General features: G+C 37.9%; 1 protein-coding gene across 1 annotated transcript; it reads left to right on the top strand.

Annotated features, from left to right (window-relative positions):
* Window positions 1–28,321: 28,321 nt before the first annotated feature.
* Window positions 28,322–49,055, top strand: LOC102918611 (vomeronasal type-2 receptor 116-like). Its single transcript, XM_016009041.3, has 6 exons — window positions 28,322–28,518; window positions 37,675–37,957; window positions 38,333–39,139; window positions 39,859–40,086; window positions 40,493–40,616; window positions 48,136–49,055. Exons 1-6 carry the CDS (start codon window positions 28,322–28,324, stop codon window positions 49,053–49,055), a joined length of 2,559 nt encoding a protein of 852 aa, XP_015864527.1.
* The last annotated feature ends 2,129 nt before the right edge of the window (window positions 49,056–51,184 follow it).

Below are 51,184 nucleotides of genomic sequence, written 5' to 3'. Positions count from 1 at the left end.
TGACTGCAATTTTCAACGAAAAATGATGTGTTATTTTTACATTCCAAAACATATGGGTATGTAGAGTGTATATACAAACAGGATTTAATTATGAAACCCTTCATTTTGATCTAGGATTGTAAAGAAACTATAAAAAATAATTAAATTTTGTTCTATGTAAGGGTATAGACCAAACCATGGGATAATACAAATAATGATGCCAGGATTTATATGAGGCTAAGTGTTTTCTGATTTAATTTGAAGCTTAAACAATAGGAAGATATTTCATGTCTTAACTTGTAAGGCTGTTGAATATCTCATAGCTGGGAATGGAAAAGGGCCCATAGTTTAACACTCTATTTTTAGTTTGCTAAATTGTCACAGTATCAAATGCCTTTTCAAATATTGATGTTTATATTAGAGATATAATCTGCTCTTATGCTTACCCATAAAAGCTTATTTATGTAATAGAAAGAAGTAAAGGAAGAAATGTGTAATAGTTTTAAGTCCTGAGAAATACAGACTAAGTGCTCTGACCTAAATAGGACATCTAACGAATCTTCTCATCATCATGGCTTAGGGACCATCTTGGAATAGGTGGCAGAATGATTAAAGAGCCAACAGGTAAGGAGTTCTGGAAATGTCATCTTTATAGCAAGATGTTTCTATTGTACTTCTGGTTACCTGACAAAATCTCCACAAGAACAAACAAGTAAATATACTGGCAAAGAAACAGATCTTCTTTAGTAACCTACCACTACATATTGATGAGCTATAGGCAGTTGATAGTGCATATGGGAGGAAATGTTCTTTTGAGGCTGTATTTTCTGTTACAATTCTAATAAATGGCCATAAAGTCATGCACATGTTACCATCACTAATTGAGCTTACTGTGTTATGAAAATCAACAGCCAAAAATATGGGAAAAGGGGGTCTTTCAATGAGTGGAATGTTGTATGGAGAACCAAGGAGTAGATATGGTTCTATTTCATTGATTAATGACAATATCAAAAAGAAATAAATTTAAAAATTTACTCTATGAGACTCTTCATTGTACATCTATTAACTGAAGCTGACTGTTCCCAGTAATAAACTTAAGGCTCCATGGGACTGAAATTAACCTGTGCCCTAAAATATTCTTAGGCTTTGTAGGAATTCCTAACCTCAGATGTCCTAGGGCCTACATGATCTAGTAAGTGAACTAAATAGTTTCTACTACTTGAATGTTTACAGAACCTGGAAATAGACATAGAGAAAAGCAAAGGAATGCTGATTACAACTAGAAAATTGGTGGTGTTTTTATCATGTTTAAAAACCTGGAGTTCTTTCTTTTTCCTTTTATTTTATTTTACTATACCATTAAGATCTACATATCAGCCATGGATTCCCTTGTTCTCTCCCCTCCTGCCCCTCCCCTTCCCCCCAGCCCAACCTCCATGCCCACCTCCTCCAGGGCAAAGCCTCGCGAGAGGACTGAGATCGACCTGGTAGACTCAGTCCAGGCAGGTCCAGTCCCCTCTTCCCAGACTGAGCCCAGCATCCCCGCATAAGCCCCAGGAAAAAACTGGAGTTCTTAAAACTACAGAATAGACTGGGACCACATATCCTTTATAACCCTATAGATCTGGATTGTTCTGTAAGATTTTGTGACATTTTCATGGACAAGAAATGACTTGGTCATAAAGTGGTCCATGTGCATAGAGCCTAATAGCCAATAATTTAGAAAATGGTTACTAATCATTCCTTAGTTCATTATTTTAAGGTTATTGGCACTTTCAAGAAAGTCATTGGTATCTTTAAAGGACATTGTGACAGAAATACATCCTAGGCAAATTCCAGATCTGGTGACATCCTCTTGAAAATAACACTTTGAGGTAACATGTTGGACATTGTATGTCTATATTAGAAGTTATAAGAAATACTGGTGTGTCTCTCTGGGATCACTCCATATAGAATGTATAATGATAAGACTTTAAGTGGGAATTGAAATCTCAAAAACTTTTACATGGCCTGAGTTTTGTTCTGTGACATGGATCTGGTCTGTTCTCAGAGTCTTCCTTGTGGCTTTGATCCTCTAAGAGATTGTAGCTTGGCTTAATTTTATCTGAGAAAGACTCTCATCTTTCATTGCTCACAGTGGCAGGGAGGGATCCAGTAATTCTTGTAAGTATCAAGGATTGTCTGAAGCCATTTTGAGTTGTTTATCTTCCCTATTAGGAGCTCCGAGTGTGGTGGAAATTTTAATTGCAGATGAACCTGTTACACAGCACTCCACTCCCTGCTATGTCTCTTTCACTCTTTCTGTACTCTCTTCTGCCGTGATCCATGAGCTTTAGCATCAGTGACTACAGATGTCCACAAATAATTCATAGCCTACCATGTCCCAATAACAGGGGATTATTCTCTGGAGATTCTCCTATAGTTATGAGTTGAGGCTGACAATAACAGTGATCTATGGGAAAAGCACACCTGTTCAGAAGGTAATTTGACAGGTCCATAATGTCTATCAAATACAACTATAAAAATTGTTTCTTCAACCACAGACTTTTGTTCTGACATACATTACCAGGCTTGACCTCTCTCTTGTCTAGTTGGCATTAAATCTAATTGGAATACTGTTTTTCTTTCCCCCTGTTAATTGAGCAACTATGCCCATGAAATCATATTTTTCCTGGAATGTCGTCGGTGTAGCTTGCAGGGTCCATAGACAAACAGGAATGTTTTTGACAATTCTCTGCTTCACATTGCCCCGCTGACATCCCATAAGGCTGCTAACATGGTGATAGTTTCCATTTTAGCCCCAGCCTAATTCCTCAGTGTCCTACAGTCAAAGTATGTATATTCAGTGTCTTTAGCCATAGATAATACCATCCAGTCCTGGCATAAACTCAAGAACATAAAAAATGACTTTTATACTTTGTGGGCCTCAGGGTCTTTGCTAGACTAAAACACATAGGGACACACCCATTACTACCATTCAGTTTTCATTTAATAACATTATGACCTCTTGTGGTGTCCTTTTACAACCATGTGGCATATCTTTGGCATTTGTTTTGTTTTGTTTTATTTTTATTACCCCAACCCAGGAAAGGTTGCAAAATAGTTCAAAGCATCATTGTAACAGGATGTTTCACCAACAGTTTCCATATCTACAAAGCACTTATTGCTTCGAATTTATCACCTAAATAATAAATCACTATCCAGAGGATATATAGTACAGAGAAATATTCTGAAACACAGAGTGTGTTTATAAAGACAACCTTGGTGAGATACTCTGAAAGCCTGTTGTTATCCATTTAAGTGTCAGGTTATTCCAGATGTTCACAATTAAGAAGATACTAACAGTGAACTTAAGTATGGTCTAATACAGCATGGAAAGGTTTCGTCAATTTGTGTCAGTTATTTCCTCAAAGATCAAAGATCATTACAAAGCTTGGGTAGGACGTGCTAACATGATTGATTCTCTTTAATCCTCATGTTTCTCTTCAAGCCATTTTATTTACATATCCAAGAGCCCTTCCATAGTCCCCACACATTTCTCTAACCAGGATGAACTATATGAGCCTTACTTAAACAAAGAAAAATGCTGGAACACAGATTCAACATAAATATTTCAGATATATGAATAATGAATATAGAAAGAAAGGAGACCTAGTTCAAAGGTATAGAGAATATTTTCAACAATGTTGTAAAAGAAATATTTCCTAATTTAAATAAAAAACGTGTCCATCAAATCCTAGAGGCATGAAGAACACCATATAAATAGGTCTTAAAAATAAACTTCCTATGCCATATAGTATTCAAAACAGTAAACATACACAGCCAACAAAGGATATTGAAAATAGAAGAAAGATTGATTTATAAACAAAATCAGAATCATATCAAATATATCATTCAATGAGGACCACAAAAAGCAAAAGTCATTGGATTGATGCAAAAATTATTGAAAGGCAGCAAATCCCAGCCCTGTGCTCTACAGCAAACAAAACTATTAGTCATAAGTCATAATGGAAGAAAAATGGATAATTTTCCCAAACAAAAGCAAATTTAAGTTTATATGACAACTTAAGAAGATCTACAGAAAATAATGAAATGCAAATGTAGATATAAATTGAAAGGTAAATATGCCCAATAAGACATAGCGAAAAAATGATCAATTATAGAACATTAATCAATAGATGTCTAATAGATAAAAACAACAACAAAATGACAAGAATTTAAAAATATTTTCAATTAGCTTTATAAAAAAAGATGTCAAAACAGCAATAAAGACAGAGAGATTAACAGACTAGATTAGATAAGAGAATGCATCTTTTCACAGGCTATAAGACAATCACCTAACAGCCAGTGACATGTATCACCACAGGGTAAAAGGAGGAAAAAGATGTATTTCAGGAAAATGAAACCAAAAAAACAAATATAATTCACTTCAATCCAAGGCTAATCAGACAAATAAGTAGAGACTCTTAATACATGTATAGGAAAAGACTAACAACAGGATAATACCACAATAAACATACAAGGACCAAATATAAGAGCATTCAATTTTATAAAAGAAACACTACGGAACTAATAATGACAAATTGACAGCAATACAATAATAGTGGGTGATATCAAAGTCCCATGATCAACAACAGACAGGTTAACTGATGATCAAAAAGTTGCTCATCATTGTAATAAATAGATTCCATATAATACTAGTAATACTGCCACTTTTTGAACTATTAATGAATCCAATTCCCTAGGTAACAATTAAATAATAATGTTTTCAGGAAGAAATACAGCATGTGTTTCTACTCTATAAGCATATAATTCAGGTGTGTGTGTGTGTTTAGAGTATCAACTCCAGTGATAAAATTTTAAAGTGTACTGAAACATTATGTCTGTATATAATTTCTTTTATTTACTACTGACTGAGTCTAATAAAGTTACATTTTAGGCCAGGCTAATGAAAATTATAGGCATTATATACTTTATATTTTTCTGTCCTATTGTGTAGGAATAGTCAACCTTAAAATGACAAATGTGTTTTAGATGTTACCTTTTCTGAAGAATATACAATTTGCCAATCCTGCTGAAAATGAACCAGAAGCCAAATCATGTAACAGAGTATAACGTTTTCTATGTCACAGATTTTAAACACTTTCAACTCAAAGTGATAATAGGAAAACTTCCTGGACATTTTCCAAATGATCAATTCTATATATCTGATGAAATGATAGAGTGGGCCACCGATTTTAGTCAGGTTATTTGGTCTTAACTCAAATAATTTACATGTAGCACAAATACTGTAAAATAGCATGCTTCATCATTGGGATAAAAGGTTTTGACATTTTGACAATTACTCATTTTTTGACTCACTTACACTCTTCTATATTTCTCTCTCTCTCTGTCTCCCTCTTTCCCTTGCTCTCTCACTACACCTCCTCTCTCTCTCTCCATTAGTACATGTGTCAATATATAAATCATAATAAATTCATAATATTTAGCTTACAAACCGTGAAGTTTTAATTTATAATATGCTACATATATTTAATAGTAGGATTTTGACTGGTCCCATGTTGTGAATCACTACAGCATTTGCAACTTACATTAAACTTCCTATGTCTAAAATATATCTGATTTTCCTCAGTGTCCATGCTCCATGGGCAGTAGACCCTGCAAGCCTCAACACAGAAAATTTCTTCAGGAGGGAAAGGCTGTCTGCTGTTTTGACTATAATCTCTGTCCAGAAAATGAAAATTCCAACATTATGAGTAAGGATGTGATTCACCAAAATAATCAACAGATTATTTTCTCCCATACTTAAACAGTTCCCAATTAGTCCTTTGGGGAAATTAAAAGATGAGTTTCATTATGAGTTTGAAACCATCAGTAACAGTACTATTTGAAATACTACATTCGCTTTTTAGTTTTTTGTTGTTGTTGTTTTTACAATACAACTCAGTTCTACATATCAGCCATGGACTCCCTTGTTCTCCCCCTCAAGCCCCCCTTCCCTTCCCCCCATTATACCCCCCAATTCCCATTTCCTCCAGAGCAAAGCCTCCCCCAAGGACTGAGATCAACTTGGTAGACTCAGTCCAGGCAGGGCCAGTCCCCTTCTCCCAGCCAAGCCAAGTGACCCTGCATAAGCCCCAGGTTTCAAACAGCCAACTCATGCAATGGACAGTACCACTGCCTGGATGCCTCCCAAACAGATCAAGCCAATCAACTGTCTCACCCATTCAGAGGGCCTGATCGAGTTGGGGGCCCCTCAGCCATTGGTTCATAGTTCATGTGTTTCCATTCGTTTGACAATTTATCCCTGTGCTTTATTCAACCTTGGACTCAACAATTCTTGCTCATATAAACTCTCCTCTTTCTCGCAAATTGGACTCCCAGAGCTCCACCCAGGGCCTAGCCATGGATCTCAGCATACAGATCCCTCAGTCATTGGATGGGGTTTCTAGCATGACAATTAGGGTGTTTGGCCATCCCATCACCAGAGTAGGTCAGTTCAGGCTGTCTCTCAAACATTGTCAGCAGTCTATTGTGGGGGTATCTTTGTGGATTTCTCTGGACCTCTCTAGCACTTTGTTTCTTCCTATTCTCATATGGTCTTCATTTACCATGGTCTCCTATTCCTGGTTCTCCCTCTCTGTTCTTGATGCAGCTGGGATCTTCTGCTCCCCCAAGCTCTCTGTACCTTCACCCTCACCCTTCATTACCCCCACTCATGTCCAGGCTGTTCATGTAGATCTCAGCCATTTCTCCATGATTGGGCTATCCCTGTGTCCTTCTTGGGGTCCGGTTTTCCAGGTAGCCTCCCTGGTGGTGTGAGTAGCAGTCCAGTCATCCTTGTTCCACATCTAGTATCCTCCTATGAGTGAGTACATACCATGTTTGTCTTTCTGAGTCTTGGTTACCTCACTCAGGATTAAGATTTTTTTTTCATTCATTTTACACACCAAAGATCCCCTCTTCCCTCTTCCTGCCACCTCCCAGCCACTCCATCCCAACCTCCACCCCACCCAAGAAAAAGACATGCCTCCCATGGGGTGGAACATCCAGTAAAGACAAGTCCAAGCCCTTCCCCCAGCCTCAAAGCTGCATAACGTGTCCCATCATAGGTAGTGTGCTCCAAAAGGCCTGCTCATGAACCAAGGATGGATTCTGATCCTACTGCCAGGGGACCCTACAAGAAGATCAAGCTACACAGTTGTCACAACATGCAGAGGGCCTAGTCCAGGCTCATGCAGGCTGCACTGCAATTGAGCCAAATTCCATGAGTTCCCACTGGTTTGGTTTGTTTGTCTTTGCAGGTTTGCCCATCATGATCCTGATGTATTGCTCATAGAATCTCTCTTCTCTCTCTTTGCCTGGACTCCTGGAACTCAGCCTGGTGTTTGGCTGTGGATCTCTGCTTCTGCTTCCCATGAGTCACTGGAGAAAATTTCTGTGATGGCATTAGGGTATTCACCGATCTGATGACTGAGGTGAGCCAGTTCAGTTCTATTGGTGAAATTATTATGGCCACTCCACGTAGTTAAAAGGAAGAATTATTTAGTGGTTAACTTGCAAAAAGGGAAAGGTAGGTTGTGGGGCCTGGGGAAGGTGTATAGAAGTCCAGTGGTGTCCTCTGGAGCTCTGCTCAATCAACCTCCACCGTCTAGGGTCCCGGAACAGAGAGAGTGATCGCCCATCCAGATCTTGGATCTCCAGGTGCCTCCCCTGGCCCTGCCTCATAGGCGTGACAGTTGCCAGAGTCTCAATGGGAGTTGGAACTTCCAGATCCAAGCTGCAATGGCTACCCACTGCAAATTTAAGCACCCCTCCGCTATTTCTAGTAGTCTAAGCTAGGGTCATCCTTGGAGATTTCTGGCAAATCTCTAGCACCAGGTTTCTTTCTATCCCCTTGAAATCTCCCTCTATCATTGTATCTCTTTCATTGCTTCCCTATTCCATCACTGTCCCAGCTCGACCATCCCATTCCCTCATGTTCTCATCCTCTATCACCTACCCTCCATTACCCACCCCTTATCTTGGTTATTGATGAAGATCTCATGTATTTCCCCACCCCAGAGCAATTCATGCATCCCTCTTTGGGTCTTCCTTGTCAGCTAGCTTTTCTGGAGTTGTGGGTTGTTGTATGGTTATCCTTTGCTTTACATCTAGTATCCACTTATGAGTGTGTACATACCATATGTGTTCTTCTGAGTCTGGGTTACCTCACTCAGGATGATATTTTCTAGTTCCATCAATTTGCCTGAAAGTTTTATGATGTCTTTCTTTTCCTCTGCTGAGTAGTACTCCATAGTGTATATGTACCACAGCTACACCACTCTTTGGCATATACCCAAGAAATCCTCAATCATACCTTATTTACTTAGGAACACATGCTCAACTATGTTCATAGCAGCATTATTCATAATAGACAGAACCTGGAAACAACCTAGATACCCCTCAATTGAAAAATGGATTAAGAAAATATGGTACACTCTCTTTCTTTTTAACTACATAATGTTGGAAAAGTCTAGAGCCAAGAACATAACATTTTCTCCTGGATATTTTATGAGAGTACTAAACATTACTACTGCAATTCATTTCATCATAACATTCAGCATTTTTAATAAGTTGTATCTTCTTTGCAGTTTATTTAAGGCTTATATGCTATGCATCCTAATATTCCCTGTACCACCCAATGTCTCTAAAAAAGGAGAAAATATTCAGTGATGTTCTACCATTGTTTAGAAATGCTCATTTTTGTACTGTGTGCTATGTTAGATTAATGCTATCATTGGTAATTTATATTTGCAGTCCTACTCTATTTCACAGGTCAGGTTAGATACCATCATATTGAACTCTGAATTAAAGATTTTCTTATATTCATGAAAAGTAATTCACAGAGAGTTTTTAATTAAGTAGGTGGTGGAATTAACGTTGATGTACAGAAATTTTGGAAACTATACTTTATATAATATACCTGGTTCTGAAGGATGGAATTAATTACTGTTGTAGTGAAGATTAATAGCTAAATAATTAACAGGAACTTTCATTTACAGCCAGACCAGCATTTAAATATAATTCTATTTGATTTGTCCACTAGGAATGTGAAGAACTAGTACAGATATATAAAAAGTTACACTAAAATTATAAACATAGTTGACTATAAAACCAGAAACTAATGCAAGAAAATTAAACACTTGAATAGACTAATGTATAAAAATTGTATTGATTCAATGGTACAATCACATATATAACAAATCCAAAAGACAAATATATTGACTTTTGTGTTGGTTGAACACAAGGTTACAACTCTCAAGTTTACTTAATTCCCCTCTTCTTACTTAAAAAACATGTGTGCAGTGGAGGGAATGGGAAACTGTAGTCAGATTATGTTGTTATCAGATAAGAATATATATTCAGTGAGTGTCCAGGCTCAGCCTAGACCCCATCCCTGGGCACCAGCCACTCCAGGGAAGACCTGTCCAACTTGGCCACAGGTTCTGGCCACCAGGCAGGTTCCCTTCTAGCCCTAATGCAAAGGCTCCCCCTCTCTAAGACTCCTAGCAGACCCTGCAATCTCCACCCCCTGCCCACACACCCATGTGCCCAAGACACCAGCCAATTCCTGAGACTTAGAGACCAGTCCCCAGCTCCCATCCTGCCCCAGACTTTGCTCCTGGACCAGAGCTCCCATCCTGCCACAGATTTCCCTCCTGGACAAGAGTTCCCATCCTGCCCCAGAGTTCCCTTTGAACAAGAGAGCTCCCATCTGGACAAGAGAGAGAGAGAGACTTCCTGAATCTATCAGCTCTGTCTGAACCAAGTGCGCTGATAAGACCAAGAACTAACAACAAGGAGATGGGCAGACATCAAGGCAGAAATACATACAACAAAATGAAGAGCAATACAGCATCACAAGAATCTAGCCCTCCTCCAAAATCTAGACCTGAACATCAAAAATTGGAAGAAGCAAAAGAAAACAGCTTTATGAATAACATCATGAAGAAGGTAGAGTCTTATATAGAGGAAAAGACAAAAAAAATGGGAAGAATGCGATTAAAAAAACTAGAAGAAAGGACAAATAAAGTAAAAGAAAACAATGAAGTCCTAGAAGAAAAAAATAAAACACTGAAAGAAAATCATGAAAAAGCAATGAAACAAATGAAGGAAACAGTCCAAGACCTGAAATGAAAATGAAGAAGACACAAACTGAGAGAATGCTGGAAATAGAAAATCTGAGTAAACGATCCGAAATTTTAGATGCAAGTATAACCAACCAAATACAAAAGATGGCAGAGAGGATCTCTGGCATTGATGATACGGTAGAAGAAATAGATTCATCATTCAAAGAAAACACTAAAGACAACAAAGTCATGAACCAAAATGTCCAAGAAATTTGGGACACCATGGAAAGACCAAACCTACAAAAAATAGGGATAGAAGAAGGAGAAGAATACCAACTCAAAGGCACAGAAAATATATTCAACAAGACCATAGATGAAAACTTTTCTAATTTAAAGAAGAAAATGCCTATGAATATGCAATAAGCCTATAGAACACCAAACAGACTAGACCCCCAAAAACATCCCCTGGCCACATAATAATTAAACAACTAAATGTACAGAATAAAGAAAGAATATTAAGAGCAGCAAAGAAAAAAGGCCAAATGATTTATAAAGGTAAACCCATCAGAATAACACCTGATTTCTCAATGGAGACTTTGAAAGCCAGAAGGACCTGGACAGATGTAATGCAGACACTAAGAGAGCATGGATGCCAGCCTAGACTAATATACCCAGAAAAACTTTCAATCATCATAAATGGAGTGAACAAGACAATCCAAGACAAAGCCAGGTTTAAACAATTCTTTTTTTTTTTTTTTGGTTTTTCTAGACAGGGTTTCTCTGTGTAGCTTTGCACCTTTCCTGGAGCTCACTTGGTAGCCCAGGCTGGCCTCTAACTCACAGCGATCTGGCTGGCTCTGCATCCCGAGTGCTGGGATTAAAGGCGTGCGCCACCATCGCCCGGCCAGATTTAAACAATTCTTATCCACAAACACAGCCCTACAGAAAGCACTAGAAGTCAGATACAACCTTGAAAACACAGGCAATAGATAAAACCACAGCGGTAACCCCCCAAAATAGGACACACACATTACCACCAAAAATTAACAGGAATGAACAATCACTGATCATTAATATCCCTTAATATCAATGGACTTAATTCACCTATAAAAAGACATAGGCTTACAGAATGGATAGGAAAGCAGGACCCATTTTTCTGCTGCATACAAGAAACAGATCTCAAATTCAAAGATAGATACTACCTAAGAATAAAAGCCTGGGAAAGACTTTCCAATCAAATGGTCTTAAGAAACAAGAGGGTGGCTGCCCCTGACTTCCCCTGACCATGGATGTCAGCCCAGACTAATATACCCAGCAAAACTTTCAATCATCATAGATGGAAGGAAGAAGACATTCCAAGACAAAGCCAGATTCAAACAATACTTATACACAAACCCAACCCTATAGAAAGCACTAGAAGAAAAATTCCAACCTAAGGAAGTCAGATACACACTCGAAAACACAGGCAATAGATAAAGCCACAGCAGTAAACCCCAAAGAAGAGAAGTACACACACACAACCACCAAAAATAACAGGGATGAACAATTACTGGTCATTAATATCCCTTAATATCAAAGTACTTATTTCACCTATAAAAAGACATAGGCTTACAGAATGGATATGAAAGCAGGACCCATCTTTCTGCTGCATACAAGAAACACATCTCAAATTCAAAGACAGACACTACCTAAGAATAAAAGGCTGGGAAAAGCCTTTCCAGTCAAATGGTCTTAAGAAACAAATGGGGGTAGCCATCCTGATATCCAACAAAATAGACTTCAAACTAAAATCAATCAAGAGAGATCAAGAAGGGCATTACATACTCATCACAGGAAAGATCCACCAAGATGAAGTTTCAATTCTGAACATTTATGTCCCAAACACAAGGGCACCACATATGTAAAAGAAACATTACTAAAGCTTAAACCACATATAAAATCCTATACATTAATAGTGGAAGATCTCAACACCCCACTTTCACCACTGGACAGATCTCGCAAATCCAAACTTAACAGAGAAATAAAGGACTTAACTGATGTCATGACCCAATTGGACCTAATAGATATGTACAGAACATTTATCCTAACAAAAAAGAATATACCTTCTTCTCAGAAACCCATGGAACCTTCTCTAAAATCGACCACATACTTGGCCACAAAGCCAATCTCAACAGATACAAAACAATTGGAATAACCTCCTATGTTCTATCAGACCACCATGGTTTAAAGTTAGATGTCAACAACAAAAACTACAGAAAACCTACAATCTCATGGAAACTGAATAATGCTCACCTGAATCACCAATGGGTTAAGGAAGAAATAAAGAAAGAAATTAAAGAATTCCTAGAGATCAATGAAAATGAAGACACCACATACCCAAACTTATGGGACACTATGAAATCAGTGCTGAGAGGGAAATTCATAGCACTAAATGCCCAGATAAAGAAGTTCGAGAAATCTCACACAAGTGACTTAACAGCACATCTGAAAGCTCTAGAACAAGAAGAAGCAAAGTCTCTCAGGAAGAATAGATGCCAGGAAATTATCAAAGTGAGAGGTGAAATCAATAAAATAGAAACAGGGTGAATAATACAAAAAAATTAATGAAACAAAGCATTGGCTCTTTGTGAAAATAAACAACATAGACATGCCCTTATCCAAACTAACCAAAAGACAGAGAGAGAATATCCAAATTAACAAAATCAGAAATGAAAATGGGGACATAACAAAAGACATTGAGGAAATCCAGAGAATCATAAAGTCATACTTCACAAACCTCTACTCCACAAACCTGGAAAACCAAAAAAAAATGGATAATTTTCTATATAAGTACCACATACCTAAGTTAAATCAAGACCAGATGAACTATTTAAATAGTCCAATAACACCTAAGGAAATAGAAACACTCATTAAAAGTCTCCCAAGAAAAAAAAAGGCCAGGACCAGATGGTTTCAGCACAGAATTCTACTAGATCTTCAAAGAAGAGTTAATACCAATACTCTCTAAATTGTCCCACACAATAGAAACAGAAGGAACATTACCAAACTCATTCTATGAGGCTTCAATTACCTTGATTCCTAAACCAAACAAGGATACAACAAAGAAAGAGAACTACAGACTGATCTCCCTCATAAACATTGATGCAAAAATTCTCAATAAAAATACTCAAAAAAGTGTCTTCAGTGTTTTTGATCTTAGCCACTCTGACAGACGTAAGGTGGTATCTCAGAGTTGTCTTGATTTGCATTTCCCTGATGATTAGGGAAGTTGAGCAATTCCTTAAATGTCTTTCAGCCATTTGGGATGCCTCTGTTGAGATTTCTCTGTTTAGTTCTAAAGCCCATTTCTCAATTGGACTGTTGGTCCTTTTGATGTCTAATTTCTTGAGTTCCTTATATATTCTGGATATCAGTCCTCTGTCAGATGTGGGGTTGGTGAAGATCTTTTCCCATTCGGTAGGCTGTCGCTTTGCCTTGTTGACCGTATCCTTTGCTCTACAAAAGCTTCTCAGTTTCAAGAGGTCCCATTGATTTTGTTTGTCTCAGTGTCTGCGCTACTGGTGTTATATTTAGGAAGTGATCTCCTATGCCAAGGCGTTCAAGACTATTTCCTACTTTCTCTTCTAGCAGGTTCAGAGTAGCTGTATTTATGTTGAGGTCTTTGATCCACTTGGACTTAAGTTTTGTGCACGGTGACAGATATGGATCTATTTGTAGCCTTCTACACGCTGATATCCAGTTATGCCAGCACCATTTGTTGAAGATGCTTTCTTTTTTCCATTGTACACTTTTGGCTTCTTTGTCAAAAATTATATGTCCATAGGTGTGTGGGTTAATGTCAGGGTCTTCAATTCGATTCCATTGGTCCACATGTCGGTTTTTATACCAATACCAAGCTGTTTTTATTCCTATAGCTCTATAGTAGAGCTGGAAGTCGGGGATTGTGATGCCTCCAGAAGATGTTTTATTGTACAGGTTTCTTTTAGCTATCCTGGGTTTTTTGTTTTTCCATATGAAGTTGAGTATTGTTCTTTCCAGGTCTGTGAAGAATTGTGTTGGTATTTTGATGGGGATTGCATTGAATCTGTAAATTGCTTTTGGTAAGATTGCCATTTTTACTATGTTAACCCTGCCTATCCATGAGCATGGGAGATCTTTCCATTTTCTGAGATCTTCTTCAATTTCTTGTTTCAGGGACTTAAAGTTTTTGTCATATAGGTCCTTCACTTGCTTGGTTAGTGTTACCCCAAGGTATTTTATGTCATTTTTGGCTATTGTAAAGGGTGATGTATCTCTAATTGCCTTCTCAGCTTCTTTGTCCATGGTATATAGGAGGGCTACTGATTTTTTTGAGTTGATCTTGTATCCTGCTATGTTGCTGAAGGTGTTTATAAGCTTTATCAATTCCTGGGTGGAATATTTGGGGTCACTCAAGTATACTATCATGTTGTCTGCAAATAGGGAAAGCTTGACTTCTTCCTTTCCAATTTGAATCCCGTTAATCTCCTTATGTTGTCTTATTGCTCTGGCTAGAACTTCAAGTACTATATTAAATAAGTATGGGGAGAGTGGACAGCCTTGTCTCGTTCCTGATTTTAGTGGAATTGCTTTGAGTTTCTCTCCATTTAATTTGATGTTGGCTGTTGGTTTGCTTTTATATATTGCCTTTATTATGTTTAGGTATGTTCCCTGTATTCCTGATCGCTCCAAGACATTTATCATGAGGGGTGTTGGATTTTGTCAAATGCCTTTTCTGCATCTAGTGTGATGATCATGTGTTTTTTTTCTTTGAGTTTGTTTATATGGTGTATTACATTGATGGACTTTCGTATGTTGAACCACCCTTGCATCCCTGGGATGAAGCCTACTTGATCATGGTGGATAATTGTTCTGATGTGTTCTTGGAGTCTGTTTGCCAGTATTTTATTGAGTATTTTTGCATCAATATTCATGAGGGAGATCGGTCTGTAGTTCTCTTTCTTTGTTGCATCCTTGTTTGGTTTAGGGATCAGGGTAATTGTAGCCTCATAGAAAGAGTTTGGTAATGTTCCTTCTGTTTCTATTATGTGGAACAATTTAGAGAGTATTGGTATTAACTCTTCTTTGAAGATCTGGTAGAATTCTGCGCTGAAACCATCTGGTCCTGGGCTTTTTTTGGTTGGGAGACCTTTAATGAGTGTTTCTATTTCCTTAGGGGTTATTGGACTATTTAAATAGTTTATCTGGTCTTGATTTAACTTAGGCTTGTGTTATCTATCCAGAAAAATGTCCATTTCTTTTAGGTTTTCCAGTTTTGTGGAGTAGAGGTTTTTGAAATATGACCTTATAATTCTCTGGATTTCCTCAATGTCTGTTGTTATATCCCCCTTTTCATTTCTGATTTTGTTGATTTGGATTCTCTCTCTCTGTCTTTTGGTTAGTTTGGATAAGGGCTTGTCTATCTTGTTGATTTTCTCAAAGAACCAACTCTTTGTTTCATTAATTTTTTGTATTATTCTCTTAGTTTCTAATTTATTAATTTCACCTCTCACTTTGCTAATTTCCTGGCGTCTATTCTTCCTGGGAGACTTTGCTTCTTCTTGTTCTAGAGCTTTCAGATGTGCTGTTAATTCACTAGTGTGCGATTTCTCCAACTTCTTTATGTGGGCATTTAGTGCTATGAATTTCCCTCTTAACACTGCTTTCATAGTGTCCCATAAGTTTGGGTATGTGGTGTCTTCATTTTCATTGATCTCTAGAAAGTCTTTAATTTCTTTCTTTATTTCTTCCTTAACCCATTGGTGATTCAGTTGAGCATTATTCAGTTTCCATGATATTGTAGGTTTTCTGTAGTTTTTGTTGTTGTTGAAATCTAGCTTTAAACCATGGTGGTCTGATAGAACACAGGAGGTTATTCTGATTGTTTTGTATCTGTTGAGATTTGCTTTGTGGCCAAGTATGTGGTCGATTTTAGAGAAAGTTCCATGGGGTGCTTAGAAGAAAGTATATTCTTTCTTGTTAGGATGGAATGTTCTGTAGATATCTATTAGGTCCAATTGGGTCATGACATCAGTTAAGTCCTTTATTTCTCTGTTAAGTTTCGATTTGGGAGATCTGTCCAGTGGTGAAAGTGGGGTGTTGAGATCTCCCACTATTAATGTGTGGGGTTTTATATGTGGTTTAAGCTTTAGTAATGTTTCTTTTACATATGTGGGTACCCTTGTGTTTGGGGCATATATGTTCAGAATTGAAACTTCATCTTGGTCGATCTTTCCTGTGACGAGGATGTAATGTCCTTCTTGATCTCTTTTGAATGATTTAGTTTGAAGTCTATTTTGTTGGATATCAGGATGGCTACCGCTGCTTGTTTCTTAAGACCATTTGATTGAAAAGTCTTTTCCCAGCCTTTTATTCTTAGGTAGTGTCTGTCTTTGAATTTGAGATGTGTTTCTTGTATGCAGCAGAAAGATGGGTCCTGCTTTCGTATCCATTCTGTAAGTCTATGTCTTTTTATAGGTGAATTAAGTCCGTTGATATTAAGGGATATTAATGACCAGATATTGTCCATCCCTGTTATTTTTGGTGGTAGTGTGTGTGTACTTCTGTTCTTTGGGATTTACTGTTGTGGCTTTATCTATTGCCTGTTTTTTCAAGTGTGTATCTGACTTCCCTCGGTTGGAATTTTCCTTCTAGTGCTTTCTGTAGGGCTGGGTTTGTGGATAGGTATTGTTTAAATCTGGCTTTGTCTTCTAATGTCTTGTTCCTTCTGTCTATGATGATTGAAAGTTTTGCTGGGTATATTAGTCTGTGCTGACATCCATGGTCTCTTAGTGTCTGCATTACATCTGTCCAGGTCCTTCTGGCTTTCAAAGTCTCCATTGAGAAGTCGGGTGTTATTCTGATGGGTTTACCTTTATAAGTCACTTGGCCTTTTTTCTTTGCTGCTCTTAATATTCTTTCTTTATTCTGTACATTTAGTTGTTTAATTATTATGTGTCGAGGGGACTTTTTTTGGGGGTCTAGTCTGTTTGGTGTTCTATAGGCTTCTTGTATCTTCATAGGCATTTCCTTCTTTAAGTTGGGAAAGTTTTCTTCTATAATTTTTTTGAATATATTTTCTGTGCCTTTGAGTTGGTATTCTTCACCTTCTTCTATCCCTATAATTCGTAGGTTTGGTGTTTTCATGGTGTCCCAAATTTCTTGGACATTTTGGTTCATGACTTTGTTGGCTTTAGTGTTTCCTTCGACTGATGAAACTATTTCTTCTACTGTGTCTTCAATGCCAGAAATCCTCTCTTCCATCTCTTGCATTCTGTTGGTTATACTTGCATCTGAAGTTCCTGATCTTTTACTCAGGTTTTCTATTTCCAGCATTCCCTCTGTTTGTGTCTTCTTTATTTTTTCAATTTCCCTTTTCAGTTCTTGGACTGTTTCCTTTGTTTGTTTCATTACTTTTTCATGATTTTCTTTCAGTGCTTTATTGTTTTCTTGCAGGACTTTATTGTTTTCTTCCAGGAATTTATTGTTTTCTTGGAGGGCTTTATTGTTTTCTTGGAGGGCTTTATTGTTTTCTTGGAGGGCTTTATTGTTTTCTTCTAATTTGTTTGCCCTTTCCTCTAGTTGTTTACAGCGTTCTTCCAATTTTCTTTTCTTTTCCTCTACACAAGCCTCTACCTTCTTCATGAAGTTACTCATAAGGCTACTTTCTTCTACTTCTTCCAATTTTTGGTGTTCAGGTCTAGATGTTGGAGGCGGGCTAGGTTCTGGTGATGCTGTATTGCTCTTCATTTTGTTGTATGTACTTCTGCCTTGACGTCTGCCCATCTCCTTATGGTTCCTTCTTGGTCTTATCAGTGTACTTGTTTCACAAAGAGCTGACAGATTCAGGAAGACTCTCTCTCTTGACCAAAAGGGAGTTCTCTTGTCCAACTCTCTGGTCCAGAAGGGAAGTCCAGGGCAGGCTCTGGTCCAGAATGGCAGTCGGGGACAGGCTGGGAGCTGTGGGCCGGTCTCTAAGTCTCAGGAAGTGGCTGTGGTCTCAGGCAGATGGGCGTGGGGGCAGGGCGCGGAGATTGCAGGGGCTGCCAGGGGGCTTGGAAAAGGGGATCCCTCCCGGTGGGGCTAGAAGGGGAGCTGCCCAGTGGCCAGAGCCTGGTGCCAAGTTGCGCAGGTCTTCCCGGAGTGGCTGGTGCCCAGGGATGGGGTCCGGGTTGGACCCGGGTACTCACCTCTGGTCCAGAAGGGAAGTCGGGGGCAGGCTGGGAGCTGGGGGCCGGTCTCTTAAGTCTCAGGAAGTGTCTGTGGTCTCGGGCAGAAGGGCGTGGGGGCAGGGCGCGGAGATTGCAGGGGCTGCCGGGGGCTTGGAAAAGGAGATCCCTCCTGGTGGGGCTAGAAGGGGAGCTGCCTGGTGGCCAGAACCTGGTGCCAAGTTGGGCAGGTCTTCCCGGAGTGGCTGGTGCCCAGGGATGGGGTCCAGGTTGGACCGGGGTACTCACCTCTGGTCCAGAAGGGAAGTTGGGGGCAGGCTGGGAGCTGGTGGCCGGTTTCTAAGTCTCAGGAAGCACCGGGACAAATAACCAAATGAATGGAAGCACAGGATCTATGAACCAAAGGCTGAGGGGCCCCCAACTGGATCAGGCCCCCTGAACGGGTGAGACAGTCATTTGGCTTGATCTGTTTGGGAGGCAGCTGTGCATTGGTGCCAGGTCCTGGGCTCTTTGCATGAGTTGGCTGTTTGAATCCTGGGACTTATGCAGGGACACTTGGCTCGGTCTGGGAGGGGGGAATGGACCTGCCTGGACTGAGTCTACCAGGTCAACCCCGGTCCTCGGGGGAGACCTTGATCTGGAGGAGGTGGGAATGGGGGGTGGGCTGGGGGGAGGGGTGGGTGAGAGGGGGAGAACAGGGGAATCTGTGGCTATTATGTTGAACTGAATGGTGTTGTAAAATAAAAATAATAATTAAAAAAATAGGGAAATCTTAGAGGAGACAAAAAAATACCATGAAGCTCATTCCAGTTATTTCTGATTTTTAGATGTGACCACACAGTAAGAAATCATCTGCTAATATTTCTAATTAATTGTGTGAGTGAAAAATGAAGTAATAAAATAACAACAACAATCAAAAAAAAAAAAAGAAATGTTCCATCTGTCACAGGGCCATATCTAGAGTTGAAAATGAGGTCACCATTGCCAAGCTATCTGAGCTGATTGGGGGCAGGGTTTGCTGGGCAGCTCACGATGGACACTGATCGGTATATATTGCTAACAAACTGCAAAGAAATAGAGGAGACACATGAAGAGTTTGATGCTCTAAGAAGAGGCCAATAAACAAGAGAGATATAATTAGAGGGTTAGAAGGAGAGGGAGGGAGAGAGGGGTGCAATCTGGACTCCAGCCTTCCTGTTTCTGGTTCTAGGTCCTTATGAGTTACTGTTCTCATTACAGTTTTGGAGCTCTGATAAAAAGACCCATGGTGCACACCTTTAATCCCATTACTCAGGAGGCAGAAGCAAGTGGATCTCTGAGTTTGAGGCCAACAGCCTGGTCTACACAGTGAGTTCCAGGACAGCCAGGGATACACAGAAAGACACTGTATCAGAAAAAGCCCTCTGAATTTGAGTGACAGTTATGTGGTTAGATCTGTATGGGGAGCCCCTGGCAGTGGGACCGGGACTTATCCTGGGTGCTTATCAACTGGCTTTTTGGAACACATTCCCTAGGGTGGGATACCTTGCTCAGCTGACACAGTGCGGAGGGGCTTGGTCCTGCCTCAACTTAGTATGACAGACTTTGTTGACTTTCCCAAGGGAGGCCTTACCCTCACTAGGGTGTGAATAGGGGGTGGGACTGGGGGAGGTGGGGGGCAGGAGAAGGGGAGGGAGGGGGAACTGGGATTGGTATGTAAAATAAAAAAAAGCTTTTTTAAAATAAATAAATATCAAGAAAAAACAAAAACAGGAAAAAAAATACTCAAAAAAAATACTGGCAAACTCCAAGAACACATCAAAACAATTGTCCACCATGATCAAGTAGGCTTCATCCCAGGGATGCAATGTTGGTTCAACATCTGAAAGTCTGTCAACGTAATACACCATATAAACAAACTCAAAGAAAAAACCACATGGTCATCTCACTAGATACAGAAAAGCCATTTGACAAAATCCAACACCCCTTCATGATAAAAGTCTTGGAGTGATCAGGAATACAGGAAACATACCTAAACATAATAAAGGAGATTACAGCAAGCCAACAGCCAACATCAAATTAAATGGAGAGAAACTCAAACAATTCCACTAAATTCAGGAACAAGGCAAGGCAGTCTGCTCTCACCATACTTATTCATTATAGTACTTAAAGTTCTAGCCAGCGCAATAAGACAACATAAGGAGATCACGGGGATACAAATTGGAAAAAAGAAGTCAATCTTTCCCCATTTGGAGATAACATGAATGACCCCAAAAAATTCAACCAAGGAACTGATACAGCTTATAAACACCTTCAGCAACATAGCAGGATACAAGATCAACTAAAAAAAATAGTGGTAGCCTTCCTATATACAATTGACAAACAGGCTGAGAAGGAAACCTCACCCTTTACAATAGTCACAAATGATATAAAATACCTTGTGGTAACTCTAAGTAAGCAACTAAAGGACCTATATGACAAGAACGTTAAGTCCCTGGAAAAAGATGTCAGAAAATGGAAAGTTCATCAATGCTCATGGATAGGCAGGACTAACATAGTAAAAATGGCAATTTTACCAAAAGCAATCTACAAATTCAATGCAATCTCCATCAAAATACCAACACAATTCTTAACAGACCTGGAAAGAATAATACTAAACTTCCTATGGAAGAACAAGAAACCCAGGATAGCCAAAAGAATCCTGTACAATAAAACCTCTGTAGGCATCATGATCCCTGACCTCAAGCTCTATTATAGAGCTACAGTAATAAAAACAGCTTGGTACTGGCATAAAAACTTACAAATGTACCAGTGGAATCAAATTGAAGACCCTGACATTAACCCACACACCTATGAACATATAATTTTCAACAAAGAAGCCAAAAGGGTACAATGGAAAAAAGAAAGCATATTCAACAAATGGTGCTGGCATAACTGGATATGAACATGTAGAAGGCTGCAAATAGATCCATATCTGTCACTGTGCACAAAACTTAAGTCCAAGTGCATCAAAGACCTCAACAAAAATACAGTTACTCTGAACCTCATAAAAGAGAAAGTAAGAAGTAGTCTTGAACCTATTAGGATAGAATTGTACTTCCTAAATATAACACCAATAGGACAGACACTGAGAGAAACAATCAAGAAGTGGGACCTCTTGAAACTGAGAAGCTTTTATAGATCAAAGGACATGGTTAACAAGACAAAGAGACAGCCTACAAAATGGGAAAGGGTCTTCACCAACCCCACATCTGACAGAGGGATGGTATCCAGCATATATAAAGAACTCAAGAAATTAGACATCAAAATGCCCAACAATCCAATTAAAAAATGAGCTATAGAACTAAACAGAGAATTATCAACAGAGGGAGCTCAAATGGCTGAAAGCCATTTAAGGAATTGCTCAACATCCCTAATCATCAAGAAAATGCAAATCAAAACGACTCTGAGTACCACCTTAAACCTGTCAGAAGGGCTAAGATCAAAATCACTGAAGACATCTTATGCTGGGGAGGATGTGGAGCAAGGGGAACTATCCTCCACTGCTGGTAAGAATGCAAGCTTGTACAGCCACTTTGGAATTCAATGTGGTGCTTTTTTAGAAAATTGGAAATCAATCTCCCCCAAGATCCAGCTATACCACTCTTGGGCATATACCCAAGAAATGCTCAATCATACCACAAGGGCACTTACTCAGCTATGTTCATATCAGCATTGTTTGTAATAGCCAGAACCTGGAGACAACCTAGATGCCCTGCAACTAAAGAATGGATAAATAAAATGTGGTACATATACACAATAGAGTACTACTCATCAGAGAAAAACAAAGAGGAGAATACTAGATGTAAAACAAAGGATGACTAGACTACTACTCACAACTCCAGGGATGCTACCTAAATAACAGAACCCTAAGAAAGACTGGGATTGCCCAATGACAGAAAAATGGATGAGATCTACATGAGCAAACTGGACATGAGGCAGAGGGTAATGAAGGGCAAGTGTCGAGGCAAAGAGAGCTTATAGAATTGGGAGATCCCAGGTGGCTCAAGAACAGAGAGGGAGAACAAGGAATAAGAGACCATGATAAATGAAGACCCCATGGGAATAGGAAGAAGCAAAGTACTAAAGAGGTCCACAGAAATCCATAAAGATACCTCCACAATAGACTACTGGCAATGGTTGAGAGAAAGCCCTTACTGACTTATTTTGGTGACAGGATGGCCAAACACCCTCACTGTCATGCTAGAATCTCATCCAATCTCATCCAATGACTGAGGGAAGCAGATGCAAAGATCCACGGCCAAGCCCCAGATGGAACTCCAAGAGTCCGTTGGCAAGAAAGAGGAGGGATTGTATGAGTGAGAATTGCTGAGACCAAGGTTGGAAAAAGCACAGGGACAAATAGCCAAACTAATGGAGACACAGGAACTATGAACCAATAGCTGAGGAGCCCCCAACTGGATCAGGCTCTCTGGATAAGTGATACAGTTGATTAGCTTTAACTGTTTGGGAGGCACCCAGGCAGTGGGACTGGGACCTGTCCTTAGTGTATGCGCTGCCTGTTTGGAACCTGGGGCTTAGGCAGGGACACTTGGCTCAGCCTGAGAGGAGGGGACTGGACCTGCCTGGACTGATTCTACCAGGGTGAGCTGAATCCCCAGAGGTGTCTTTGCCCTGGAGGAGATGGGAATAGGGGGTGTGCTGGGAGGAATGCAGGGGGGAGGTGACAGGAGTGGGGAGGACAGGGGAATCAGTGGCTGATATGTAAAATTAAATTAAGTTGTAAAATTAAATAAAAAATAAAGAAAAAAATTTTTAAAAAAGATGTGTTTAACAATTTTAAATGACATACTTTCCTGAAATGATTGTATCATTGTATGCTACCATTGGAAAGTTCCAGTGTGTCTACCTACTCTTCAAACTTTAATGTGTTGTTTGTTTGTTTGTTTGTTTGTTTGTTTGTTTTGCACTTTGAGTCTTGTTATGTACCCCAGGTTGACCTTGAAATAAAAAAATTCTCCTGAAAAAAAAGAGTATTGGTATTAACTCTTCTATGAAGATCTGGTAGAATTCTGCATTGAAGCCATCTGATACTGGGTGTTTTTGCTTGGGAGACTTTTAATGACCATTTCTATTTCCTTAGGGGTTATTGGTATATTTAAATAGTTTATTTGGTCTTGATTTTACTTAAGAATGTGCTACCTATCCAGAAAACTGTCCATTTCTTTTAGATTTTCCAATTTTGTGGAGTACATGTTTTTGAATTATGACCTGATGATTCTCTGTATTTCCTTTTAGTCAGTTGTTATGTCTCCCTTTTCATTTCTGATTTTGTTGATTTAGATGCTCGCTCTCTGCCTTTTGGTTAGTCTGGATAAGGGCTTGTCTATCTTGTTGATTTTCTCAAAGAACCAACTTTTTGTTTCATTGATTCTTTGTATTGTTCTCTTTGTTTCTATTGTATTGATTTCAGCTCTCACCTTGATTATTTCCAGGTGCCTATTCCTCTTGGGTGACTTTGCTTCTTCTTCTAGAACTTTCAGTTGTGTTTTTAAATCACTAATGTGAGATTGTTCCAACTTCTTTATATGGGCATTTAGTGCTATGAATTTCCCACTTAGCATTGCTTTCACGGTGTCCCATAAGTTTGGGTATGTAGTACATTCATTTTTGTTGATCTCTAGGAATTCTTTAATTTATTTCTTTATTTCTTCCTTGACCCATTACTGATTAAGTTGGGCATTATTCAGTTTCCATGAGATTGAAGGTTTTCTTTAAATTTTGTTGTTGTTGAAATCTAACTTTAAACCCTTGTGGTCTGGTAGAATACAGGAGGCTATTCCAATTTTTGGTATCTGTTGATATTTGCTTTGTGACCCAGTATGTGGTCGATTTTAGAGAATTTTCCATGGGGTGCTGAGAAGAAGGTATATTCTTTTTGTTAGGGTGGAATATCTGTAGATATCAATTAAGATCATTTAATGCATAACATCAGTTTAGTCCCTTATTTCTCTGTTAAGTTTTGATCTGGCAGATCTGACCAGTGGACATATTGGGTCTCTTACTATTAATGTGTGGGGTTTGGTGTGTGATTTAAGCTTTAGTAATGTATCTTTTACATAAGTGGGTGACCTTGTATTTGGAGCATAAATGTTCAGAACTGAAACTTCATCATGGTGGTCATTCCTGTGATGAGTATATAATGTCCTTCTCAATGTCTTTTGATTGATTTTAGTTAGATGTCTATTTTGTTGGATATTAGGGCATATACTCAAGGAATCTCAATCATACCACAAGGACACATGCTCAATTATGTTCATAAAAGCACTATTCATAATAGCCAGAACCTGGAAGCAACCTACATGCCCCTCAACTGAAGAATGGATAAAGAATATGTGGTACATATGCACAATGGTGTACTACTCAGCAGAGAAAAACAATGACATCATGAGGTTTGCAGGAAATAGAGGGAACTAGAAAAAAATTATCCTGAGTGAGGTAACCCAGACTCAGAAAGACAAACATGGTATGTACTCACTCGTGAGTGGATACTAGATGGAAAGTAAAGGATAACCAGACTGCAACCTATACCTCCAGAGAGACTAGCTTGTAAGTAGGACCCTAAGATAGACACAAGGATCGCCCAGTGATGGAGAAATGGATAAGATCTACATGAGCAATCTGGGGATGAGGGAGAGTAATGGAGGACAAGGGTCAGGGGAATAATGGCTTAGGGGAATGGGAGGTTTGAGAAGGATCAGGAACAGAGTAGGAGAACAAGCAAAGAGATACCATGATTTAAAAAAGGCACCATGGGACTAAGAAGAAGCAGAGTGCTAGGGAGGTCCCCAGGAATCCACAAAGATGACTCCATCATAGATTACTGGCTATGGTTGAGTGGATGCCTGAGCTGACCTACTCTGGTTGTCAGATGGCTGAATACCTTAACTGAAATCATAGAACCATCATACAACAACTGATGGAAGCAGATGCAGAAATTCATGCCCGGGTCCCAGTCAGAGCTCCAGAAGTCCAATCAACTAGAGAGAGGAGGAATGCTATGAGCAAGAAATACTGAGACTGGGATTGGAAAAAATACAGAGACAACTAGCCAAACTAGTGCAAACACATGAACTGTGGACCAATAGCTGAGGAGCACCCATGGCACTGGACTAGGCCCTCTGGATAAGTGAGACAGTTATTTAGCTTCTACTGTTTAGGGGGCCACCAGGTAGTAGGACTGGGACCGGTCCATGGTGCATGAGCCAGGTTTTTGGAACCTATAGCCATTGGTGAGACACTGTGCAGCCTTGGTGCAGGGAGAAGAGGCTTGGATCTGCCTCAACTGAATGTAACAGGCCTGGTGACTCCCCATGGGGGAAATTGCCTTGGAGAAGGTGGGAATAGGGAGTGGGTTAGTGGGGAAGACTGGAGGGTGGGAGGAAGGACGACAGGTAATATGTGGTTGACATTTAAAATGAATAGAAAATCTCTTAATAAAATTAAAAATAAATTATTTTTTTTAATTTAAAAAGGAATCATGTTGTATTGGGCAATACAAATCAAGAGACGGAAAAAAGCCCAAGAGAAAGCACAAGAATCAGAGACCCACTCATTCAACCACTCAGGATTCACACAAAGACACTAAACTGGGAGCCATAATCAAAATACAGAGAGCCTGGACCTGATTCATGCAGGTCCTGTGCATGTTATCTCACTCTCTGAGTTCATATGAGCATTGGATATGTTGGTGTAGAGGGGCTTGTATTCTTGTCATCCAACCACTCTGACTCTTACACTCTTTTTGTTCCCCCTATGAGGAGCCCTGGGCTCTGAATGGAGAAATTTATTTAGTGCTGGATGTTTCAAGATCTCTCACCTTTTTTATAGTGTATGGTGGAGGATCTCACTACTTGTACCCATCTGCTGTAGGAGGAACCTTTGCTGATGACAAGGGTAAAGACACTAGTTTTTATGTATAGGCGATTATCATTAGGAGTCATCTTATCACTAATTTTCTTTTCATAAATCTGTATGACTTAATTTAATCCTATGTCTCTGTGTTATCTAGACTCAGGTCTTGAGCATGTGAACAGTGTAGGGTAAGTTTTATCTTGTGGTGTGTGCCTTAGTCATATCAGTTATCTGTTCATTACTAGCTTTTTGTCACCATTGCCCCAGCTTATCTTTCAGGCAGTACAGTATTGTGTGTATAAAGTTTGTAGCTGGACAAGTGTTTACATTTCTCTTTTGTGAGCTTACAGAGTAGTTCCTATAACAAATACACTGGAACAGGGTAGACAAGACTCTATGTAGGATGTAGCTTGATGTCTCCATCTTCAATGAGTTCTGTAGGTGCCCTCTTAAGCAATGGAACCTTGCTGTCAGTGTGTGGAGAGCAATCTTTACTCTTAGCAACATCCTGGGTTTTTTTTCTGGATCCCTGTGGGTCACTTTTGGCCAAAACCTCAATCACATGTAACCCAATCAGGGTACTAAAAAATTTCATTTGGTGAAAAAGATAAGCATTTGGGACTCTGTATACCATAATATTGGCAACTTCATTAAAATGCATTCATGTACATATATATTTGAGGAAGTTTAAACTGAAATAGGGATCTATACTACCCTTCAAATGGCCTTAATTTTCAGATATTTCTCTCCATATTCTCTCCCATAACCTCCTCTCCCTGTCTTTTCCCCACTGGATCCTCCCATTCTAGCCCTCCACCCTTAGCCATCCCTAACTGTCTATTCAATATTACTTTCCTAATGAGATCAACTATTCCCCCCAGTCCCTCATCCTATACCTACTCTCTGTGGTTCCATCAATTGTAGCTTTGTTATCAATGACTTCACAGCTAATATCGATATATAAATAGACAATATATGCAATATTTATCTCTCTGATTCTAGAATACCTCACTTGGTATGATTTTGTTCTCATTCCACCCATTTCCCTTGCAAATTTCATGATATCACTATTTAATCAGCTGAATAATACTCCATTGTAGAAATGTTCCACATTTTCTTTATCTATTCTTATGTTTAGGAGAATCTATGCTGGTTTTTAAATTCTCACTATTATTAATGGAGTAACAAAGAATATAAAGAGCAAATGTCTTAGCAGTAAGATAAACATCCTTTGGATATTTGGTTTAGCATGGTTTGGCTAGATCTTGAGGTGGATTCATTGCTGTCTTCTAGACAAACTGCCACACTGATTTTCATAGTGACTCTGTGGTTTTACACTCCTATCTGCAACGTACAAGTGTTCTTACTTCACATTCCTGCCAGCTCTACTTCCCCTTGTGTTGTGGATCTTTGCCATTTTGACAATTGTAAGATGAACACTCAGTGTAGACTGGATTTGTAATGATATGACTGCTAATGAAGGTGAACTTTTCTTTAATTGTTTCTCAGCCATTTGAGTTTCCTCTTTCCCATTCTGAAGGCTACTGCATTGTCTGAATGGCATTGTCCTTTGCCATGCACAAGCTTCTCAAACAGACAGACAAAACAGCATTCAAGCAGGCAAAGAACATTCTCATACAACAGACAGTAAAGATACTACTTCCTATCATGAACATTACTGCTCATATTTCCTGTATGTCTGTAATAAGCTCTGTCTACAAAGACTTATTTTTGACACAAAATTCATTTGAGATGTCTGATGTGACCCAAGTCAACTACTACAAGTGGTAATCAGAGCTTGTTAGGAAATTTGCCCAGGAGGAATTGTTTTAGCGAACTTCATATCCAATAACAAGTATGTAATCATAAGGGATATTGAGGGGAATGAAATTAGTATCTCTTAATTTTCACCTGGATTTAGAAACTCAGATGCAGAGCCCTAGGCCAGAGACTAATTATGAAATCTCCAGAGGCAAATAGCACACTGAAAACAAAGTACTGAGATTCCTAAAATATATTGCATTCCTTAACAATGACTTTAATAATAAAAAGAGACACATGGATGGGTTCATGCATAATTGATACATGAGTTTCTCCCCGACACTTCATGCTGCACTTTGCTCAGGCTCTCATCTCAGCTACATTACAAAGATGTTGTCTTTGATCTTTGTCTTCCTGGTCCTGAAGCCTCCCTTACTTCTCTGCAATTTGACTGACCCTGTGTGCTTTTTCAGAGTGAAAGACAAGAAAAACCCAGATGGAGATAAAGAAAAAGACTGTTTCTTTTCCATTTATACAGAGCATAGAAAGATGAAAAATGAATATTTCAGTGGAAATCTAGATAAGCAGTAAGTACCTCTTTCACTTTTAAATTCTTGTTTATCATGGTATATGATGCATTCTAGCACTGCTGAGGGGTAGAACATTATTCTATGTGTCTTCTTTCTGTGTTTTATTCCTACCTCTAGGACATTACCCAAATATATTTCATATTTACAGAAGGCTATTGTAATATTTATGATGGTTTAGGGGTTAGCTTGCTTATTTTTTTCAAGTCACAGATTCCAGTCTCGAAACTGAATGAATGATCCATGATAACAACTTTGCTTCTAAAGACAATCCTTAAATATGACAATTCCCAACTGCTGTCATGTGATGTCCCTAACAAACATAGAACTAAGTGTTCTTTGATTCCACAGCTGAAATCAGGTGTAGAAAACAACAGTGTGAAATTGTACAGTGTCTGTTCACTATGAGAATTTTATGCCATCCTTACCTTTACATTCAGTTTCATGTGCACAGTCACTTTTTTGTGGAATAAACAATGTCAGAACTTTTTTGCAAAGTTCTAGATTAGCAACACATGAAGCATCGAATTAAAATACCTCAGTAGACAATTTATCCATTTTTTAGAATAGAGGCTGCCTCTGCAAGCAATGAGTTCCTGTTTCCCTTTTACAGTGTTAGAATAAATGTACCACAGTGTTGCCTGTGGTACCTGCTAACAGTTGAGAGAGGAGTAGTAAGGCTACAAATTCATCCAAGTTACCCCAGGCTGAAGTCAAATTATTCACTTAAAAATTGTCTCATTTTTACTGTATGCTTTCATTTATTACATTTATTATACTTTTAAATCTCTTTCTCCTCTTTCCCTAATTATATAAAATAACTTTGTTTATTGTGAGGATGAGTGTACTACACAATCTTAGATTTATATGTTTGACCACAATTTTCATATCCCTGTACAACTGAGGTTACTTGTTGAGATTTCAGCTGAGAAAATTGTTGCAATGTCTCTTAGAGTTTGATAGGGAAAATGTCAAAAATAATATTCTAAATTTGGGTAAGAACACATTTCTAAGTGTGGCATTGTATATGTGTGAGAAGCATCACAGTGAAGTTTTCAGTTTTAGACAAAGGTTTTGTTCAGTTTTTAATACCATATCTCAGTAGGACATTCAAAATATAGGTGAAAGTTTATGACTGTATTATATAAGCAAAATCTCAGAAGAATTGAAAAGCTGCACTAGAAGTGAAACAATATCCTATGTGTTGAATACTCATCTGTTTATTAAAAATATCACTAGGTTTGAAGGAGAATGTGAAAAAAGGGCAAGTAATCATATAATAGCTATAAATGTAATATTCATGGTAATATGTAATATGGAGATGACACAGACCTCCAAATGATCAGATATAAATAAGGAAGAATGAAGGGGTATTTGATTAAAGTTTGAACAAAAAATACTCACCAATATATATGCTTATGATTATCTACACATTTTAGGCAAGCCGTGCCCTGAGAGCCAAGGAAAGGAGGTTTTTAACTCATCTCATTCACTTTCAAATATAACCAGCTAATCAGTCAATATTCCTCAGTGATGTGATCTCCTATTTTAAGATTATGAGGAATTTTATATCTAAAATTCTGGCACTTGAAATCACAGGATCTTTCTATATCTATACTTATATATTTACATGACACAAGATGATAGAGGTCCAGAGAAATGCTTTTATTTCCCCTAATTTATGAGTATTAAAGAAAATGGCATGGCAAATGTTTCCTACCTAGACCCCTTTCTTTGCATTTTTACCAATACAAATAATTGATTAGTATAGAAACTGTCTCATGGAGGTATAAATACCTCATTTGAAAAAAGCACAGTCCTGATTAATTCCTGAATTTTCTTCATATACATGTATGTTCATTACAGACATGGATATTTCTATCTAAATTCCTATTAAGCCTTTTATATTACATAGCAAAGATGTTTCAAATTAGTATATGTTTCTCTTTCTGTTTGTGACTAAACAGCAGTTTTTGCTTTATGGCCATTCAATATTATTTTCTGAGCAGTGTTTGGATGATTCTAGCATAATTAAAAACCTGATACCACAATTGATTAGGCAAATGAAGTTGTAGAGAAACATACTGAAATTTCACAAATAAAATTTCAGTTATTCCAACTCCTCTCTTGACATACATAATCAGAATTTCTCTGTAGCTGAGAAAAGGATTCTTCTTGTGGCATTCATTATTCTCCATAAGTTGGAATTGATTGACAGATGAAAGAAAAGTTACCATTTTATATGTATTTACTCTCTACATTTCCAAAATGTTGTAGATTAAATGTAAGGGATACACAAATGCTTGTACTGTATATTGTTTATCATGTCAGAATTGTCTATTTATAGTGCAATAAACAGGATAATTAAGTAAATTGATATGTGTACCCTCCACTGGAATTGAGTTCCCAATTTTGTCTATAATTTTCTACTATTTGTCCAAACAATGTTGAAAATATTCTAGTCATACATGTTTCCCATATGGATGTATAGTGATGAGAAGGAACCAAAGTAATCAATCTCTATTTCGATCAAGTCTAGTCTCCAAACTGTGAGCCTACCCGAACAATGCAGGAAGGATTCACTTATTTTTTTTATATAACTACACCAGCTTGTATTGTCTATTTAAATTTTTTTACTCATTTGAAGATTTCATGGAGTGCATTATTATAATATCTACATAGTACCAAAAACTTCCCCAGATCCATGCCTCTTTCCCAATCACCCTACTTTGTTTCATCTTTTTTTAATGTGTCAAGGCCAATTTGTACTGTCCACATGCTCTTGAATACATGCCCTTCCACTGGACAATGGTTAAGCCACCAAAATGCTGTATTTTAAAAAGTGAAAACTGGCTCTCCATCTTTCAGTATCTATCAATTGTCAATATTAGTCTAGCTCGTTGAGAAAACTATTCTCCATTCTAAATATAGTGATTTTACATAGAATGATAAGAGGCTTGTGACTAAATGAAGCCTTCTAATTTGAAAGTTTATAATGTCACTTTACTTTCACAGATGGAAGCAGAAGATAATGTGTTGTATCCCAGAGACAAACCTCACCCAATAAACTCTAGGTTTTCTACAGATTAAAGAAAATAACCATGACTGATAAGTATAGGCTTCCCAAGGACATGAAAAAATGTAGCATCATTAATGATGGCATAAATTAACAATGGGTAATCTTTGAAATATAAAGCAGTAAACTATTGAAGATTTTATATAGAAAACTTCCAACACTAAAGGGAAAAGTGCAAATCTAAAATGACTAATTTGTTTGTTTTGGTAGTTTGTTTCTGTTTCTGTTAAGTTACATTTTGGTCTGCTTATTTAAAAGGATGAATGTTAACACAGAGAAATTATTGCATCTATCATCACAGTCAAGTTCATATATTTATAACATTCATTAGGAATTGTAATAATATATTCTTCAGCTCTCATCTTTTATCCCCTCATTCCTGCCTATTCCTAAATGTACATTCTATCACATACAGCTCCATTGGGGCATTTTATATGAATGAGATAAACTATTCTTATCTAATATAATATTTTCCCAGGACCATGTACATTATCACACATAAAACTTATATCCCTGCATTTTTATTGAAAACTTATTCTTCACACATTATATTTGATTACAGTTTTCACTCCCCCACACCTCTGAGATCCTGTGCACTTTCCCTCCAATCTGAACTAACACCATTTCTTCCTCTTGATGGGAAAAAGACTCTTCTAAATGATAGTTAGAAAATAAGATAAAACAAAAACAAACAAATCAGAATAGGACAACATAATCAACCAAACAGAAGAAATAAAAAACTGAGAAATACATATAGATAATAAGACACACACACTCTTATGCATAGGAATCCCACAAAACCACAAATGCAATAATACAAATTCGGGACCCAGGCTTAAAATAACTTTTAAAGCCTTGAAAAAATATTATGATATAATTAACCTTCAAACACGATTGACTTTAAATTTTTTGGCCATCTACTGCCGAGCATCATGCTGACCCTAAATGGTGGTCGATGTCCCCAGTGAAACTCTGTTGGCAAGAACTAAACTTTTGTTTGTAGTAGATACTGATGGGAAATATCTCCTGAGTTTAGGATAGGAACTTTTATCCACTTCTCCACTGAGCCAATGAACTGCATGTGGCACAGATGTGTGCAGGTCCTGTGTATACTGCTTCAACCTCTCTAAGTTCATATGTGCATTAGTCCTGTGCACAGATGTCCTTATTTCTTTTATTCTCTCCATTCACTCTGGTTATTACAAATCTTTCCACATCTTCTGTCATGGAGTTCCTTGAGCCCTGTGTGGAATGTTGTTGCATTTGTTGGAGACACCACATTTAAAAATGGTGCAAGGTCTCTCACTGTCTGCACATTGATCAGCTGTGGGTCTCTGTATTTGTCTACATATACCGGAGGAAGAAACATTACTGATGATGTCTAAGCAAGGAACAGATCTATGAATAAAGCAGAATGATATTAAGAGACATTTTATGGCTTTGTTCCTTTATTAGAGCAGTAGTCTTTGGTTTTCCCCTAGGTCCCAGGCCTATCTGTTGTCATGTTCTTGGCCAGCAATGTGGTATCAAACATGTATTCAATCTCTTGGAATGGACATTAAACCAAATCATTTATTATTTGGTTACTCCCACCAGCTTCATGCCACTGTTTCACTAGCACATCTTGAAGGCAGTCACAATTGTAGATGTTTAGGTTTGTGTTTACCTTGCTTGTTTTTCAGAGAACTTTGAGTACTATGAGCAGTAGTTAGCAGGCATGCATGTTCTAGGTAGGCACCAGCTTAATTTCTTCATCCTCACTATGCTGTGTAGGTTTCATCTTCAGCCAGAGGGCCTTATCATCCATTTATAGAGAGGATTGTAGCTGGAGGTTTCTCCAGACTTTCCCAGCCCCACAGACCCCACAGTCACTTATAAAATAATCACTCAGTATCTTATATTAATTAAAACTGCTCAGCCATTAGCTCAGGCCTACCACTGACTAGCTCTTACATTTAAACACAGCCAATTTCTGTTGATCTAAATGTTGTCATGTTTTCTGTGGATTTACCTGTGTGCCATTACATGCTGCTTCATTGATGGTGGACTTTCATCTGCTGACTCAGCACATTCAGTAAGATAGTATATCTCCATGATATTGGCTGTGGGTAGGTCTGTGGGGCATTTTCTTAATTAGTGATTGATGGGGGAAGGCCCAGTCCATTATGGGTGGTGCCATCCCTAGACTTGTGGTCCTGGGATCTATAAGAAAGCAGGCTAAACAAACCATGAAAAGAAATCCAGTAAGCACCACTCTTCCGAGGCCTTTTCAACACCTCCTTTCTCCATGTTCTTGCTCTGTTTATGTTCCTGTCCTGATTTCTTCTATCATGAACAGAAATATGGAAGTGTGTGGCAAATATACTCTTTCCCCCTTAACTTGCTTTTGGGGTGTGATTCATTACAGCATTAGAAGCCCAAACTAAGACTATTCAGATATCTGGAACTTGAAGTAGATCTATACCAAGCTTCCAAAGGAACTACTGCACTGATCTTCATAGTGGAAGTTTACAATCCTATAAGCAATGCATGAGTCTTCCCATTAGAGTACATTCTTGTACCATAAGCTATCATTTTTTATTGATGTTGTCCATGATGAATGTAATTGGATAAAATTTCAAAGTACATTTGATTTATAATACTCTGATGACTAAGGATCTTTTCCCATTTTCCAGCCTGCCACAATGTCCCAATGATGGTGTTCTTTACCATACAAAAGCTTTTCAGTTTCATGAGATCTCCTTTACTTCCTGTTGTTTTGGTACGTTCCCTTTCAGTGTTCTATTCAGAAAAAAAAAAAAAAAACTTTACCAAAACCATGAGTTCAAGATTATACCCCAGTTTTCTCTTTTAAGAGATCCAGTGTATCTAGTCTTACAGTGTTGTTCAGCCAGAGTTGGGTTTTGTGCTGATTGACAGATATGGATAAATATGTGTTCCTTTCCATGTATCTATTCAGTTTAGACAGCACCAGTTGTTAAAGATGTTTAGCTTTTCCACTGTGGATTTCTGGCTTCATTACCATAAAGTGGATGTACATAGGTGTGTGGACTCCAATTCCTTTCTATTTATCAACATGTTTGCTTTTGTGACAAGTTCATTCGGTTTATATTACTACAGCCATGTAGTATATTGTGATACCATAGTGATATTACCAGTAATTATTTCATTATTTAGAATTATTTCAGCTATCCTGGGTATTTCTGTATTCCATACAAAGATTAAAGGCTCCTTTCAAGTTCAAAACTATCTAAATTGTATATTATGGTCTAGTCTATGTCATATGACATATTAACAATTCACAGAAAAGTAATTACAATGAACGAATGGGAGAATTCAATTTTAACAATCATATCCATCTCCAGTAAAGAATGGCAAGGACCTAGACAAAGTGGCATAACTTGGGGTCTTTCTGAGAAAGAGTTAATTAAAATAAAAGAATAAGACACTGCCAAAAAAACTGATTCAAACATGAGCATTAAAAATTTATGGCATATGTAAATGGTTCAATCAATTCCATAGCAGCTTCACAACCACAAGTTATGTCTAGTGATATATTATGTATTTAGTTACAAAGCAATACAGAAAATATGGATGAGGCTAACACTGCCTGGGAGTCCAGCTCCTAGAATTGCTCTAGGGTTGTAAATAGAATGCCTTCAGAGTAGTGGGATTTTAGGAATCTTTCTTATTTAAGGGTCTTTAGGAATAAGTTTCTATCTGAGGGAATGACACTCACATACAGGATGTGATGGCCATGCTTTTTACTTCTCTGCAGCTTCAGTTTTCTCTCAAGTTCCAATTTTCTTGCTCCCATTGTCCTACACAGCCACATACACATTTAACAGGAGGCTTTTTGGGCTTTGTGCAATAAAAAGAAAAGTTACAAAAGCTGCATCTAAAGGTCATAGCACACTCCTTGAGTAGATGATGAGCAGCAGAGCCATATTCCAAGGCAACGCATAGGTGGGGGATGGTGGCATTGAAAGTTTCCTAAACCTAAAAATATATTTTCCTATCCTGTTTGTAAGCAGAGATCAAAAGGGAGGGAACTTCTACCCCCTATATTCAAGGCTGTGAGCCCAGACCAACTCTTCTGTAGCCCTGGCTAATTGTGAAATTTTTTCCACATAAATCTGTTTCTCTCTGGACTTGGTTATTTGATTATTTGTTATTTGGGACCTAAATAATGAACAGTTAGTTAACTGTTCCTTGAGTTTTATATCATAGATTGAGGTTAGACGTTTGTACAGAGTGTTAATTGCAAAAGAATTTAGTAGGGATTGGGACTGGTCTCTGTTATCAGCCAAGCCTGGCTAGAGAAACTGGCATAGTAATTTAGGTTGCTTTGTAACTAATAACCTTAGTTAGACATGTCTAACTCTGTCCTTGTCCATATCTGTAAAGTTTTGACTTATGATATATTTATAGAGACATTCAGTCTAGATTGTAATTGTTCTAAGGCCCGAATCAACCAATAGTATATGGATTGTCTTAGAACTGAGAAGAAATTGCTGTTTTGTTTATGCCAGTCTGACTAGTGATTTAAAAAAAATCAGTGCCTATGTGTCTTACATTCCTCATGGAAAAATAGATGTAGTTATTAAGCATATCCTGGTATATCTTACATATATTAAAATTATGCAGTTTAATGAGAAGTCTTCTTCCTGACCATCCTCAGGTATATATGCCCATAAGATTGAGATGTAATCATGAGATTACATGTACACATCAGATTAAATTACACATTACAGTTCAGGTATTAGGAAGATACCATAGCTGTTCATACACATGTAAAATTACAAAGAGAAGCAACCATGTCCAAGTCTGTGGCCCCATGAATCTTACCTGTAAGAGTTCCTCCATCAGAGAATTTTTTTTTTTTTTTGGTTTTTCGAGACAGGGTTTCTCTGTGTAGCTTTGCGCCTTTCCTGGAACTCACTTGGTAGCCCAGGCTGGCCTCGAACTCACAGAGATCCGCCTGGCTCTGCCTCCCGAGTGCTGGGATTAAAGGCGTGCGCCACCACCGCCCGGCTCAGAGAATTATTTATCTGGTGGGTTGACACCTCACCTATCCATTGCCATCTGCTCTATATTCTTGGGCCCCAAGTAAAGTCATTGTTACCAGCTCTCTCAGCATACAGCAATACCTAAAAGACACATAAACAATACACTTTTATAAGATGTTATTGTTGAATAGGCTTAAAATCTATAAAACTATATCAAAAGTGTTACATCCAACCAAAAGACCTTAAATGAAAGAGAGAAACTGAAGTAAATCTGTTACACACGACCTATTAGGACAAATCTCAACCACACCAACTTGAAAACAGGGTCAGTTCTGTATTACAAAGCAAAGAATATAGGTTGAAAGGCATCAGTACAGCATGAGGGTCCATATGAAGAGAAGGGAGCTCATTCCTCACTGGAAGCAGGTATAATAATAGCCAACCTTATATCACTAAACATTGAACATCATCAAATACAATATGAAAGCAAGAAAGTATGTGCAAGGAAAGAGGGAGAATAAGAAGTATTATGCTATTTTAATTACCTGTGAATCCCTCTGGCTTTTCAAAGCATTTGACACAGGCAGATTTGGTTACCTAGTCTTCATACCCTCAGCAAAATCATAGCTTTGTCCAGTTCTGCCTCTGTATAAAAGTATAGCATTATAGATAGCAGATAATACAAATGCATTTTACAAATATGTTAAATGTTAGAAGTATACAATGAAGGCATGAGAAGATTCAACATTAACCAGTACAAACTTTTCTAGTGTCTGAAGGGCATGAATATATTTTACAAAGTTTGCAGATAATAGGATGGAACTGTAGGAAACATCAAAGTAAAAAGGCAATCTCATTGGTATGAAATCCACTGCGCCCAAAGAAAATCCTTTATGAATCTTAATATTCTCCCACGGGACTCACATTCTCATACATCAAATAAATAAGACTTGTGTCATTATAGCAATGGGTCCAAAAAATAAGAATTCAGTGCTATTCTCCCATTGAGTGTAATGTAAAATTGTCATGTTTGTAACCTAATCTCTCATGAATAGTGTGCTCTGTTTTCAGGTTGACACCTAAGAACATCCACCTGATTTTCTCTCTTTATTTTGCTATGGAAGAAATCAATAGGAACCCTCATATTTTACCAAACATTTCTCTGCTAGTTGACATCAAATGTAATCTGTTGGCTGACTACAAGAGGAATTCTGGTTATACTGCAAAAACAAGTGAAAATTTTCCTAACTACTACTGTAAAAATCAGAAAAAATATTTAATCGTATTTACAGGACCCATGTGGGAAGTATCTGCAAAACTTGGACCACTCTTGTACTTATCCAGAACTCCAGAGGTAAGTCAGAGTGGGATAATTTAATGAAATACTGTCTCCTCCTTAAAGTAGATTCTCAAAAGATTCACAGGTAGAGAGTTGGTTTTTATCTATTCTGTTCCATCAAGAATAAATGCTCAGATGCTTTCTGAAGCAAACATAACAACTTTATCACAAATAGGAATGAAAGGCACAGAAGTGTGAAACATTTTACCAGAAAAGATAGTTCACTTGTAGTTTTGGAACAACCACAAGAAATTGGATATGATCTTAATAATGAGGTGAAGAATTCACACTTTCTAACACCCCTAGTATTTTTTTACTACACTTAGGTCTTAGACCAATCATTAGTTCTTCTATGTTACTCATACCGTGCTTATGTTCTATGTCCTTCAGCTGTACTATGGTGATTTTCAACCTCTCCTGAATGCCCATGAACAATTTCCTCATCTCTACCAGATGTCTCCCAAGGACACATCTCTGCCACTAGCCATGGTGTCCCTCCTGGTTCACTTTAGATGGAACTGGGTGGGGGTGATCATTTCAAATGAAGACCGTGGAATTCAATTTCTTTCTGAATTGAGAGAAGAGATGCAAAGGAACATGGTCTGTTTAGCATTTGTGAGTTTTATTACAGATGATAATATTTCATACTTTATAAAGGCTAACCAGTATAATGAGCAGATTATGAAGTCATCAGCAAAAGTTGTGATAGTTTATGGAGACAAAGACTCTGCTCTACAAATACACTTTATAGCATGGAAAATTTTTAACATTAATAGAATCTGGGTCAGTACATCACAATTTGACAGGATCACTGCTATAGGACATTTCTTGCTTGACTCCTTCCATGGTACTCTCTTTTTTTCACATCATAATTCTGAGATGTCTGATTTTAAACAATTTATGCAGACAGTGCACCCTTCAAATTACAGTAATGAAATTTCATTTGTTAGACTATGGTGGATTTATTTTAAATGTTCTTTGTCATCATCTAATTGTAAGAAACTGAAGAATTGTTCTGCTTCAAATTTATTGAAGTGGTTATTTAGACATCAGTTTGGAATGTCCATGAGTGATTCAAGTTATAACTTATACAATGCTGTGTATGCTGTAGCCCACTCACTCCATGAGATGCTTCTGCGACAAACAGACATATGGCCAGAGAATCATGGGAAAGGACTGGAATTTGACTCCTGGAAGGTAATTAATTAGTCATTCATTGAATGGCCTGTATGTTATAGATATGACATTCTTAAAGGTATCCATAGTTTTCTAAATCCATGGAAACTACATGCCTTTCTCCAAGGTGCATATATATCTGGAATTTTTCACTGCATGTGATGATTTATTATGTTAGCATCATAAATTATGATACAGCTATTACAGGCATACAATTTAGCATTTTACAATCTAAATGAAGAAATTTTGTTCAGAATATTGCAACATACATGAATCTTATGTTTTTAACATTTGGAAGAACAATATTTTTCATGAAATTTTTAAATGACAAAAGGAAAATGACTTTTCTTTTGTATGTTCAAAAAGTTGCTCAACATTTTAAAACAGAGATTTCAGTTGGTAATAGTAGTGCTCCCACTTTTTGATCTATTTAGGAAAGCAATTCCCAAGGTGATGATCAAATAACAATGTTGCCAGGAAGAAATGTAGAATGTGTCTCTACTCTAAAAGCTTATAATTTAGGTGGTGTGTTTTAGAGCATCAATACCAGTGATAAAATTTTAACTTTAAAGTGTAGTGAAAATTTATGTCTATATATAAATTCTTTTATTTACTATTGAGTACTTTTAATACAGTTGCCTTTTAGAGGAGGCTAATGAAAATTGTGAGCATTATATATTTTATATTTTCTGTCCTAGTGTGTAGGCATAGTTGAAACTGAAATGAAAAATGTGTTTTAGATGTTTTCTTTACTGAAGAACATACAATTTGTAAATCCTGCTGGAGACCTAGTGACCATAAACCAGGAGGCAAAACAGGGTACAGAATATGACATTTTCTATGTCACAGATTTTAAACAGTCCTGTGGATTTAAAGTGAAAATAGGAAAGTTTTCTGGACATTCTCCAAATGATCCACAATTGTACATATCTGATGAAATGACAGAGTGGGCCACCGATTTTAGACAGGTAATTTGGTCTTAACTCAAATGATTTACATGTAGCACAAATACTATAAAATAGCATGCTTCATCATTGGGTAACACATTTTAACAATTACTCATTTTAACTCACATCCACTCTTCTATATTTCTCTCTCTCTCTCTCTCTCTCTCTCTCTCTCTCTCTCTCTCTCTCTCTCTCTCTCTCTCTCTCCTCTCCCTCCCGCTTTTCTCTTCTCCCCTCTCCTCTAATGTGTGTGTTCCACAATTTATAAATCACCATAAATTCATAATACTTATCTTAAAAACAATGGAATTTTACTTTATGAAACATGACTTTAATAGAACTTTCAGTGGCTCCTCGTTGTGAATCACTGCAGCTTTTGGAACTTATATTAAATCATTGTATTTAAAATGTATCTGATTTTCCTCAGACTCCACCCTCCATATGCAGTAGGCCCTGCAGTCCTGGACACAGAAAATCCCCTCAGGAGGGAAAAGCTATCTGCTGTTTTGATTGTAACCCCTGTCCAGAAAATGAAATTTCCAACAAGACAAGTAAGGATATGATTTACCAAAATAATCAACAGATTGATTATTTTCTCACATATTTATATAATTCTCAAAGAGTCCTTTGAAGAAAAACAAAGGATAAATTTTATTATGAAGTTGAATGCATAGATAACATTGCTATTTGTAATACTACATTCTCTGTTTTTTAATTACATTTTTATCTGATCAGTCTAAATACTATGAACAAAATATTTTCTCCTGGATATAACTTTAAAGTAATAATCATTACTACTGCAACTTATAATCATCCTAATATTCAGAATTTTTAATAGTCGTATCTGTTTTTAGTTTATTTAAGCCTTATATGCTTAGCATCCTCTTACTCCCAGTAACCCCGAGTTTCTAACAAGGAGTGAATGTTCAGGGTTGTTGTAGAAATGTTCATTTTTGTACTGTGAGCTATAGTAGATCAAGTCTATCATTGGTAGTTTATATTTCAAGTCCCACTCTATTTCACAGTTTAGTTTATATTCAATCATATTGAACTCTGTATTAAATATTTTATTATAATGTCCACAACAAATAATTCAGAGAGTTTTCAAATAGGTAAGTAGTGGTATCTACATTGATGTACAGAAACTTTGAAAACTATATTTTCATAGTATACCAAGTTCTGAAGGATCGAATTACTTAATGTTGTAGTGAGAAGAAATAGCTAAAAAAATTAACTAGCATTTTAATTTAGAGCCTGAAATAGGTAAACGTAGTTCTGAATGATTTAAACATGGGATTGTGAAGAAACAGTAGAGGTTTTTAAAAAATATACTAAAATTATAAGTGTATTTGATTATAACACACAATAACTAATAAGAGAAAATAAACCACTTTAATAGGATAATGCACAAAAATTGTATTGATTCAAATGAGACCATCACATATATATTAAATCAAAACTCAAACTTATTGACTTTTGTGCCAGTTGAGCACAAAGATACCACACTCAATTTTATTAAATTTCCCTTGCTCCTACTTAAAAAAGCATGGGAGGAATGGAGGAAAGAGAAGCTGTGGTCAGGGTATATTATATCAGAAAAGAATATATTTTTGATAAAAATAAATAAATATGACACATTCATAACTAATTTAAAATAAATTTTAAAAATTGAAGCATTTGAATATGTCTACTCACCAGTTTGCTTAACAAAATCAGAGAGGATTGAACAACTAAAATGGAATGTAAACTCTCTGATGGATAGACTCAATACTGGAATGGAATCATCATTATCATCATCATCATCATCATCATCATCACTTTTGAATTTGGGCTGTTGGGTCAATTCATTTAAAAGAAAAGTAAATATACTATGGTATAAATCACAAAGATACAAATGGAAGGAAGTTCTCAGACTTATCCAGAACTATGTTTTGTAATTATGTCCTTGCGTTATAGAATTTGATTTTTATGTTTTAACAGTAAATACTGCAACCTTGGGAGCATTGAATTGTCAAATCTTATAAAAATTAGTAAAATTTGAGGATAATGTGCCCAAGCAAAGATCAAGCAGTGCAACATAAAAATATATGTGATATTTTGTCATGTAGAGAGTGTAGGGAATAATTTGTTCATGTGTCTATACTTTCCTAGGCATTATGAGTGCTGGCTTTTTTGTTGTTGTTTTCTTTTCATTTTTTTTCTCTTTTTTTCATATAAATGAATGCTGCCTTTTCTTCTTTTCTTTTTTTATTTTATAATTTAATTTAATTTTAAGTATCAGCCACAGATTCCCCTGTACTCCCTCAACCACTCCCTGCCACACACTGCCCCCAAACCACCCCCCATTCCCATCTCCTCCAGGGCAAGGACTCACCTGGGTAATCAGCTCAGCCAGGTAGATTCAATTGAGGCAGGTCCAGGCTCCTCCTCCCTTCACACAGGCTGAGCAAAGAGTCCCTGCATAGGCTCCAGGCTCCAAACAGCCATCTCATGCACTAAAGACCATCCTGGTCCCACAGCCTGAGGGCCTCCCAAACAGTTCAAGCTAATCAACTGTCTCACTTATCCAGAGGGTCTGATCCAGTTGGAGGCTCCTCGGCTATTGGGTCATATTTCATGTGTTTCCACTAGTTTGGCTATTTGTCCTTGTGCTTTTTCCAATCATGGTCGCAAAAATTCTCGCTCATAAAATCCCACCTCTTTCTCACTGAATGGAATCCAGCAATTACACCTGGGGCCTGGCCATGGATCTCTGAATCCACTTCCATCATTCATTGGATGGAAGTTCTACCACAACAGTTAGGGTGTTTGGCCACTGGATCACCAGAGTAGTTCAGTTTGAACTTTCTCTCGACCATTGCCAGTAGCCTCTTGTGGAGGTATCTTTGTGGACTTCTGGGGACATCTCTAGCACTTTGCTTCTTCCTATTCCCATGGGGTCTTCATTTATCATGGTCTTTCTTTCCTTGTCCTCCCTCTCTTTTCTTGATTCACATGGGATCTCCCCCTTCCCAAAGCTCCGTTTCCCTCAACCCTCCGCCTTCATTACCCCCCCATGTCCAGTTTACTCATGGAGATCTCATCCATTTCTCTGACATTGGGCAATCCCTGTGTCTTTCTTGGGGTCCTCTTTACTAGGTAGCCTCCCTGGAGTTCTGAGTAGCAGTCTAGTCATGCTTTGTTTACATCTAGTATTTACCTATGAGTGAGTACATACTATGTTTGTCTTTCTGAGTCTGGGTTACCTCACTCAGGATTATTTTTTCTAGATCCATCCATTTGCCTACAAACCTCATGATGTCAATGGTTTTCTCTGCTGAGTAGTATTCCATTGTGTATATGTACCACATTTTATTTATCCATTCTTCAGTTGAAGGGCATCTAGGTTGTTTTCAGGTTCTGGCTATTAAAAATAATGCTGCTATGAACATAGTTGAACATGGGTCCTTGTGATATGATTGAGTATTCCTTAGGAATATGCCCAAGAGTGGGATATCTGGTTCTAGGGGGAGATTGATTCCCAATTTTATAAGAAAGCACCATATTGATTTCCAAAGTGGCTGTACAAGCTTGTATTCCCACCAACAGTGGAGGAGAGTTTCCCTTGCTCCACATCCTCTCCAGCATAAGCTGTCTTCAGTGATTTTGATCTTAGCCATTCTGACAGATGTAAGGTGGTAGTTCAGAGTCATTTTGATTTGCATTTCCCTGATAATTAGGAATGGTGAGCAATTCCTCAAATGTCTTTCAGCCATTTGAACTTCCTCTATTGAGAATTCTCTGTTTAGCCATATAGCCCTTTTCTTAATTGGACTGTTGGGCATTTTGATGTCTAATTTCTTGAGTTCTTTATATATTCTGGATATCATCCCTCTGTCAGATGTGGGGTTGGTGAAGATCTTTTCCCATTCTGTAGGCTGTTGCTTTGTCTTGTTGAACATGTCCTTTGCTCTAGAAAAGCTTCTCAGTTTCAAGAGGTCCCATTAATTAATTGTTGCTCTCAGTGTCTGTGCTACTGGTGTGTTGTATTTAGGAAGTAATCTCCAGTGCCAATGTGTTCAAGACAAGTTCCTACTTTCTCTTCTATCAGGTTCAGAGTAACTGGATCTATGTTGAGGTCTTTGATCCACTTGGATTAAAGTTTTGTGCACGGTGACAGATATGGATTTATTGGCAGCCTTCTACATGTTGATATCCAGTTATGCCAGCACCATTTGTTGAAGAAGCTTTCTTTTTTTCCATTGTGCAGTTTTGCCTTCTTTGTCAAAAATTATATGTTCATAGGTGTGTGGATTAATGTCAGGGACTTCAATTCAATTCCATTGGTCTACATGTCCGTTTGTAATCCTGTACCAAGCTTTTTTTTATTGTTGTAGCTCTATAGTAGAGCTTGAGGTCATGATGGCTCCAGAGGTTGTTTTATTGTACAGGATTCTTTTGGCTATCCTGGTTTTTTTTGTTTTTCCATGTGAAGTTGAATATTATTCTCTCCAGGTTTATGAAGAATTGTGTTGGGATTTTGATGTGGATTGCATTGAATCTGTAGATTGCTTTGGTAAGATCGCCATTTTTACTATGTTAATCCTGCCTATCTATGAGGATGGGAGAGCTTTCCATTTTCTGACATCTTCTTCAATTTCTTTCTTCAAGGACTTAAAGCTCTTGTCATATAGGTCCTTCACTTAATTAATTAGAGTTACCCCAAGATATTTTATATCATTTGTGGCAATTCTAAAAGGTGATGTATCTCTGATTTCCTTCTCAGCGTAGTTGTCAATTGTATATAGGAGGGTTACTGATTTTTTTGAGTTTATCCTGCTACATTGCTGAAGGTGTTTATAAGCTGTATGAGTTTCTTAGTTGAATTTTGGGGATCACTCATGTATTCTATCATATCATCTACAAATAGGAAAAGCTTGATTTCTTCCTTTCCAATTTGCATCCCCTTGATCTCCTTATGTGGTCTTATTGCTCTGGCTAAAACTTCAAGTACTATATTGAGTAAGTATGGGGAGAGCAGACAGCCTTGCCTTGTTCCTGATTTTAGTGGAATTGCTTTGAGTTTCTCTCAAATCTACCACATACTTGGCCACAGAGCAAATCTCAACAGATACAAAACAATTGGAATAAACTCCTGTGTTATATCAGACCACCATGGTTTAAAGTTAGATTTCAGCAACTACAAAACTAAAGAAAGCCTACAATCTCATGGAAACTGAATAATGCTCAGTTGAATCACCAATGGTTTAAAGGAGAAAGAAAGAAAGAAAGAAAGAAAGAAAGAAAGAAAGAAAGAAAGAAAGAAAGAAAGAAAGAAAGAAAGAAAGAAAGAAAGAAAGAAATTAAAGACTTCCTAAAGAGCAAGGAAAATGAATGTACCACATACCCAAACATATGGGACACTATGAGAGCTGTGCTAAGAGCGAAATTCATAGCACTAAATGCCCATATAAAGAATTTGGAAAAATCTCAAACTAGTGATTTAACAGCACATCTGAAAGCTCTAGAACAAGAAGAAGCAAAGTCACCCAGGAAGAATACAAGCCAGGAAATAATCAAATTGAGAACATTTTTTCTTATTTTTGAGATTATAAAACAGTTACATCATTTCTGCTTTTTTAAACACTTTATTTTTTTCCTTTTATTTTATTTTACAATACCATTCAGTTCTACATATCAGCCACGGATTCCCTTGTTCTCCCCCTCCTGCCCTCCTCCCCTTCCCCCCAGCACACCCCCCATTCCTACCTCCTCCAGGGCAAAGCCTCCCACGAGGACTGAGATCAACCTGATAGACTCAGTCCAGGCAGGTCCAGCCCTGTCCTCCCAGCCAAGCCATGCGACCCTGCATAAGCCCCAGGGTTCAAACAGCCAACTCATGCAATGAACACAGGACCTGGTACCACTGCCTTGATGCCTTCCAAAGAGATCAAGCCAATCAAATGTCTCACCTATTCAGAGGGCCCAACCCAGTTGGGGGCCTCTCAGCCTTTGGTTCATAGTTCATGTGTTTCCATTCATTTGGATATTTGTCCCTGTGCTTTATCCAACCTTGGTTTCAACAATTCTTGTTCATATGCTCAATCATACCACAAGAGCACATGCTCAGCCATGTTCATATCAGCATTGTTTGTAATAGCCAGAACCTGGAAACAACCTAGATGCCCTTCAACTGAAGAATGGATAAATAAATTGTGGCACATATACACAATGGAAAACTACTCAGCAGAGAAAATCAATGGCATCATGAGGTTTGCAGGCAAATGGATGGATCTAGAAAAAATCATCCTGAGTGAGGTAACCCAGACTCAAAAAGACAAATATGGTATGTACTCACTCATAGGAGGATACTAGATGTGGAACATGGATGCCTGGACTGCTACTCACATCCCCAGGGGGGCTACCTGGAAAACAGGAGCCCAAGAAAGACACAGGGCTTGCCCAATGACAGAGAAGCAGCTAAAATCTACATGAACAACCTGAACATGAGTAGGAGTAATGAAGGGTGAGGGTCGAAGGAAAGAGAGACTGTGGGAGTGGGAGATCCTAGCTTGATCAAGAACAGAGAGGGAGAACAAGGAATAGGAGACCATGGTAAATGAAGACCACATGAGAAAAGGAAGAAACAAAGCGCTAAAGAGGCCCACAGAAATCCACAAATATACCCCCACAATAGATTGGTGGCAATGGTCGAGAGACAGCTGGGACTGACCTACTCTGGTGATGGGATGGCCAAACATCCTAATAGTCATGCCAGAAACGCCATCCAACGACTGAGGGATTTGTATGCTGAGATCCACAGGTAGACCCCAGGTGGAGCTCTGGGAGTCTAATTAGGGAGAAAGAGAAGAGTCTATATGAGCAAGAATTGTTGAAACCAAGGTTGGATAAAGCACAGTTACATCATTTCCTCTTTCCCCACCATTTCTCCAAATCCTCTCACATATCCCTTTTTGTTCTTTTTTTCAAATTTATTGCCACTTTTCTCATTAACTGTTGGCATGTACATACATTTTATGTATATACATAAATACTTCTAAATACAAACTGTTCAGTCTTTACAGTATTATTTGTATGTTTTTAAGATCAGGCATTTTGTTATCCAATGAAATCAGTTGCTGTGCCATACTTTGGGAAAGACAATTTCTCATATGATCAACAGACCTTAGGTGTCTGTTGTTCTCTATGTAGAGTTGGGGTCTAATTATTTATCCCCAATTCACTTTACCAAGTCTATTTTTTGTCCTTGTTTAATGTTTAAACAGTCATGATAGTGAGACTTTATGGCTGTAGCTTGTGACATTTCTCTGAGACAACTACTCACATCAAGTGATCCCATAGCTATTACAATATTTTTCATCCCCCCTTTTCTGCAACATTTCCAGAGATACAGCTGAGGGAATATTATTATAAATGTATTCATTAGACTGAGCTCCACAACTCTAAATTTTCACTGGTTGTGATTTTTCTGTAGCGGTCTCTGTCTCAAAGACAAGTTTCTTTGACAAGGAGAGACTCTTTTACTAATATGCATTAGGAAATATTTTGAACATTGTTAGGAATTGTACTGGTTTAATAATATGGTGGAATGGGTTCCTTCCATGATATGGAGTGGATAAGGCTTCTATGTCAAAGGAGACACATGAGAACAATTTTGTGTGGGACCGAATTGCTGCTGATACACAGATCATAATATGCAAGGAAGTAGCTCATTCTCAGTTATTATTTGGCATAGTTCTCAAAACTATGAGTAACTACTGTGTTTCCATTAATTACCCAAACCAAGGTAGGTTTTTGTGGCTACCTTAACATCGTGTGGAAGTACATCATTGTTTTTGAAAAATACTAACAAGTTTTGGGGTAAATGAGATAAATATAAACAAAACCTTTTCATTATGATAAAAGGCAAAGGAAGTAAGAATTAAATCCGTTCATCAAACATATTTAATTTTCATATACCACAAAAGGTAAATAAATTTTAGATATGATTTCCTAAAACATTACTGTAGCTCTCATGTATCATAAACACTAGGGAAAAATTAAATCTGAAAATGCTACCTTTCCTACTAGACATGAATCATTGTGTGAAGTGTCCAGATGACCAGTATGCCAACACAAAACGAACTCACTGCCTCAAAAAGGTTGTCACATTTCTGGCTTTTGAGGATCCCCTGGGAATGTCTCTGGCTGGCTTGGCTCTGTGTTTCTCTTCTCTTACAGCTGTTGTACTCACTATCTTTTTGAAGCATCAAGACACTCCCATAGTCAAGGCCAATAACCAAGTTCTCAGCTATGTCCTACTCATTTCCCTCATATTTTGTTTTCTCTGTCCCTTGCTCTATATTGGCCATCCCCATATGGCCACCTGTATCTTGCAGCAGACAACATTTGCAATTTTCTTCACCATGGCAACATCTTCTGTCTTGGCTAAGACAATTACTGTGGTACTAGCATTCAAGATCACTGTTCCAGATAGAAGAAAGAGATGGCTGCTCGCATCAGGTGCACCTAACATTGTCATTCCCATCTGTACCATGATCCAACTGATTCTCTGTGGAATCTGGCTGGCAACTTCTCCTCCATTTGTTGATGCTGACGTACACACTGAGCATGGCCATATTTTGATTGTCTGCAACAAAGGTTCAGTTACTGCCTTCTACTGTGTCCTGGGATATTTGGGCTCCCTTTCCCTGGCAAGCTTCACTGTAGCTTTCCTGGCCAGAAATCTGCCTGACACATTCAATGAAGCCAGGTTCCTGACATTCAGCATGCTGGTGGTCTGCAGTGTCTGGATCACCTTCCTTCCTGTCTACCAAAGCACCAAGGGCAAGGCTACAATAACTGTCGAGATTTTCTGTATCTTGGCCTCAAGTGCAGGGCTGCTCTTTTGCATCTTTGCCCCAAAGTGCTACATTATTTTGTTCAAACCACAGATAAATTCTTTTCATAAGATCAGGAAAAGACATTCTAAAACTGAAAATATCCATTAAATATTACAAACTTATTTCCTATACCAGACATGTGTATAATATCACAAGCATCTCTTCTACTAACCAAATATTATGTCAAAGTAAGAAGTTTAATCTTATGAAAACTGTACAAAATCAACTGCATAATAAAGTTTGAACACAAAGTCTGGATTTCAATTCTCTTGGATGTAACATTATAATAAGCCATTTCTATTTATGTAATTCTGCTTTTTGTTATTGTTTATTTTTGAATTATGTGTTATCTGGGAATGGCATGGAAAATATTACATTATTTCATTTGACTTCAGTTTTCCACTACAAATTATGTGTTATTTTTAAATTCCAAAAATATTGACATGTAGAGTATTTATGCAAAATGATTTAATTATAAAATCCTTCATATTGATCTAGGACTGTAAAGAAAACTACAAAATATAATTAAATTATGTTCTATATAAGGGTATAGACCAAAACACAGGATAATACAGATAATGATGCTAGGAGGTATATGATGCTAAATGCTTTCTGACTTCTTTTGAAGCTTGAACAATAGGAAGATATTTCATGTATTAATTTATAAGGCTGTTAAATATCTAGTGGCTGAGGATGGAATATTGCCCATAGTATAACACTGTATTGTTAGTTTGCTAAGTGATCACAGTATCAAATGACTTTTTTAATATTTATGCTTATATCTAGAGACATAGCCTGCTCTTAACGTTGGTCATAAAAGCTTATTTATGTAATAGAAAGAAGTCAAGAGAGAAATGCATAATAGTTTGAATTCCTGAAAAGAACAGACTAAGTGTTCTGACCTAAGGAGGACATCTAACCAAATCCTCTCATCCTCATGTCTTAGGGAACATCTTGAAATAGGTGCCAACAGATAAGTAGTTCTGGAAAAGCCATCTTTACAGCCAGATGTTTCTATTGTATTTTTGGTTACTTGACAAAATCTCCACAAGAACAAACAAGTGAAAATACTGACAAAGAAACAGTAGATCTTCATTAGGAACCCACCCCAACACCTTGGTGAGCTATAGGCAGTTGATAGTACCTATAGGAAGAAAGCTTTTTGTGAGGTTCTGTTTTTGGTTAGAATTCTAACAAATGGCCCTAAATTCATGTACATGTTACCAACAATACTTGAGCTTATTATGCTTATTATATTATGAAAATCATAAGCCAAAAATTTGGGAGAAGGGTCTATTTTGATGAGAAGAACATTGTATGTAGAAGCAAAAAGTAGGCATGGTTCTGTTATATTGATTAATGTCATTCTCAAAAAAACTTTGAAATGTTCCGTAAAAGATTATTCATCTTTCATTTTGAATTGAAGATGACCATTCCCAGTAATAAACTTAAGGGTCAGTGGGCTAGAAATTAACCTGTGCCCTAAAATGTTCTTGGGCTTTATAAAAATTTATAAGGTCAGATGTCCTAGGGCCTAGATAATCCAGTAAGTGAACTAAATAGAGAGTTCCTACTACTTGAATGTTAACAGAACCTAGAAATATTCATAGAGAACAGGCAAAGGAATTCTGATTACAACTTGAAAATCGGTGGTGCTTTTGTCATCTTTTTTTTGATACAATTTTATTTATTTATTGGGTTTTTTTAAAATTTTACAATACTATTCAGTTCTACATAATATGCACAGATTCCCTTGTTCTCTGCCTTCCTGCCCCCCTCTGCTTCCCCCAACCCATACACCATTCCCAACTCCTCGAGATCGAGGTCTCCCCCGAGAACTGGGATCGACCTGATAGACTCAGTCCAGGCAGGTCCAGTCCCCTCCTCCCAGATTGAGCCAAGCGTCCCTGCATAAGTCCCAGGTTTCAAACTGCTAACTCATGCAACGAGCCCAGGTCCTGGTACTACTGCCTAGATGCCTCCCAAACAGATCAAGCCAATCGACTGTCTCACCTACTCAGAGGGCCTGATCCAGTTGGGGGCCCCTTAGCCTTTGGTTCATAGTTCATGTGTTTCCATTCATTTGGTTATTTGTCCCTGTGCTTTATCCAACCTTGGTTTCAACAATTCTCGCTCATATAAACCCTCCTCTGTCTCACTAATTAGACACCCAGCACTCCACCAGGGGCCTAGCCGTGGATGTCTGCATCCATATTCCTTAGTCGTCGGATGGGGTT

The sequence above is a fragment of the Peromyscus maniculatus genome, chromosome 1 (genome assembly GCF_049852395.1).
Source record: "Peromyscus maniculatus bairdii isolate BWxNUB_F1_BW_parent chromosome 1, HU_Pman_BW_mat_3.1, whole genome shotgun sequence".
NCBI classification, from domain to species: domain Eukaryota; kingdom Metazoa; phylum Chordata; class Mammalia; order Rodentia; family Cricetidae; genus Peromyscus; species Peromyscus maniculatus.
This window is presented reverse-complemented; position numbering and strand designations above follow the sequence as displayed.

Excerpts from the sequence above, each read along its gene's own strand:
- LOC102918611 (XM_016009041.3), top strand. The coding sequence starts at position 28,322 with ATGTTGTCTTTGATCTTTGTCTTCCTGGTCCTGAAGCCTCCCTTACTT. Across the intron at positions 40,087-40,492 it reads GGGCCACCGATTTTAGACAG|ACTCCACCCTCCATATGCAG; the intron begins GTAATTTGGTCT and ends GATTTTCCTCAG. Across the intron at positions 40,617-48,135 it reads TGAAATTTCCAACAAGACAA|ACATGAATCATTGTGTGAAG; the intron begins GTAAGGATATGA and ends CTTTCCTACTAG.